General features: G+C 44.0%; 1 non-coding gene and 1 pseudogene across 1 annotated transcript; one reads left to right on the top strand and one right to left on the bottom strand.

Annotated features, from left to right (window-relative positions):
* Window positions 1–22,483: 22,483 nt before the first annotated feature.
* Window positions 22,484–22,602, bottom strand: LOC133512788 (5S ribosomal RNA; annotated as a pseudogene).
* A 17,382-nt stretch (window positions 22,603–39,984) lies between these two features.
* trnat-ggu (transfer RNA threonine (anticodon GGU)) lies at window positions 39,985–40,057 on the top strand. Its single transcript has one exon. It is a non-coding gene; the product is annotated as a tRNA-Thr (tRNA).
* The last annotated feature ends 32,032 nt before the right edge of the window (window positions 40,058–72,089 follow it).

The raw sequence follows: 72,089 nt of genomic DNA, 5'->3' as shown, positions 1-72,089 counted from the left end.
AGTTACGGTGCAGCACACGGATAGTATTGTCTTCCTTTTCAGCTTGAACTTTGTCAATGATTCTGTGTACTCTTTCCTCCCTGTAGGCGCGGAGGTTGCCTGGGCCGGCCCTCTCTGGCAGGTTTCTGACAAGCATGCGATTTCCTGGCTGGAGTGCAATCTAATCTACCAGAACTAAAATATACTCAAACCCTCCCTTTTTTGGCTCGAGGTGAAGGTAGTCAATAGAAAGAAGCTCAAATGGGGCACTGGTTGTGATTGAACCCATAGATGCTTTTTCAGGGATGGTGGGTTTCTTCTGCTTAACACAGGAACACACCCAGATGACATAATCTTCTATTTCACGCATGAACGGCCAATAAAATCTTGGCCTTGCCAGGTAGATGACTTTGTCAGCTCCGACATGTCCCATGTCATCATGTAGGTGTTTTAGCATGGTTGCCTTTAGGTTACTTGGAAGAACGAGCTGTTTCCATTTCCCTATCTGTCTACAGAATTTCTTCATCAAGAGTTTTTTAGAGTTTGTTCCATTCATGTAAAAGTCTCCTTGTCTCCTGGCTCATTTGTCTTTTGTCCTTGTCATTAGGGTGCCATCCCCTTCTCTTCAGTGTTATTACCTCGTCAACTGCTTCACCCTCTTTCTGGGCAGCTCTAATGTCTTCTGGTGTTATGATTGGGACCGTTACATGGAGATTGTCATCATCACCAGTGGAGAGGTGGAGTTCAGCCATCAATGGCACATCATCTTGGCCATCGCCTTGCTCCCCTGCCATATAATGAAAATTGTCTCTGGAGGCAAAATTTCAGTGTACTCCAAAACAATGTTCGGCAGCTGTACAGGGCAACGTGACAGTGTTTTGGCTTCAATATTTGCCTTGCCTGGCCTATATTTTATGGTGAAGTGGAAATCTGCCAACTCACCCACCCAGCGATGTCCGACTTCGTTGAGTTTGGGTGTTCTTAAAATGTAAGTAAGGGGGTGATTGTCTGTATAACCAGTGAATTGAGGTGCATAGTAGAGATAATCTCAAAATTTGTCGCAGATTGCCCCTTCAATGCTAGAAACTAAGTTTGCCGGAATGTAGATGGTAATTCTTTTCTGCAGGCGTGCGTGTTCTAGACCTATAAGCAATGACGCAGAGTTTACTTCCCTGCTGCTGATAAAGCACATCCCCCAGACCTTCATTGGATGCGTTAGTGTTTAACACAAAGGGCAAGTTAAAATTTGTGTATGCTAAAAGATGTCTACAAGGCTACTGGACAGGTGTATTAGACTGGAGTTGATCGGACTTAGTGACTTTCTGTTTCACTGTGGTGTTGTTACCTTTACCTGGTATCTGATGAGGCTGACTGGGACCCTCTACGGCGGCAAGCAGAGTGTTCAAATACTTATTTTTTTCACAATAACATGTTTCTGGCGATGTTTTGTTCATCCATTTTGAGGTGCGACAAGCCGACTGGTGGATGCCAGTTTTCTTTAGTCAGAGCAGAGCACTTTTGAGCAGAACGGCATTTCATTGGCTTTGGGTTTTTGGGGGAATGAGTAATGGGTTCGACCTCACTAATTTCCTCAACTGTGCCCAAAATGGTTCTCTGTGACAAATAGATGTCATGTCTAGTTACATTTTGAATAGGAATTTTAGAAAGTTTTGATGAGCCAGTTGGAACATCTATTAAAGTAGGAAAGAGGTCTAAACCGTCAGGGTAGTTGTTCTCTGGCCTGGAGTCAAATTACATTGTTCCACCCTGGGCCCATGCGCTGACTCTATACTTTACCTCACAGATTTGGCCAGCAGGAATCGTTAATTCTTTCTTTTCAACTTGTATAGTAGGTGAGAGAGAGATTTCAAAAAATCTGGAGGGCAGAAATCAAGGTTTACCATTTCACTTTTATTGACACTCATGGTTTCTTTTAATATGGCAGTCATATCCACCTGTTTAATGTTTTCTTTTATCAACTCTGCAATGACATTGCTCCCTAAAAGTGGACAGCAAACAGAATTCTGGCTGATTAGAGCAGGGAATTTAAAGTTGGCATGTCCATGGTTCTCAATGCGTACCTTGAAAACAACATATACCCAACCATCTGAGGAACTGCAGTGCCATTTGCTGCATATATTTCAATGGGTTAGTCCTGGAATAGGGATGAGAGTGGCTCTATTTTGACTTTAGGCAATGCTTTCTCGAGCCACACCCTCCCCACCTTGATCACCTGGGCCCCTGAGTCAACTAGCATTTAGATCGGGGCCCCATTTATTGCAAATGCCACCATACATCGCTTATCTATTAGTTGTGCTACATGTTTTCTGGATGTTGGTTGAGATGGTGCAGTCGGATTTACAAGGTTTGCTGCTTTGAGTTAACTTGTACTGGAGGCCTGTTACTGCTGGAGGTTACTGGCAGCCTAATTCCTGTAACCTCTTCTTGTTTCCCAATACTTTTCTTTGCAGACAACCAACAGCTCTGTGTCCCGCCTGTTCACATGTGAAACAATGAGGGCAATTCTTAATGTTCTTCTGCACACAGTCTAGACATCTGCCTCTGTTTTCAGTTGGTGTCTGTCGTCAACTTTAGGGTCTAGAGGAGGGGATATTCATATTAGTCACAGGTTCTGGGGGTTTGACGATGCGGGCCGAGTGCTGGGCCATTGAGGTCACTTGTGCTGTCAGTTCAAGAATAGCAGCACTGTTACCTTGTAATTCCAAGTCAACATTGGTCTGTTTAGTCTGGCCAGTTGTCAATCTGTTCAGTTTAGTCAGTCTGAGCTGCTTTTACAGACACTGGTCGTGTTTTACTCACTGTACTGAAATGTTTCAACCATTCTCTTCACTAGTTGACTTGGTGATCTGTTCTTGGAGAAAGTCATCGTTAACCTGCAACTCTGAGAGGAAATGTTTCAAATCATACCTTACATGGTTATTTTCCTCATTTAACCCTTGGTAAAGTGTGTGTAAGAATGTACCTTGGACAAGCTTTTTGTCATAAGAAAAAATTGCACCAAGTTGCTGTGACTCAAAAATAACCCTCTGTTTTAGACCTATGATTTGGTAAAAGAATTGCTGCGGACCCTCTTTGTCTTGCTGTCTGGCAGTTCTAAGATCCTGAAAGAGCTCAGATCTGGTTTTGTCTCTCATGTGAGAGCAGAGAAACATTTTCAATTTAGTCATGTTAAGGTCACATTTACTAGTCAACATCTCCCTAAATGTACCAGGTTTAGTGATTTTAAGAACAGTGCAGATAACCTGGGACTAACTAAACCCTTCTGGTATCCCTTGGTCCATCTGCTGACAAAGGATTCTGTATGACATTTCAGAACCAATGTCAGAAATCTGACCACCATAAATTTTAAACTCTCTGCATGCAAACAAAGCAGCTACATCAGTGAATTTTACAACTTGTTCACCAACACTGGTGGACAGACTGGCCTGGCCAGAAAGGGCACCACTGTTTGTGATAATTCTGGCTGCTTCATGAGTGTCTCTGTTTGCTCCTGGTTGAGGTTGGCTGTCACTTTCCGTGGGTAGGTACTGAAGGTGGTCCATAGTTTCTGGTATGGAAGTGCTCAGTTGACAGGTCTGGTGTCCTCTGCCTGGAGGGGAGCAACATCAGTTACTCTTCCCTGGTCAGTTCCTTCCATGACTTCTTCTCCATCTGGGGCATTTTGAAGTTGATCGAGCATGTCGTCGAGGTGAAGGATTTGGGACATACCTACATCTTCCATGCCTCTCAACTTCTTACTCTTTAAGAACCCATCAATAAAATCAAACGGTCATGGTTTGCTCAGGGCTGCAAAGCAGGCTCTCAGTATCTTTTCCTAATCCTTCATCAATCACACTGGCACCAGTCTGTAGCTTGTTCATGCTCAATGCAAGGAGTCTCTTTTTGATCTTGAAGACCAGCATTTTTCATGGAGTTGTGGTCGCCATCTTGAGCCCCTGTCGTCTTTACTCTCTGGATGACGCAAAGCAGTCCAGCCTTTCCTGAAGCTTTGGGCACAGGTTCTCTCTGCAACAATTCCCACTCTCCTCGCTAGATAGCAGTGGTGTATCCCGGACGAGCCCCCAATTGTTACTGACCTCAGACCTAGGGGAATCTGAGTCGGCACAAGCAATACACAGACAGTAGGCACTGTGAATCTGTGAACCGTGAACAATGAGGAACAGACAAATAAGCCTCTATATCTTGCTCTGCTACTTGAGTTGTTATTAACTGTCTTCCTCCCACTTCAATTCACAGTGAGCGGCGCAGGAGTGCCATCTACTGACTAGATCGCTAAATAACTAAAATCACAATGAAAAGTGTCAGTCACTGTCAGAAAATTGTTACTATCATCTTTAAAGCCACCCCTATGCTTCACAGTAGAGATGTTGTCTTTGGGATGGAACTCATCATTCGTCTTCGTCCAAACACGGAGCAATCATTAGAAAATGGAAGAAGCTAAACATGACAGTCAATCTCAATCAGAGTGGAGCCCCATGCAAGATATATCACCTCGTGGGGTCTCAATGATCCGTAGAAAGGAGAGGAATCAGCCCAGGACTACATGAGAGGACTTGGTCAATGACCTGAAAAAAGCTGGGACCACCATTTCCAAGGTTACTGTTGGTAATACACTAAGACGTCATGGTTTGAAATCATGCATGGCACGGAAGGTTCCCCTGCTTAAACCAGCACATGTCAAGGCCCGTCTTAAGTTTGCCAATGACCATTTGGATCATACTGAGGAGTCATTGGAGAAAGTTTAGTGGTCAGATGAGACCAAAATGGAACGTTTTGGTCATAATTTCACTAACCGTGTTTGGAGGAAGATGAATAATGAGTTCCATCCCAAGAACACCATCCTTATTGTGAAACATGGGGGTGGTAAAATCATGCTTCGGGGCTGTTTTTCTGCACATGGGACAGGACAACTTCACTGTATAAAGGAGAGGATGACCGCTGCCATGTATTGTGAGATTTAGGGAACAACCTCTTTCCCTCAGTCAGAGCATTGAAGATGGGTCGTGGCTGGGTCTTTCAACATGACAATGACCCAAGGCACACAGCCAGGAAAACCAAGGAGTGGCTCCGTAAGAAGCATATCAAGTTTCTGCTGTAGCCTAGCCAGTCTGCAAACCCAAACCAAATTGAAAATCTTTGGAGGGAGGTGAAACTACGTGTTTCTCAGTGACAGCCCAGAAACCTGTCTGATTTCTAGAAGATCTGTGTTGAGGAATTGGCCAAAATTCCTCCAGCAGTGTGTGCAAACCTGGTGAATAACTGCAGGAAACATTTGACCTTTGTAATTGCAAACAAAGGCTACGCAAAGTTTACCAAGGCAGCAAATGATACTAATACCATAGAGGTCACCAATGACATCCATCACGTTCCATCTGAACTGTATACCATGATCCGCTGGCTCATGATAGGTTCTGCTGACAGCATGGAAACTCAAAAGAGGACCAAAGTTGTTGACAGAGCAGCACTCAGGGTGAGCCACAACATGATGTACAGATTCAAATAAAAAAAAAAAACAGTTCAACTACATGTCAAGAAAAGAATCAACAGCATTCAGGCCACCCCATGCACGAGAAAACCCACAGGTCCTGGGACTGGCTCTGACGTATCCTCTCAGTGCACATGATTACTGTGTTCCGTATGGCCAGTGTGGCAGTGCGGCAGTGATTGTCAAAATGATGAGGACACACAGAACAAGTATGAAACAGATGAAGACGATGATGGTGAATATACAGTATGTAAAGACTTGTTTTTTCAAAAGATGAAACCCATTTTTGTCATGAGGAACATTTTGGTTCAAAATGGACACTAACATGGTGAAACGTTCATGTCTGATCACTTGTAAAACATTCAATAAAATGGAAAATTCTAATCAAATAAGTTTGTGGTTGAATTTGGCTTATTTATTTTGACAACATTGAATTCCTTGACCCTGAAAAGTAAAAATCCGAAAAATCTGAATCCAACAATATATATGGTGGTGAACGGCTTGTGGTTGGAAAATAATCAGGACACCCGGGTGGTGCAGAAGGCGCGGTAAGCGAGGAAAATGAAAGGGAACTCCCCCGGATAGGATAGGCTTGGTCCTCAGGTTAGGAGCGCTTGGAGGCAGACAAGCGGTTTGCCTGATGGCTGGCCGGCGATGCCACAGCTTCCCTGCTGGGTCTGTCACGGGCCAGCGGCATGGCCAAATGCAGGACTCCCAGGCAAAGGGATAATGTTCAGAGTGGTTTTATTCCCAACTAAAGTCATACACAGTTTAAACAGACAAGAAGGCAGAGGACCAAAAATGCTAGTCTAGGCACAATCCAAATAACGTGAAACAAGGTCCGATGACTATGAGGCAAACCAAAAAACATGACAAGACATGGTCAAACTATAAGGGCACAGAGTCGCTGTGACAAAGGATTGCTCTACACTAACTTAAGCCCAGTAGCAGAGTATCCCAGAATGCAGTGAAGCATGTGCAACGAATGGCAAATGCCGATGACACATTTACCACTTAAGTACTTGGTCTATTAGTGTCCAAAATGCAACACAGCTGTCAGAGGTGGCACGACCCAGGGCAGAGGCCTGGCCACGCCCCTCACAGGGAGCGGCGCCCATGGCAGGGGCCAAGCCATGCCCATCACACTCTTTGGCATTGAACCATGGTTTGTTGCTATTGAACAAGTGAAATGCCTTTGTTAGTCCACACTCTTCGCAGGTAGTAATGTATTTAACAGTGTCCATATATTCATCCAAGCTGCCAGTTGAAGTTCCAAAGGCACTTCAATCTGTCCAGACTAAACAGTCTTAACAGTTGATATTAGTTCTTTCTCTTCCCTGTTTTCACTACAGGCTTTAAATATTTAATTTTGTGCCTGTATGATGCTATCGAATTAACCAATGGCCAGACAATCCCGAAGCTGCATGGGGAATAGCATGGTACGAGTCTTTTAGCATGTGATATTGGAGCAATGTCCTAGATTGCAGGGGTTTCAAAGTCAAATGAACAGAGGGCCAAATAAAAAATGTAGCTACAAGCCAAGGGCTGGACTGATTGTATGTTCATTGAAAAAAATTAAAATGACCGCATATAGTCTAGTGAACCAAATTGAACCTACTGAAAACCTATCCAATACAAGACAATATGATCATATAAACAGAGCAATATTTTCTTCTAATTTTTAGTTTTCAACAGGCACAAAAGACAAATTTCCCTTCTATAAAAATACCGGTAATATGAACATTGAAGGAAGGAAGTGGTATTGTTCAAAGCACCAACGGTATATTTTCTCATTTAGCAAATGTGGGCTAAATTTACTTCAAAGAAAAAATTACATCAGCAAATTTCTATCTTTCACTCAATTGAAATATTTTAAAAAACATAATTGGATTGAAATACAATAAAATAAAGTGCAAAAACCTATTAACCAAAAACAACACTATTTGAGGAAAAGTCACATGTGCAGTGAAAAATTACTACTGTTATTGCAGTATTTATTAATACTGTTATTGCACAGTAATGTTCACTTGTTTCAGGCTGAGGCTGATACTTGGTGGGGTCTCATATTTTTTGTACAAGTGCATCAATGTTCGGGATCAAGCTCTGAGCTGAGAAAATTCTCAGAATTGAGTGAAGCACTAAGTCGAGTTCTGTTTTATTCAGCTTCATCAAAGACAACAGTTGTTCACATAGGTATGTGATACCAAAAAATAAACAATGTTTAAGAAGCCTGGACGCGCAGCTGGGACATTGTGTCAAGGAGGAAATGGGCAAATTGCGCACCAACCACTGCTGCATATTTTGCCTTCACTGCATCACTGCATTGGAGCTCAATCAACTCAATTTGGAGATTTGGTGGTGAGATTTCCACGTCAACTGCAAATGGATTAATGAGCAGTCCAAACTACTTTTTTTTGTTTCAAAGACGGCAAATCGGCGTCGGAAGTTAGCGGTGAGAACACTAATTTTATCAGCAAACTGTGCATTCGGAAACACATGGTAGAGAACTTCTCTTTCATGGTTTGGCAGCTAGGAAAGTGGTTCAAGTTTTGCAGAGTAAAAGAGTCAGTTTGGGTTTTTTACACCGTCACTGTACTGTACATATCAGAGATGACATGACCCCGATCCTGCAGATGCAAGTTCACTGCATTCACTCATAATGTCACACAAAAAAGCCATTTCACACAAAAACCTTTCGTCTCAGAGTTGTGTAGTGGCTTTTCCTTTGCTGTTCATGAACAGACAAATCCATGGTCCACTCAGTTTTAGTATTACTGTATTTTCACGGCTATAAGGCACACATAAATTAATTAAATTAAATGAATGCTTTACAATGCGGAGTCCCTTATACATGATCTGTCGTCCAAACTTTGTAATGGACTGGAAGCATTTTTCTGCTGACACGCTACTTATATAAAGGAAAAGCGGAGCTGTGAGAGGACAGCATGTGGAAGGTACAGGGGAAGGTATGGGCGTAGGAGAGGACGCGAAAGGCACACCCCCCAGAAGGTACATAATGCCAGTATTTGTTTTGTGCTAAACAACATAGCTTTGGCTGAGGTCCCCAAAAAATGGCACCAACAAAGAGATGCTGACAAAGAACAAACAACCGCCGTGAATAAACAAGCACAGCTAATTAGTTCATAGCTTGGTGTTGTACTGGGACCCAACAAGGCAAGGTGGCCCAAGTTGGAAGAACAACACGAGGAATGGATTAATTAACAAAGAACAAACAATTGCAATGAAAAAAAAAAACAATGAAGCAACTTTATTCGCTGGACATTGCCGTGAACAAAATAAACAATGTGAAGTTGCGAATGATGTGGGAGCGATGGATGCCAAGTCAAAAAGACTAAGCCAAGTTTCCGTGGAAACAAAGCGAGGTGGTTGGAAGAACAACACAAGCAATGGATTAATTAACAAAGAACAAACAATCGCCGTGAAAGAAAAACAATGAAGCAACTTCATTCACTGGACATCAACGTGAACAGGGTAAAGTGAAGTTGTTAACGGTGTGGGATATACAGTGAAGAAAAAAAGTAATTGAACACCCAGTTATATTGCAAGTTCTCCCACTTTGAAATCATGGATGGGTCTGAAATTTTCATCGTAGCTGCAAGTCCACTGTGAGAGAGATAATCTAAAAATAAAAATCCAGAAATCGCAATGTATGATTTTTTTTAATGATTTATTTGTGTGATACAGTTGCAGATTTGAACACCTGTCTATCAGCTACAACTCTGACCCTAAAAGACCTGTTAGTCCGCCTTTAAAAGTCCACCTCTACTCCATGTATTATCCTGAATCAGATGCATCTGTGTGAGGTCGTTAGCTGCATAAATACACCTGTGCACCCCATACAATCAGTAAGACTCAAACTTGTAACATGGCCAAGACCAAAGAGCTGTCCAAAGACGCCAGAGACAAAATTGTACAACTCCACATGGCTGGAAATGGCTATGGAGAAATTGCCAAGCAGTTTGGTGAAAAAAGGTCCACTGTTGGAGCAATCATTAAAGAATGGAAGAACCTAAACATGACAGTCAATCTTAATCAGAGTGGAGCCCCATGCAAGATATCACCCTGTGTGGTATCAATGATCCTTACAAAGGTGAGGAATCTGCCCTGAACTATACAACAGGACTTGGTCAATGACCTGAAAAGAGCTGAGATCACCGTTTCCAAGGTAACTGTTGGTAATACACTAAGACGTCATGGTTTGAAATCATGCATGGCACGGAAGGTTCCCCTGCTTAAACCAGCACATGTCAAGGCCCGTCTTAAGTTTGCCAATGACCATTTGGATCATACAGAGGAGTCATGGGAGAAGGTTTTGTGGTCAGATGAAACCAAAATGGAACTTTTTGGTCATATTTCCACTCACCATTTTTGGAGGAAGACGAATGATGAGTTCCATCACAAAACACCATCCCTTCTTTGAAGCACGGGGGTGGTAACATCCTGCTTTGGTGGTGTTTTTCTGCACATGGGACAGGACGAGTGCACTGTATTAAGAAGAGGATGACCGCGGCCATGTATTGTGAGATTTCTGGGACAACCTCTTTCCCTCAGTCAGAGGATTGAAGATGCGTCGTTGCTGGGTCTTTCAACATGACAATGGCCCGAAACACACAGCAAGGAAAACCAAGGAATGGCTCCGTAAGAAGCATATCAAGGTTGTGGCTTGGCCTAGCCAGTCTCCTGACCTAAACCCAATAGAGAATCTTTGGAGGGAGCTGAAACGCTGTAACTCTATGTTTCTCAGCAAAAGCCCAGAAACCTATCTGATCTAGAGAAGATCTGTTTGGAGGAGTGGGCCAAAATCCCTCCTGCAGTGCGTGTAAACCTGGCGAACAACTACAGGAAATGTTTGGCCTCTTTAATTGCAAACAAAGCCTATTGTACCAAATTGTAACATTGTTTTTTGTCAGGTGTTCAAATACTTATTTGCAGGTGTATGACACAAATAAATTGCTAAAAAATCGTACATTGTGATTTCTGGATTTTCTTTTTAGATTATCTCTCTCACAGTGGACATGCACCTACACCTACATACACCTAAGTGGGAGAACTTGCAATATAACAGGGTGGTGTAATACTTATTTTCTTCACTGTATATCTGTATCGGTATTGCATTTAAAATGAGGTAGATACTTGTCAATACTAAACAATTGCACACATACAAACTAGCTACCGAAGCCACGTGCACGCTGTTCCGGGTTTTCAAAGCAGTCCTCTGTGAAATGCTTGGAACATATTATAGTCCAATTTGATTTCTAAGTCCAATGCGCCCGCTTCGTCTTCACAAACCTGGTCCATAATCTGCCTATCCCTTCATTTTTCGGCCATTCATGTAAACTCACTCAGTCAGCGTTTGACGCAGAACAGTCGTGTGCATCACACTTCCTCATTATCGTTCGTAGCTTTTTCACTCTCTGGCTAAATGTTGCCGTGACTTGACATCATAGAGTACCGAAACTTGCCAAATCTAAGCGACTTTTCGAAGAAAATCTTGAGACTGACTTTGATGCTAATTTATTTCATTTCTGTTGTGTTGAGAATTTTTTAAATATTCTTTTATGAAATTTTAGCGACATTTTTTGATAGACAAATAAAATATATTTTACTCTGGATTAGTACTTTTAACTGCTCCCTTTGGACAATTGACACAGTTAACACAATTATGTATCTATATTTTACATCTTGCACATCTTATCAGGAATAGTTGATATAAACAGAAATGTGTCTTATTCTTTGTTCTTGTTGCTATGTTGTTCCTTGTTCTTTGATCTGAATGAGGTACCAGGGCAGCACCAACTGCCGGAAAAGTTCCTTGTCTTGTTTAACACCATTAAAGCTTATTCTGATTCTGAGTGAACAAACATGAGGGAGCAATTACAATAATCTGTTCCAGGGTCCAACAAATAGACAGTTCAAAATAAGTTTAAACCTGCCCAGTCTAGGGAACCCAGTCATCTGACATTGGCTTCAAATTCCCTATGGCTCCGAATAGGGTAAAGCAGTAAAAATAATGACTGAATGAATTGATTATTAAGGTTAAGCCTTGAATCTACACTGATGAGTCTTGTCAACGATGGATTTACAATGCAAGCAGAGACCGCCACAAAGGCATGTGGCTGCAGACTCTAATCACCAAGGGCTTCAAAACCATGACACTAAGGTATGAGCCATGCAGAATAATGAAAGTCAAATGAGGCATACATATTGCTCTTTACCATTAGAATTCTAATTTTGAATACATTCACATCTGACTCCCTGATCTCAAATGCCTTTTTTAAAGTTATACACAGCGTCATTGGACATTAGTCCAAACATCGTTTTAGTTTAATTTAACATTCATTGCCCAAAATAATTATGACTTGAAGTTTAAAGTGATGCCTCAAAGTATGGAATATCAATTCAATATACATTATTTCCTTTGCAGCTAAATGATTACATATTGTCCTCATTTTGCTTCTTTAGTCCTCCTCCTGTTGGATGAAAAAAAGGTGCATTTCAGCTAAAGATGAAAGGAAGAGGTAAGACAAAGGATACTTCAGAAGCTCACAACATGATGTGCTGTTTGAAGCAGGTGGAAGCCGACCATTTCAAAGACATCTGGAGTCCGAATGGCCAATGGCACTGCGTTGCCATGGCAACACATTTCTGGACTCTTTTACCACTGCTCTCAACATGAGAAACCTTATTGCTATTATGATTATTCTTGGCTTTATTTAAGTATTTTTTAAGTATATATATGATTATTGGGTACCTGGCTGGGGGACATATCCCTGATTCATAGCTGTGGAACATTTGAGAACCACCAGAACATCAATGCATCCATTTTCTATGCAAATCCTGATTAGGGTCATGTAGATCTGGGCCATACCCCAGCAGACGTTTAGGTGGAATGCCATAGACAGGTCATCAGTCAAATATAAGGCACAAATAAAGACCGGCTTCAGGCCATAATCAAATTGTTTGCATTTTTGTTCAGCTTGAGTGATTGCAATTTTTATCTTGTCACACTTCTTTGGCTCCATCTTTTAATGGTTGAAAGTTGTCTTTTAATTGTTGAAAGTTGCCGCCACATTCTCATCCTCCTGCATTTTCTCCAAGAGAAAGAGAAGGATAGAGAGAGATAGATAGATAGATAGATAGATAGAGAGAGAAACAGAGAGAGAGAGAGAGAGGAGGAAGGAAGGTTGGATTAATATTACTGACGGCTGTTTCGGAGTTAGGGTTAGAGTTACAGTTGTTTCGATCATTGTTTTGAATGCTACTTGAGTTAAAGGAAGAATTTTCCCAAAATGCATATGTACAATAAACCCTCCAATGTGAAGTAATATAATTATTATATATATTTTGGACATTAATTGAAAAAAAAATTGAAATTAATAAACATTTCTCAAATCGAAGCAAAATCTAGATATGTGCGAGCTTTCACAGCCAGACCCGGAAGAAACTTCCTTGACCCCACCTCTGACGTCGCCGGCGCTTAGCATTACAGACCATTAATTCTGGCTAAGCCAAGATTCCGATGTGTTGTGCACCAAACTACAACAAAACTGAGAACATTTGTCCTTCTTTAACCTCCCGTGGGGTCAACCGGACAGGATAAAGCTGTGGCTGTCACAGTTGAGGCTCGTTCATCAGCCGGGGAAATTTGCACGCATCGAACCATTACTAGCCGCCTAGCTATAGCCTCTCGTGCTGGTACTGTATAAGCAACAACATACTTATGAGGCAGCACAGTGGCGCAGCTGTAAAGCATTGTTCTCACAGTTATGAGGACCCGGGTTCAAACCCGGAGCTCCATGTGTGGCGTTTGCATGTTGTCTGCATGTGTGTAACCTGCTTCCTGCCTGTTGACAACTGGGATCGGCTCCAGCTTTCCCGTGACCCTCGTGCGGCTCAGAAAATGGATGGATGGATATGTACATGTAATCCCTTAAGGGAGGTCCTAATTTTATTTTTTTTTGCATTTTATATTTCAGATATAAATAAACCATTAGATAGTCCTACGGTAATACTCAGAAAATAAGATCACATTTTTGATAAACTTTGGACAGCATTTCAAGACCGTTAAAATGTGTACTCACCAATGGATGTACAAGTGGTCCTTTCATCACACTGTCATGGATCATAAGTAAATTGATATGTAGCACATCTTTGTCCAAAAAAAACTTTGTATCTATTATTTAGTATCTAGTATCTGTTCTGCAGACACATTGATTGTGATCCAAGTTCATGCCGATACGCTCCATTTTTTGTTCGACCTTTACAAACTCATGACCACAACGCCACTGTTGGCATTAGGTCACAAAGAGAACACGAACACCAGTCTTTCGAAACGAGCCTGTCTGGAACATCTCCGACATCCATCTTATGTGAGTGTTGTGCTTCTTTGTCAGCGTCACACAACCTCTCCAACACATCAAGTTCAACCTGTGTGTATTTTGGCTCAAACGCTTGAACATTGTACAGTTATTTTTGTTTTGTTTGCTCAATGGTGGGAGTAGTAATAAGACGCCGGATCGACTCGCTGTTATACTCGCTTTATCAGCCCTTAGCACACAACACTTCCCAGCTGCACTGCATGCGCGCCCCCCCCCCCCCTCCCCCAATGCCGCCAGTCGATCGCGAGAGGCTGGCTGCTTGAAAAGTAGATCTTGGGGTAAAAAAGTCTGGCCACCCCTGCTGTATATTCTCGACATCTAAACCAACTCCTCATCTAAAAACATCTAACAAATCTCTGCGGTCCATATAATAGGATTATTGTTCGTCGTCAGTGCCACGCCCCCTCTCCAACCCGTCAAGTTCCGCCTCTGTGTATTCTGGCTCAAATGCACAGGCTTGAACATTGTACTTTATGCTATTTTTGTTTTGTTTGTTTGTAATTATTTTTCACAAAAATCGGCCACAAAATGCCAGATAGTGGATATTCTGTGTTTGATGAAACTCATCCACGAGCAATGGGCGGTCAGAACAGAAAGCACTGCAGGCGTGGCAAACACTGATTGGCTGTCAGTTTCGTACTAATCCAAGGATGTTTGCCTTTGATGCCTTTTAATAAACATGCGGAAATGTGCAAGGCAAACGTCATCGAGCGATAGCCCAAGTAGTTCACGCATTGTGAATCTTTTGAATACATTTGGAAATGTCATGGATATTTGTCAAAAAATGTATTCTGGCCGACGGAATAATGGCTCCTCAAAGCCGCAAACTTCTCCTGCATTGCCTGTTGCATCGCCTCCAGCCCCTTTTGCTCCTCTATTGAAAGATTCTCACGGTGCTCCTGAACGTCAAAAAATCCTCGTGGTGCTCTTGAACCAACCTGCCGATGTCCTCCCAGCCTTTCCCAGCGAAACAATTTCCTCAACTTCAGGTTCAACCTCCACTTTGAACCTCTCAATTCAAGCAAGAGCAACATGAAGCCACATGCACGCATGTCTTTTTCATATTTCTTGATGATATCATGTTTTGTTTTGATGGACAAAAGAACTCTATTCTTCTCCGCACTGGCACTGGTCATCAATTTCTTGGGGCCCATGGCGAAAAAAAGGAATAAATCCATGAAGAAGTTGCAGTGCCAGTGTGTGCGAGCACATGACAATGGATTTGGTGATGAAGATAGAGGAAATGCGTCACAGGTAAAGATTGATGTCCCCCCAAAAAGAAAATTAATGACATCGCTCCTAGCCAGGAGGGATGTGATGCCAGGATGATGGTATGTGCTGGCCAATTTGAGGAGCAACTCTCTCGTGCCGCACAAACCAAGAGACAAGAAGTGCATCATGGCTAAATATTAACATTGCTCCGAGCCAATCTGATGCCAGGAAGATGGTCCGGCGGTAACCAATTGTAAGAAAGAGAGCAACTCTAAGGCACCACTTTCAAACCAAGATACAGTACAGGATGTTGATGTTTGGTGGAATGCAGCGCTTTCATGACTAACCACTTTCATAACTGGGGAGGCTTTTCGTAATCTCAATCTTTCGGGAGTTGGGTGCCCTTGCTTCTTCACGCTTCACTTTTTGTGGCTTCAGTGCTTCGTGTTTTTTTTTTCACTCAAAAATAACCCCCCAAAAAACTCCATATTGGCATATTGTGTGAATACGTATTGTTTCAAGGTGAACAATTGGTTCCCGGTGCAACATCGACCAACGAGAGCATTTGTGGATGTATCTTGTTGGCTGTGCATCATTGAAGCCTCACCCAGCAACTTTTGTTTCACACTTTTGTTTGTCCTTCCTTTCCACCATTTTCGTCTCCGCTGGTGACTGTGTGATAACCTCTAGTGTTCATAATGCCACCGATGTGCTGTGCTGATGTGAAAGCTTCCTCCGAAGCACCCTAGAGGACGAGGAAAATTATGACAATCAGCGAAAAAGTAAAACTTTTGGATATGGTAAGAGATGACGGAAGTTGCACTTTTGTGTGTGCGTTATATAAAAAAGGATGTGGAAAACATCCATAAAATTCACACTTCAATAACTTTTAATAAGGAAGCGAAATGTGTGGTGACTCTGCAAAATAAGAGGATTGTTTGAATGGAAGCTGCGTAAATTTTGTGGATAACAGATTGCAGAAAAAAGGCGGTGATTTTGGACACCAACATAATCAGGACGAAGGCTAAAGCCCTTTACGATCAAATCCTGCCAGGTGACGTTGATCAAGAAGCTGAAGAAAGTGCTGATGAACCTCAAGTATGCACTGGTGCTGCAAGGAATGATTCACCCCTTGGAGGACGAGGCTATTTGGCAAGGAAAGTTTGGTTTGAAAATTTTCAAAAGCATGACAGAAGCGTGGGTCTGTATAGTGAAGCTTCCTCCACCAACAACAATACTACTTTTTGTTATGTGGAGGAAGAATTGGCACAAGACATTGACGACAATATGGTCTGAACTCTCAGGTTTTGCTGTTTATGGGGTTATGTCCTTGTACATGGGAATTTTGAAACAGAAAAAAAAACTCCCCATCACCATGTTTTTCTCAAAGATAAAAACCTCAGTTACACCGTCAGCACATCCAGCAGAAGATTCTTCAACTTTGGAATGTTAATTATGTTTGTACTGCAATAGAAACGTTACTATGCGGCACAAGGTTTATGAATAAAGATTTAACCAGACACTTGTGCTGTTGAAAATGTCTAAAATATGCAAAGTATAAATATATACTGTGCTGTTGACATATTGAAACATTTTGGTACCAACATACACACACACAAAAAAAACCCCAACTCATTTCAAAGATAAAAAAAAACTCAGTTATGTGCACCAACAGCACCTCCAGCAGAAGGTTCTCTGAGTGAGGAATGTTAATTACGTACTGCAATAAAATTGTTAATGTGCAGCATAAGGTTTCATTATCGGAGATTTAACTAGACACTTGTACTGTTGTAAATTTTGTCTCAAGTGTGCAAAGCATAAATACTGTTGACATATTTTAAACATTCTGGTACCCACATATAAACACACAAACAAACAACTCAACATTTCAAAGGTAAAAAAAAAAAGAGCTACATTGCCAGTTCCTACAGAACTCTCCGTGTGAATAATGGTAATTATACATCAATATAATAGAGTTTTATAATTAATTACTTAATTAAAATTGTATTTTTATCATTTATATTGATATTATAAATGTATAATACTGTATATATTATATTTATAAGGTTTTATAATTAAAGATTTAACTAAATACCACTTTTTTTCTCAAATATGCAACATACAAATACCGTATACATATTTTAAATGTTCTAGTACCCACATCAGAATTAGAATCAGGTTTAATGGCTAAGTAAGTAACAACACAGAAAGAATATGTCTCTGCCAGTTGGTCTCCCCCCCATTACGACATTCAGAACAAACGAACAAGAACAAAGAACGAGAGACATTCAGTTAATAGGAACTATTCCAAACAAATATGCGTTAATCTAAGATGACACGCTTTGGCGACCCCTAATGGGGCAAGCCGAAAGGAAACAAGAAGATTCCTTTTAAGAGTCACAGTTGTGCAAGATGAAGAGTCTTCTTCATTTAGAGCAGTTAAGAGTGTCAAGGCCCCACATGATGTTAATATTATACAGAGTTCCCTTACCCCTTCGGGGTTCACCGTTATAGACCAGTGCAATGGCAATTGTGCAAAGGGAGTTGTTTACAGTGACAAATCATGCGATAGTCTACAGCAGTGGTTCCCAACCACCGGGACGCGAACCAGTTCTGGTCCGTGGATCAATTAGTACCGGGCCGCTGAGGACACAATAATTAGTTCCGTTGTATTCATTATCTGACTGGGAAAAATCTTTTATTTTGAAAAAATGACCAGATTCTCTTGGTTACATCTCGGTCACTTGAGCACCACAAGATAACAAAAAGAGTAAACAACAAACATCTTTGGAAAGTTTCTTTCATAGGGGAAAAGGTCCCTGAAGAGACAGAAGAAGAGCCTATGCTACTGACCTCAGACTTTGGGAAATCTGAGTTGCCACAAGCGATACAGAGGTGGTAGGCACTGTGGATGTGTGAATTGTGAACACTGGGTAACAGACAAATTAGTCCGCGTGTCTTATTACCTCATCAATTGCTTCATCCTCTTTCTGGACAGCTCTGATGTCTTCTGGAGTGATGATTGGAACTGTTACTAGGGGATTGTCATCATCACCAGAGGAGAGGTGGAGTGCAGCCATCCATGGCACATCCCTCTTGGCCGTCGCCTTGCTCCCCTGCCACATAGTGGAAATTGTCTCTGAAGGCAAAATTTTAGTGCACTCCAAAACATGGTTTGGCAGCTGTACAGGGCAACATGACAGTATGTTGCATCAATGTTGGCCTATATTTTATGATGAAGTGGAAATCTGCAGACTGACTCACCCAGCGATGTGCGACTTTGTTGAGTTTGGCTATGCTTAAAACACAAATAAGGAGGTTATTGTCTGTACACACCGTGATTGTAGGTGTATAGTAGAGATAATCTTGAAATTTGTAGCCAATTGCCCACTTCTATACCAGAAACTCAAGTTTGCCAGAATGTAGATGGGAATTATTTTCCGAAGGCGGGAGTGTTCTGGACCCAAAAGCAATGACGTGGAGTTTATCTCCCTGCTGATGATAAAGCACATCCCCCAGAACTTCATTGGACACGTCAGTGTTTAACACAAAGGGCAAATTAAAATCTGGGTAGGCTAAAATGGGTTGAGTGGTCAACATGTCTACAAGGCAAGAGACAACAGCACTGTGTTCAGGAGTCCACTAGACACATGTATTAGACTGGATTTGAACAGACTTAGTGACTTTCTGTTTGGTTGACGTGTTGTTACCTTTGCCTGGCATCTGGTTAGGCTGACAGGAACCCTCTACGAGCTGAAACACGGGTCTTGCAATTAACCCTTTATGAAGGCTCTGTAATAGCTAAGGAAGCCAAACAGACCTCTTACTTCACTCACATTCTTTGGCTCTTTCTCGTTCAGTTGTAACACCACTTCCAGATCTTTGGGGTCAATCTTAACCCCTTCACTTGTCACTTGGCACCCTACGTATCTCACTTGTCGCCTGAACAGCTCAGATTTCTTTGCACAAAGCTTAATGTCATGTTCTTGCAGGCAACAGAGCACACGCCTCAAGTCCTCCACGCGGTCATGGAAAGATCTGGAAAAACAGAGCACATCATTCAGATAAAGAGAGCAGCATTTTTCCCTCAGGCTATCAAGGAAGCCCTGCTGGGGACTTAGTAAGACCAAAAGTACTGAAGGTGGTCAGGTAACTGGACCCCTCATCAACAAAGCTCTGGTGGAAAGCACTGCCTTGGTCGAGTATCGAGTATGTCCAGCTGGTCTTGAATGCGAGGGAGCAGATGACGGTCTGGGGCTGTTCAATATTTTAACTCCCTAAAGTCAGGGGATGAGGATGGTGAAGTGGACTTTCTTATCCAGCCAAGGGAAATCAGTTTCTGCACATAGTCTTTTACTTCTTTATGAAGAGGTTTTAGGATGGCATTGTAGCGCTTCTGGACCCGTGTCTCATCACTAAGCTTAATTTTGAGCTGCAGGTTTGGTATGCACCCAATGTCAGCATCATCTTTGGGAAAGAAGTCTGACTCTTCATATAACGTGTCTCTGGCGATGTTTTGGTCATCATCTTCAAGGTGGGACAAACCAACAGGTGGATGCCATTTTTCTCTAGTCAGAGCAGAGCAGTTTTGAGCAGAAGGGCAGTTCATTGGCTTTAGGTTGTTTGGGGAATGAGTAATGGGTGTGACCTCACTAATTTCCTCGAGTGTGCCCAAAATGCTTCTCTGTGACAGATAGATGTCATGTCTAGTTATGTTTTGAATAGGAATTTGGGTAAGTTTTGCTGAGCCAGTGGGGAGATGTATTAAAGTGGAAATGAGATATAAACCGTCAGGGCAGTTGTTCTCTGGGCTGGGCTCAAATAAGATCATTCCACCCTGGGCCCATGCTCTGACTCTAGACTTTACCTCACAGATTTGGCCAGCAGGAATTGTTAGTCCTTCCTTTCTCACGCAGTAGGTGGGAGAGGGGTTTCGTCAGGAGCCAAAATCTGGAGGGTAGAAATTTGAGGTTCCACTCTACTTTCATTGACACTCATGGCTTCTTTTAATATGGCAATCATCAATCACCTGTTCATTGCTTTCTTTAATCAACTCTGCAATGACATTGCACCCTAAAACTATACAGTTAACAGAATTCTGTCTGATTGGTACAGGGACTTGTATGTGGGCATGTCCATGGTTCTCAATACATATCTGTAAATCAACATATGCCCACCCATCAAATGCTGCCCATATTTCAAGAGATTGGTTCTGGAATAGGAATGAGTGTGCCTCTTTGATGACAGGAATGCTTTCTATCGCCACGCCCTCCCCACCATGGTCACCTGGGCCCCTGATTCAATAAGCATTTGGATTGGGAACCTATTTATTGCACATGCGACCATCCATTGCTTGTCAATTAGTTGTCCTCCACATTTTCTGAATGTTGGTTGTAATGGTGCAGTTGGATTTACAAGGTTCACAGCTTTGACTGAGTTAACCAGCACTGGAGGCTTGCTACTAGTGGACGTCACAGACAGCCTCACTCCTGTAACCTCTTCTCATTTCCCCATACTTTCCTTTGCAGACAACCCACAGCTCTATGTCCCACTTGTCCACATGTGAAACTTTGAGGGCAATTCTTAATGTTCTCCTGCACACAGTCCTGACATCTGCCTCTGTTTTCAGTTGGCATCTGTGGTCGACTTGAGGGTCTTGAGGAGGGGAAATTCATATTGGTCACATGTTCTGAGTGTTTGACAACGCGGGCAAAGTGTTGGGCCATAGAGGTCACTTGTGCTGTCGGTTCAAGAATAGCGCCCCTGTGACCTTGTAGTTCCAAGTCAATGTTGGTCTGGTTAGTCTGGTTAGTCGCTTTAGTCTTGTCAATCTGTTCAGTTTGGCCAATCTGAGTTGCTTTTACAGACACTGGTCGTGTTTTACTCACTGTACTGAAGTTTTTCAACCGGTCATTCTCTTCACGAGTTGACTTGTTCTCAGAGAAAGTCATTGTTAACTTGCAACTCTGAGAACAAAGGTTTCAAATCACACCTTATATGGTTATTTTTCTCATTTAACCCTTAGAAGAGTGTGTGTAGGACTGTACCTTGGACAAGCTTTTTGTCATAACAAAAATTTGCACCCAGTTGCTGTGAATCAAAATCAACCCTCTGTTTTAGACCCATGATTTGGTAAAAGAGCTCAGAGCTGGTTTTGTCTCTCATGTGGGAGTGGAGAAATAGTTTCAGTTCAATCATGTTAAGGTCATATTTACTAGTCCAGATCTCCCTAAATGTACCAGGTTTAGTTATTTTAAGAATAGTGCAGAGAACCTCGGACACACTAAACCTTTCCAGTATCCCTTGGTCCATCTGCTTACAAAGGATCCTGCATGACATTTCAGAACCAATGTCAGAAATCTGACCACCATAAATTTTAAACTCTCTGCGTGGAAAAAAGCCGCTGCATCAGTGAATTTTACAACCTGTTCACAACACTGGCGGACAGGCTGGCCCGGCCAGAAAGGGCACCTCCGGCACTGTTGGTGATGATTCTGGCTGGTTCAGGAGTGTCTCTGTTTGCTTCTGGTTGAGGTTGGCTGTCACTTTCCATGGGTAGGTACTGCAGGTGGCTGTCCATAGTTTCTGGTATGGAAGTGCTCTGTTGACAGGTTCTGGTGTCCTCTGCCTGGAGGGAAGTAACGTCTTCTCTATCTGGGGTGTTTTGAAGATGATCGAGCATGTCGTCGAGTTGAAGGATTTGGGACATGCCTTTATCTTCCATGACTCAACTTCTCACTTTTTCAGAAGTCAATAATAAAATCAAACAGTTCTAGTTCGGTCAGGGCCACAAGGCTCTTAGCATCTTTTCTTGATCCGCACTGGCAACAGTCTATAGCTTGTTCATGCTCAATGCACGGAGTCTCTTTTTTTATCTTGAAGACTAGCATCTTTAGTCAAGTTGTTGTCACCATCTTGAGCCCCTGTCGTCCTTACTCTCTGGTTGACGCACAGCACTGCAGCCTTCCCAGAAGCTTTGAGCACAGGTTCTCTATGCACCAATTCCCGCTGTCTTCACTAGATAGCAGTGGTGTATCCCGGACGAGCCCCCAATTGCAACCGGCCTCAGACCTAGGGTAATCTAAGTCGGCACAAATGATACACAGGCGGTAGGCACTATGGATCTGTGAACTGTGAGTAACAGACCAATTAGCCCGTGTGTCTTGCTCTGCCACTACAGTTTTCATTAACTGCACATCATCAAAAATATCCATATATTCAACATATCACTAAAACAATATCACACAGTCTTCTTCTTCTTTCGGCTTGTCCCTTTAGGGGTCGCCACAGCGTGTCATCTTAGATGAAGGCATATTTGTTTGTGACAGTTTTTTTTATGCCGGATGCCCTTCGTGACGCAACCCCTCTGCATTTAGCCTGAGAGAGAAGCTTACAGCCCGTGGTATTCCCAGGCGGTCTCCCATCCTAGTACTAACCAGGGCTAAACCCGCTTATCATCTGAGATATGACGAGATCAGGCGTTCTCAGTGTAGCATCGCTGTAAGCCAAAATCACACAGTCCAATATACATTTAGTTCAGATGCCTTAAAAATACAGATCATTAAACGGAAAATCATCCAAAAATATTCTTTAGCATGATGAAAATTCAATAACGTGTGTCAAGTAAGTTGCCATGCCACGAATAGCAATGGAGCAAATTGATAGTAATTGGCCTGTGTGGCTCGGGTTCATATGTTGAGCTGAGCCCTAGAACCAACTCTAAAATTGAACACCAGATGTCACCAAACCAAATTATACTTGATTGGGTCACCAGCATGGCAAAGATTTCTCTGATAAAACGTAGCCTTCCTACTTAGCATCTCACCGCATTGCATACATATACCAAAGTCAGTAACCTTAAAAAAACAATTATTTTTATCTTTTTATTACATACATATATCAAAGTCAGTAACCTTAAGAACCCAATTATTTTCATATCTTTGTATTCACATCTTGTTTTTGAGATAATGACATCAACAGGATACGTTTCAGCAGCTGTTCACACCCTGCAGTTTTCAACGGTTTTTCAATGGCGGAGCACACCTGCCTGCAAGTGACAAACAGGATGTTTGCCGTATCGCTGGGTTGCTGAACAGGAAGCCTGTGATACCCTTGAGTTACCACACAGGATGTTTGCAAGCAACATATCTTATTTTTTTACTGTTTTTCCATTAAACCTTTAGTAAAGAATATGATGCTTTGAAACTGCTTTGTGAAAAGAATATAACCTGTGTATGACTGTCTCTCTCAGAAAAGGCAACACACGATGTGCAACCAACGAGAACAAGCCCGAGAATGAGAATAAGAACGAGAGTGAAACTGAACGCAAGTTTGTGGTTATATTTACAGGATGCACCTGTTGGTTAAAGGGTAAGTGACAGTTGAGTTTGCAGGCGCCTTGCCCGAATTTGAGTGAGCTAAGAGGGGCGTGACAAGTCAACCCAGGGATGGCGAAAGGGGCCCAATAGGATAATAAAGGGGGCCCTTCCCACTAGGCGTATGTACAGCCAAAACCTTCCAGAATATTCCACCAAAAAGCTATAAAAACCTTGGATACGGAAGTTAGAGGCTCTTTGTTCGATTCACGCTGACAAAGAGATGGGACTTTGTATGGGGAGTAATAGTCATGTGGCAAGCTGGCGGGGAGAAGTCTTCGAGCAACTTGGGATGCTTATTTTTGACTTCTCTATCTACTTTTATCATTTATCTCATCCTACTTACCATCAGTATTATCATTTTAATAATTTTTACTTTTATTGATTTATGTTCAATTAACATGGAATTTTGCCTTAACATTGCAAGCGTACCCCATGACTGGCTGGAGTAACTGTCGAGTAATGAATGTTATCTGAACAATTTTTATCATTTTATTAAATACTTAAAACTTCCATTTTCATCTATCTTTGTCATCCTTACATTGAGTTGTCTCATTGTTAGCATTCAACCTCATCAAAGATCGATTGTCAACGACATAAACATCCTCTAGTCGTAAAATTCTATTTTAATCAGTCACGTATTGATAATCTCCGGTTTAAGATAAAACAAATCCGTATGATCCTAACAAGGATTGTTAAATTTACTAGGTCAATGACAAGTGCAATCGATTCATAAGAGATGAAGCTGCTGTAAAAGCGGAGCGATCACTTTGTCACCCTTTTACTCTGTAAGGTTACTCGTTAAGGGCTGATAATTGAGGGCAGATCGGATTGGCTCTGCAAAACTAAAGGCAGTTAGTTCACCTAGGCGAATTCATCTCGACACCGACTTAAGAAGCTCCTGTTCCCCTGCATGCACGGCATTAGAGTCGGCTGGGGTAAAGAGGAGCTTAACCCTTTAACTGGAGAGTCGGTCAGGACATTTCTCACGATTAGTCCTGCGGATAAGCGGAATCTGACAGTGGCAATAATAATCCTTCTGTAGATGTTTGTGTGTGTGTATGTGTGCATTCGTGCGCGTGTGCGTGTGCATGTGTGTGTGGGTGGGTGTGATCAAAGTTAATAATAAAAAGTAAGTGTCATCAAACGGAGTAAATTTGTATCATTTGTCATTAGCTCCAACACAATGTATGAAAGTAATATCGACACTATGCTCCCATTCGCAAATGGATGCCAACATGCTCGAACATACAGATACGCATACCATGTGCATTTTCTGCTGTAACACAGTGAAAAACCAGTGGCGTCAGTTATTACTCAACTCACTGAAACACCAAAACTACTTATCTAAAGCACATCGTGACTGCACAAAATGTCAAGCATAGAACTAACAGTTCAATCAACGATTGTTTTAACATTTTATAGAAATGTTTAAAACTATTAGTTTTGGATACTGTCTGGTTCAATAAGGGTGACATTTAGTTAAAACCGTTTAAAATAAGGAGGAGGCAATCATCACCAGTTTGCCTACATGCAAGGAGAACAGAAGAGAACTGCACCCCACAATTGTCTACCACGCTCTGGAGCAGTTCTCCCCGGCCCCCTAATTTTATTTGCATTTGCAATTACAACATCCCCAAAAGGGGGAAGGACAGCTTATGTCAGACGAGTAAATAGAAAATAACATTCGTAAGTGTTTTAGAATTAGTTAGTATAGCAAAAGTAATTTCGAAATCATCCTCCAGTTTCCCTCCATCAGTCTGGCTCTGTCTGGTCTACTGCAGTGATCCACACAAAGATAGATTCCCACCTCACAGCCATTTAGTCCGCCATCTTATACTCATCTGGTACACCATGGGAAACGCCAATTACATCAATGTATGTTGGGTTCTCTTCTTTCCAGGAAACCCGACTTCTTCTGGAGAGGAGGAAGGGGGGTTTGTGTGCGGAAGCTGCCAATTTGATGTATCTTGCTGTTGACACAAGTGCACGATACTTGAAGTGTCTTTTAAAGAGTCATATAACTTGTTACCACTTGCACCACCACTACACGTCACAAAGTGGCACTAGTGGTTCTGTTTGGAGCACAGTTGCCTTGCACCATGTTGAATTAAGCGCTCCCATTTTATTAGCAGTACCTGTAAGTTTATCACAAGTCAAATTAGCAATTGCAATATAAGTAGAAAGGACTGTTTTTTCTTGAGTAGCTTTGGTAATAGGATACACAGTATTCCACGAAGAACAAGCTTGTTTTGGAGTTACTTTAGTCATTACTTCGAGAAGGCATTTTAATGGGATTTTTGCTTGAATTACTCTTAACAAGGCCTTGGGCCCATACACAAAACACAGCTATAGTTTGCTGCTTTGGCAGCATCTTCCATTAGCAACAGCCAATTATTACTAAGTTGTGTAACCCCTGTTACCATTGAGAGTTTATTATCAACAAAAAAGTTCTTTTAAAGTTTTATCAACATTCTAGAGCTGCAGTTTGTGGAGTCTCTCACAGTTTCCATGGGGACCATTGAGCCGTATAATTCTTGCACAGTAGTCAGTCGTCCAACTGGTCCAGTCTTGTCGTGTTTCCGCTACAAGGGCTTCCCATTTTCCATATCCAGCTGTCAAATACCACTCATACTGTCGACCATAACTTTGTAAGCTGTATACAGAGACCGTTGTGAAGAATTTAAGTTGGAGGTGGGGCTGCATCAGGGATCCGCACTGAGCCCCTTCCTGTTTGCGGTAGTAATGGATAGGTTGACAGATGAGGTTAGACTGGAATCCCCTTGGACTATGATGTTCGCAGATGATATTGTGATGTGCAGTGAAAGCAGGAAGCAGGTGGAGGAACAATTAGAAAGATGGAGGCATGCACTGGAAAGGAGAGGGATGAAGATTAGCTGAAGTAAAACAGAACATATGTGCATGACATGAATGTGAGGGGCGCAGATGGAAGATTGAAGCTCCAGGGGGAAGAGATAGCAAGGGTGGACGACTTCAAATACTTGGGGTCAACAATACAGAGCAATGGAGAGTGTGGTGAGGAAGCGAAGAAACGGTTCCAAGCGGGGTGGAACAGTTGGCGGAAGGTGTCTGGTGTTCTATGTGACAGAAGAGTGTCCGCTAGGATGAAGGCCAAAGTTTACAAAACAGTGGTGAGGCCGGCCGGATTGGAGATGGTGGCTCTGAAGAAACAACAGGAAGCAGAACTGGAGGCAGCAGAAATGAAGATGCTCAGGTTCTCGCTTGGTGTGAACGGGTTGGATAGGATTAGAAATGAGCTCATTAGAGGGACAGCCAAAGTTGGATGTTTTGGAGACATGGTTAGAGAGCAGACTGGAATGTTTGGACATGTTCAAAGGCGAGAGAGTGAGTATGCTGGTAGAAGGGTGCTTAGGATGGAGCTGCCAGGCAAAAGAGCGAGAGGAAGACCAAAGAAAAGGTTGATGGATGTGGTGAGGGAGGACTTGAGGACAGTGGGTGTTAGAGAGGAGGATGCACAAGATAGGCTTAGATGGAAAAAGATGACACACTTTGGCGACCCCTAACGGAACAAGCCGAAAGAAAAAGATGAAGATACAGAGAGATCTTTGTCAAAAATTTACCAGTCACCTAATTTAATCTTGGACCATTGCAGGACAAAAGTTGAGACTTCATTTTTAGGGAGGCAAACTACAGTTTCTATGTCCATGGTATTGTACCCTGCAATACCATCTATTTTTTTAATGCAGAAAGAGAAATTTCCATATTTTGGATAGTCTCTGTCGTCTTGCAAAAGCATCGGATATTCACTTTGGTCACTGTCACTATTACGGATAAGCCCGCGATTTACTGTGTTGTTGTATCGCATGACTGTGTCATTGTTTTTGTCATCGCTGGTTGGCTCAGTTACCCTGGTTCCTATATTCGCTATTTTCCACACAGACCATATATGCCAGGCAATTATTATCATCACTAGAATGTGTTTTTTTTTTAAATAGATTAGGCTTGTTGTCTGTGCTGACATAAATCCCATTTTGCAATGTTGCACTTTTATTTTGCGACATTTTTTTTGTTCTTGAATTGGACTTTGCTGTGCATATCAAGTTGAATGCCATTTTGTAAAATATTATTTTGTGGTATACACTGAGCTCTTCCTAAAAAGGTTGAGTAGTCACCTCCTTAGGTGATTTGTTTGCCAATGCATTACCCAAAGTAATATCGTCAGTGTCTGTAGTATGTGCCACATATTTGCATATTGCAATTTGTTGTGGTATCTGAACAGCATTCAATCAGTTGTTTAAATGTTCAGCATGTGTGACAGGTTTCCCTGTAGATGTTATCATTTTCCTCTATTTTTCCAGTATTGCTCAAATATATGGCACATAGAAAAAGCATACTGACTCAGTATAAATTGTGACAGCTCTTCCTGCCATGATTCTGAACGCCTCTGTCAATGCAACAAGTTCAGCCGCCTGTGCAGAATAATGAGAAGGAAGTGGCTTTGGCTTTAACACAGTCTCTTGTGTCAAGACTGCATAACCCGATTCTCATTGTTTTTTGAAGAGCCATTCACAAAAAGGATAACTCCCGTTTGTAAGGGTTGGTCTTTTAAATATGGCTTGCATTTTATAATTTGTTCTGCCAGTTCTTGACAGTCATGTTGATCACGTCCTACAAGTTTCTCCCTTTAAGTTTATTATCCACACTGGTTTGAGTTCAAAGCTATTGAGAATCTACCGGTTGCCAATTTAACAAACACCTTCCCGTTTGTTCTTACACAACCCAGAAGGGCTTCTCTGCATGCTGTCTTACGTGCCCCGGTGTCACACAAAAAGGTCATTTGCTTTCCGTTAATCATCAATGTAATTCGGGTTGAACATTATCTAATGTTAAAATGTCCTGCAGGTTTAGCACTTCCTCTTTTTCTGTGTCATCCATAGTTTGAGTGTTAAATTGTTGCAACACTGTTTCCTGCTGGGAAGCAGACTGACCTAGTCATGCGGTCGTTGCCAATTTGTTTTTGTTTGTTGTTTTCACGAGAAATATGTCCCTTTTCACCACAACACCAGCAAATAAATCTCTTTTATTAAAATCATGTCCCCTCGTACCTCTTCCTCGATTTCCCCGATTGTTGAAATTATTGCATAAAGCCCCATAAATTTCCCTCTACTCTGTTAGAAAAGTATCAGCTTTCTTTTTGTTATTTTGCTACACCCGCTCAGCATGTAATGCTTGGTTAATGTATTGTTCAAAGTTGCCGGTTGGTTTGTCCACCCAATGACTGTCTCTCCACTGTCTGATGGAAATATTCGAATGAGCATGGAGGGCATTTTTTAATTGCTCTTGTTAAACACATCCCGGAGGATGGTCTTCAGGAATGCCGCTGTTGGCCTTAAAGCATGTGATCATTCTGATTTGATAATCTTGGAAAGTTTTGTTGTCTCTTTGTTTTATCTTCCTATAGTAGTATAATTTGTCTTTTGCCGGTATTTTAACAGAGTGCGGTCTATTAATTCTCGCACACTATTTCTTAATTCCCCACTGTTATGAGGGAGTATTTCATGATTCCCTTTACATTTTGCCAATCGCCTTGAAGCGCTGTCATCCAAATTTGTTGTACCTCAGCCCCATTAAGGTAGGCTGCTTAAGGGTAGAACATTTTTCCCCATGTCTTGGACCACCCAATTTTTCCTTTTAACCTTGTTTCGCTCTCATCTACTCCTTTATATTGTGGGGGAGGAGAAAGGGGTAACAACAAGTAAAATTGCAGGATGGCAAGACAGTTATAGAAGAGAGTGTCTTACTGGTAACCACCCTCTGCAGTTAAAAATGTAAGTTAATTTTTTTCTCTTAAAGAATTCTGTCATACCTTTGTGTAAAATACATAATTTATTCATTCCTTGTTGCCTCAAGTATTTAATTGAAAATGTTACCTGTTATGAAATTATCCAAGCAAACTTTACAATGTTTCTTTGTTGGATCAGGAAGAAATCCAGCTCGGTTGATCCTCGACAAGCATAGGTTCCGTTTTTCTGTCAACAGTCACTTGGTTTTACTTCCCCGGTTGACAACAACCTCTGGAATATCAAAATACTACTTCTTTGTTTGCCCAGATTCAACGCGGTTAGTACAGCCCCAAACTACGCATGTGTGGCCCATATTATCGGACGGAAGCTTGCATTGTTGACATAGACGCTTCCCTTGCTTCAGACACACAAAATGGCAGACAAGGGACTCCTGGGACTGTGGTGACGTCATCGGAAACCTATCCATTCACAGAGAGCGGCACAGGAGTGCCATCTCCTGACAACTTAGCCAAATAACTACAATCACAATGAAAAGTGGCAGGCACTGTCAGAAAGTAGTTATCATCTTTAAAATATGGGGGGTGTCTGTTTATTATAAACTTTTGATGAGAGGAGGTTTCTGAACCCTCTACACCTACAACCTCCATGAAAAAGAAAGTTATCAACCACACCAAAGCACACACCCTTAACTTGCGCCTTTTTGAGGAGCTTTGTGAGGAGATGGCTGCAGAGCACACACAGCTTTCTCTTATTCACAGTAAGGGAAAGGTGGACTTGCTGGCTAGTTTTCTATTCACATTTTTGTTTATTTATTTAATTATTACATTATTATTCCTTCTTTATGTTCATTATATTTGATATTCAATACAAATATCACCTGCCCGCACAGCTCTGAGGAACCCAGCCGAGAATGCGTTACTCAGTCGCGTGCTCGCATAAAGCGCTCCGGTTCGACTGTGACTAAAGCAGCACTGCTTGGCTCTGTTATAAGCCACACTGGCTGGCTTCGATGAGCTGCGATGGCTCATCTCCACCGTGGGAGTTGATCGGACAGGATGTGGTTGGGCCGCAATCGGCTATCATCTGAATATGGCTCGAAACAATAGTGTTATATTGCCCTGAGGGCTCGAAACAATAGTGTCATATTGCCCCGGTAACTTCACTCGGTTGTGTGGTGTTGTCCTTTTCAAAAAGAACTTCAGTTGTCAGAAGGGGCATCGGAAAAATGCGAATATCTCTGTTGTTCGGCTTCCGTAGTAGCAGGCAAAGCGCGTTTTCAATGGCGGAAGTGGCGATGACGTCAAGGACGCTCACTTTTTTTTCCGTATAGATATTGAAGTGAATACTGTTATATGTATTTTTCATTACAATATCTATTTTAGAATGTTTTAATGGGATGACACCCGGGCTTTAACATCAAACGTGAGTAATTACACGACCGGCAAAACCTATGTTTCGTTTGCAACGAGGACCGTGAGTATTTAGTTGGAAGTCGGGCAAGTAGAAACGGCAACTTAAACTTGCTTATAGGCCCAGATCACCTTAGCTTAGCTGGCTAACAACGAGATGCGTTTGTGATCAAATCGTGTTGTTGAATAAACATCGAACGTAAATAACTTCATAACTTATACGACGTGGGCCCTGAGGACTTATAAGAAATTTAACAAGTCTTATCTTGGTACATCTTAATTCCCAAATTGGTGCGTATCATTCGCATTGAAGCTGATCGGCCCAAGTTAGCCTAGTACGCTAACAACATGACCTACGAAGAGTATACAACGAGGTCCAAACATCGAACGTGGACTCAACCTTCAACTACTAGAGTGAGGGCCATTGTGGTTTGCATCCCTTCCATCTACATAGCCTTTAAATCGCCATATTCTTTATATTTTCACACAGGTAGTATGTGATTTGTGTACCTTATGTGCTGACTGTGTTTATTTGATTACTTTTTTCGGACTTTAACTTTCACAAAGATTAAGTAGTATTTGAATTTTGTATCTTATGTGCTGACTTTGTTTATTTGATTGCTTGTTTTGACTATTTACTATGACAGGAAAAACTCAGGAGTTAGTTGAGATGATTAGGAGAAAGGTTGATGTATTGTGCATCTGAGACAGTAAGAGTAAGGCAAGAAGTTTTGGAGCGGGGTTTAATTTTACCATGGAGTAGATGGGAAGAGAAATGGAGTAGGGGTTATTTTAAAGGAAGAGCTGGTTAAGAATGACTTGGAGGTGAAAAAAGTATCAGATCGAGTGATGAGGCTGAAATTTTAAATTGAGAGTATTGTGTATAATGTGATTAGCGGCTATGCCCCAGAGGTAGGATGTGACCTCAAGTTGAAAGAGAAATTCTGGAAGGAACTAGACAAAGTAGTCCTGAGCATCCCAGAGAGGGAGAGAGAGTTGTGATTGGTGTAGATTTCAACGGACATGTTGGCGAAGGAAACAGGGGCGATGAAGAAGTGATGGGTAAGTCAGATGGTGGTGGACTTCGCAAAAAAGGATGGAATTGGCAATGGTGAAAACTTATTTCCAGAAGAGACAGGAACATAGAGTGCCCTACAAGAGCGGTGGTAGAAGCACGCAGGTGGATTATATTGTGTGCAGACGATGTAATTTGAAGGAGGTTACTGATTGTAAGGGAGTGGTGGCGGAGAGTGTAGATCGACAGCATCGGATGGTGGTGTCTAGGATGACTCTGGTAGTGGGTAGGAAGATTAAGAAGACAAAGGTAGAGCAGAGAATCAGGTGGTGGAAGTTGAGAAAGGAAGAATGTTGTGTGGCCTTTTGGAAAGCGGTGACACAGGCTCCAGATGGACAGGAAGAGCTCCCGGAAGATTGGAATACGACTGCCAAAGTACTCAGAGAGGCAGGCAGGAGAGTACTTGGGGTGCCTTCTGGTAGGAAAGGGGAGAAGCAGACTTGGTGGTGGACCCCCAAGATACAGGAAGTCATCCAAGGAAAGAGATTAGCGAAGAAGAAGTGGGACACGGAGAGAACTGAGGAGAGGCACAAGGATTACATTGACAACGTAGGGCAAAGATAGAGGTGGCGAAGGCTAAACAAGAAGCATATGATGACAGGTACACCAGGTTGCATCCGAAAGAAGGAGAAAAGGATCTCTACAGGTTGGCCAGACAGGGATAGAGATGGGAAGGATGTGCAGCAAGTAAAGGTGATTAAGGATAGCGATGGAAATATTTTGACTGGTCCCAGTAGTGTTCTAAGTAGATGGAAAGAGTACTTTGAGAAGTTAATGAATGAAGAGAATGGGAGAGAAGGTAGAGTTGAAGAGGCAAGCGTGAATGATGAGGAAGAGGCAATGATTAGTAAGGGGAAAGTTAGAAAGGCACTGAACAGAATGAAAAATGGAAAGACAGTTGATCCTGGTGACATACCAGTGGAGGTATGTAAACAATTTGGAGAGATGGCTGTGGGATTTTTGACCAACTTATTCAATAGAATACTAGCGGGAGAGAAGATACCAGAAGAATGAAGGAAAATTGTGCTCGTACCCATTTTTACGAACAAAGGAGATGTTCAGAGCTGTGGAAACTACAGAGGAATAAAGATGATGAGCCACACAATGAAGTTATGAGAAAGAGTAGTGGAGTTTAGACTCAGGACAGAAGTATCTGCGAGCAACAGTATGATTTCATGCCTGAAAAGAGTACCACATTATTTGCCCTGAGGATGCTCGTGGAAAAGTATAGAGAAGCTCAGAAGGAGCTACATTGTGTCTTTGTAGACCTAGAGAAAGCCCATGACAGAGTACCAAGAGAGAAACTGTGGTACTGCATGCGCAAGTCTGGTGTGGCAGAGAAATATGTTAGAATAGTACAGGACATGTATGAGGGCAGCAGAACAGTGGTGAGATGTGCCGTAGATGTGTCAGAAGAATTTAAGTTGGAGGTGGGACTGCATCAGGGATCCGCGCTGAGCCCCTTCCTCTTTGCGGTTGTAATGGATAGGCTGACAGAGGCGGTTAGACTGGAACCCTTTGGACTATGATGTTCGCAGATGATATTGTGATCTGCAGTGAAAGCAGGAAGCAGGTGGAGGAACAATTAGAAAGATGGAGGCATGCACTGGAAAGGAGAGGAATGAAGATTATCCAAAGTAAAACAGAATATATGTGCATGACATGAATGTGAGGGGCAGAGATGGAAGAATGAAGCTCCAGGGAGAAGAGATAGCGACGGTGGACGACTTGAAATACTTGGGGTCAACAATACAGAGCAATGGAGAGTGTGGCAAGGAAGTGAAGAAACAGGTGCAAGCGGGGTGGAACAGCTGGCGGAAGGTGTCTGGTGTTCTATGTGACAGAAGAGTCTCTGCTAGGATGAAGGGCAAAGTTTACAAAACAGTGGTGAGGCCATGATGTACGGATTAGAGACGGTGGCACTAAAGAAACAACAGGAAGCAGAACTGGAGGTGGCAGAAATGAAGATGTTGAGATTCTCGCTCGGAGTGACCAGGTTGGATAGGATTAGAAATGAGCTCATTAGAGGGACAGCCAAAGTTCGATGTTTTGCTGACAAGGTTAGAGAGAGCAGACTTTGATGGTTTGGACATGTTCAGAGGCGAGACAGTGAGTATATTGGTGGTAGGGTCCTGAGGATGGAGCTGCTAGGCAAAAGAGCGAGACGAAGACCAAAGAGAAGGTTTATGGATGTGGTGAGGGAAGACATGAGGGCAGTTGGGGTTAGAGAGGAAGATGCAGGAGATAGGCTAGGATGGCAAAGGAAGACACGCTGTGGCGACCCCTAACGGGACAAGCCAAAAGGAAAAGAAGATATTACCCAGTGAATGCAGCCCTATGGGGGACAAGCCAGTGCATCTAGAGGCCGGTCCCAATCACAGACAAATGCATAGCATTACGTCTGGAAACTTCAAACTTTGCCAAACAAATACTCACATTCATCTAAATAATCCCAGTATTGGTCGTGGTCTGTGTGAACAACGTCCGCCCCCGGCACCATTAGCCTGCAGGACATCGTTGGAAATTCAGCTTCTGTGAGTCAAAGATGAAGAAGAGGAGGAAAGCAGATTCTGTGCCAGAAAGAGAAGAAGGCACAGAGCCTACAACTGAGTTGAGGGGCTTTGATTATTGGGACTATGATAGGGAACGCTCAGGGGTTGGTTACATGATGATTTGGAGAAAGGATGATAGTTTGTGCATCCAAGAGAGGGAAAGGGAGTAAGACTAGAAGTTTAGGGGCAGGGTTTAAAATATTTTACCATGGAGTACATAGGAAGAGAAATCGAGTAGGGGTTATTTTAAAGGAAGAGCTGGCTAAGAATGTCTTGAAGGTGAAAAGAATATCAGATCGAGTCAAACTTCAAACGTGTTATGTGTTTTTTGATGCTGAAATGCAAATTTCTACCAAGAAACTGCGATGTGAGACCACTTAATTCTAGGTGCTACTGACCATAAAATTTGATGTAGCTGGCATAGACTACACCAAATCCATGACCCTAGTGAGGATAAGCAGTATGGAACTAAATGAATGAATGAATGAATGAATGAATAAAAATACCTATGTCACTCAAAATTGCACCAAAGAGCCACTAATGGAACAAAAGCACTCAGTTGTTATATCACGTTGGAGTGGCAACAAATGTTGATTGTGTCACTGTGTGTTGTGTCACTGACATGTTTTCGCCATGGCGAAAAAAAGCCAGAAAACTGAATGGGTGAAAACCAGTTTAATGGTAGAGCTCCACAATTTAATACTACAGAGTTCTTAGTCTTTACACTTTTCCAGCAATTACGGCATCTTCAGATATTGAAAACATTTAGAATCAGATTTCTGAATTCACTTTACAAGATTTTTATAACTGCTGCAGCACTTATGAGGATAAGTGGTTAAAAAAAAGGATGGATGCAAGGATTGCTAAATGTGCTCTCTATTTGAATAATAAAAACAGACAGTGTTGCTCAACACCATGAAACAGGGGTTTATTTCACTGGAGGAAACAATCCTCAGAACAGGTTGTGTGGTTTAGATAAGCAAGCATGGTGTCAACTCAGCACCTTGCTCAAGTGGGGAAAAAAAACCCCAAATCAATAAATGATTAATCATCAGTTTAAGGTGGCCAAGACCACCGTGGACAAGCATTAAAATGGTGGGATTACTGCAAGGAGAAATTCACTTGATTTGCTTGCATTGGGTGTTAGAGAGCTTCAACGATAATCCAGATAAATGAGTGAGAAATGTGCTCAAGAATTTAACACTTAACTGATGGATAGCGAAGGGCTGCGTGTGTTTCTTTATGTATGCACCTGCATGATGTCAAACTGGGCATTCATTTGATGACACGTAAGATGATAATTTGATCACGCTAGCGCATTGCTGGTGGAGCAACTGGTTAGAGCATTGGCCTCACAGTTCTGAGGACCGGGGTTCAATCCCGGCCCCACCTGTGTGGAGTTTGCATGTTCTTCTGTGCCTGTGTGGGTTTATTCCAACCACTCTGGTATATTATTTGGACTAATATTGTTTGGACTGAGAAACATTTCTGCTTTATATCTATATGCCCTAAATTCTAAAATACAAGCATTCCAAAATATTTTCCATCTGTCTGTTTTGGCCTGCTAAATCCACTAATCTACTACTGTGAAACAGTACCTATGACAAGATCAAGGCAAATCACTGTTGTTGCACCCACAGTCAAAGTAAGCCAATTTTTGCTCGATAGCTATACATTTTGTATGAAATGTGTCACCCTTTGGAACATGTCACTTCCCTTGACTTCCCACATGAGCGCCACTGAAATGAGAGAGAAGGATTTCATAACTGCCACAGGAAATCGAGCAGAAGCTCAAGCAAAAGGCTATGGAGTGGTGCAGGCATCTTATGTATTTATTCACTCTCATGATTCCCTTGAGTGACACTCTAGTGAAGCCCTTCGTTAAAATGTATTTATGACTGCATATTATTGAGCTAAAACTGAAGAAAAAGCCCGAGTGAATGATTAAATTACTTTTGTATAGTGCTTTTCTCCTGCTAAACGCTTTTACTCAAAACGCTGTACAACATTCATCATTCATTCATTTACCAAGTGATTAATGATGATAGCATTTGTTCCCATGGAACCCATTCACCAGACATTTGTTCAAGGATACTTTGACAGGGCTAAAGGAATTAGGGAATTAATCTGCAATCTATGACTTGAGAGACAATGACTGTAATACCAGGGTGTTGGCCTTACAGTTCTGAGGATTGGGATTCAAATCCCAGCTCCGCCTGTGTGGAGTTTGGACTTTTCTTCCCGTACTGTGTGGGTTTTCTCCGGGCACTCTGGTTTCCTCCCACATTCCAAAAACATGCATTAATTGGAGATTCTAAATTCCCCCCTGGGGTGATCGTGAGTGTGACTCTTGTCTGTGTCTGTGTGCTCTGCAATTATCTGATAACCATTTGGTGTACCCTGCCTTCTGATCGATGATAGCTGGATTGGCTTTCAGCACTCCCGCAACCATTGTGAGGATTAGCGGCTGAGAAAATGAATTGATGAATAGACTCTAACACCTGAGCCAAGTTTGTATACAAAAGATGGATATGCTTCAAGAAATGGTGTTTCAACATGTATGTATCCATTCATAATGCCATAGACTCAAAATCCTTTTCACTGTCACAGATGATATGAACCCTATCACAAGTAACTTTGGGCGACAGGCAAGTTAGACCTTAAATTCTGAGTAACAGATTTTCTCTCAATGGTTTAATAAGATTTGCAATTCCTAATAATTTGTTCAAATAGAGCAGGGTGTAAACATATGGCCCGCAAGGAGGTTCGATCAGGCCCGCAAGATAATTTAAATGTGAAAAATGCATAAAAGACATGGAGTAAGGCCAGCATGGTGGCTCAGCTGGTAAAGCATTGGCCTCAGAGTTCTGAGGTCCCGGGTTCAATCCCAGACCTTCCTGTGTGAAGTTTGCATGCTCTCCCCATGCCTGCGTAGGTTTCCTCCGGGCACTCCGGTTTCCTCCCACATTCCAAAACATGCAACATTAATTGGACACTCTAAATTGCCCTTGGTGTGATTGTGAGTGCAGCTGTTTGTCTCAATGTGCCCTGTGATTGGCTGGCAACCAGTTCAGGTTGTACCCGTCTCCTGCCCGTTAGGTTAGGTTAGGTGAACTTGAGAATTTTCAGTTTTTCACTTACCTTTCACAGTTAAAACCAAAATCCAGCTAGAAATAATTGATTTGCAATGTGATGCAGATTTGAAGGGCAAATTTACCTCCGTGGGACTGGAAACATTTCATCAGTATCTATTCCCAGGGTAGTGTGGTAGGGTAGTTCCCTTTGTGAACAATTTTTCTCAGTAATGAATATCAATAAAACAAAAATGCGTTCAAGGCTCACAAACAACAACTTAAATGACATTCTGAAAGTGACAGCTAGTCAGGACATGGCACCTGGTATTGATGCACTTGTACAGGCCAAAAGATGCCAAGTATCAGGAACAAAAAATTCCAGACTACACTAATGCATTTAAAATGCTGACTTAGATAATGTTTGCATTGAAAAAATACAGCTCAATGAAGATGAATCCTTTCTATGGTGATTAAAAAAATGTGTAATTTGATGTTAGTCAGCAACTTCACTACAAAAAAGTATGGTGGAATTCTACTGATCATGCAATTCCGTGAATTTTCAGTATATATTGTATATGTATCTGTGTTTCATGTATGAAGTTTATACATTTAGAGGACCTGTGATTATTTTCTTCTTTACACATTTACGAGCACTCTCCTTAGTTTGTAAGGTGTAGTCAGGGATTAAATTTAGAATTTATATGCACATGTGTAAATGGTTTAAATATTACTGTCTTTATAAATCTCCTTTAATCTTAAAAGTGTATGACTATATTTTTCAATACCAATTACTTGTTAAAGTAAAGCCCACTTGACATCTACCGAGGCCGTATGTGGCCCACAATGTGAAATAAGTTTGACAACCCTGAATTAGAGTCTCATACTTGGTTATGATGGAAAGAACCAGTTTACTTACAAGGATGTAGACCAGGTGAATTTTGTGATGCTTATTTTGCCCACAAATAACTATTTGTGCTTATGTCTGCTAATGGAGGGAGCAGTGTCCAACTTGCCCCATTCGTCCTAAATCATTTGCCCCTTCTCATCCAATCTGGATAGTAGAGAGGATACTGATAGTGTGCATAGAGTGCAGATATTGTAAGTATTGGTACTGTTTTCTGCAACACCTGACCACAATGAGCGAGTTGTATAATGCCTGGGCTTGTCACGGATAAGGTTGCAAGTTGGACCCGTATGCAGAGACGAGAGAGAGTGCAGCAAGTGCAAGAATGTTTATTTTTACAAGGCTGTTTCGAAGCAAACAAGATACTCTGATTGCTCGATCCAGGGCCACCAGAGCTCCAAGGACGATCAGACTGACAGAGTGGGAGTCCAGATTGTCAGAGGGCAGCGGGAGATGACCACAGGTTTCTTTCAGGTCTCCAAGGTCTCTCACTCAATCATTTACACAGACACACATGCTCCTTTTTTTTCTTTTCTTTTCTGTTACAGCAGTTTTATTTGATGTTCTTGTATTGTATCTATTTGTTATTGGCGTACTAAAGTATTGTTTAACACGGAATTTAAGTGCGCAACCCGAGTCCGTCCTCACATATTTCCCACGGAATTTGTCAGACTCCGCCGTCCATCAGCTTGCCATTGATTAGTATCCACAAGGCTTCTACACAGTGCCTTCGTGTAGACTGCGAGAGTGCCTTTGCGCAGATTTTATGTTCCTACACAGTGCCTTCATGTAGACTGAAACAGTGTCTTTGCGCAGATTTTGTTAACACTCACTTGTTCAAACCCCACAAGGAAAATGATTCTTACCAAGACATCTTCTTGACCCTCGTATTTCCATCAACCCTCTGATCCCAGTTTGAAAGATTGAGGATCAGTCCCTTAACGGACCTGTGTTGCTGTGGCCACGGTCTTCCTGGAGGTCGACTCTGAAACTGGGATCCTCAGGTAAGTTGGAATCTGGCTCGAAAGACCAAGTAAATGTTGGGTTTAAACCCAACCGCTGGATGAATTATGCAAATGAAGGGACAAAAGAGGTCTTCAATTTGGCACTAGAGGAGAAACGGTTTTGACTAACCAGCTGCAACCCCAACACACATTCTAAGTCAGCCTTACCAATGTCTCCCTTTTTATTAGTTTCACAAAACAAAGGGTCAAAAGATTACAAAAAATGGAGGAAAGGATGGCAGTACCTACACAAAGACAAATATGAAAGTAAACATTTCTGTCTGAATAAACCTGCTAAAGGTCAGCAGGTTTCTGATTTACAGCATGTTTATCGTGTTGAGGTATATCTGCTTGAAGTCAGCAAGGGGGTTGCGTCAGGAAGTGTAGCTACCATCAGTGTCAGTTATAATACTCAAGTTAATTTTGTTGTTTATTTATTTATTTGAATTAAGGAGTGAATTAGAGTAAAGAAGAATTTATGTTATTTTGAGAAAACAATTACTTTTGTTAGTTCACGTTTATGTAGCTGAACCTTGTTCACCAATGTTGTTGGTGTCAGGACGCTTATTTTGGGGCACTTCCTGCACAAACAGTATATCAGTGGCGAAGATTCGACGGGAGGTAGAAAGAGAGAAGCAAGAAGAATAACTCCGTTTGGTCAGAAGGTCAATGAGGTGTTCTTTTACTTGTGTTTTGTCATTTATTTAGAGGCCCCATAGCTCAGTGGTTAGAGCACTGGTTTGGTAAACCAGAGGTTGTGGGTTCATATCCCACTGGGGCCTCCACTCTCTGAGAAGGGTTGCATCAGGAAGGGCATCCGGCGTTTAAAAAAAAAAAAAAATTGTGCGAAACATATATGTGCGTTCATCAGAGATGACACTCTCTGACAAGCCGAAAGGAGTTTTGTCATTTATTTGTGTAATATGAATTTTAATGTGTATGTATTTTGTTTTGTATATAGTTCTTACGGCATCTATGCCATCTTTGGAATATTTGACATTTTGGCATCAAAGCATCTAGGCATGTCGGAATATAATCTTGTTGACGTGCTAATAAAGGGGTGTGAAAAAGAGCAACTTGTCCGGAGTGACCGAACGGCAGTTACAGTAAGAACTCACATCAACCTGGCTGTGACAACTCATTCGGCTCGAAGTAAGAATTCATACCAGCCCGGCTGTAAGAACGTAACCTGCTCGGCATTGAGAACTCATTCAGCTCAAAGTGAGAACTCAGCCTCCACGACGTAAGGTGGAAGGTCAAGTGAGAGCTCATCTGCCTGAAGTGGAACGACGACGTGTGCACCTACCTCAATCTTCCCAACGTCAGGACGAAGTGTGCATCTGCTTCAACCTGCCTGACGTAAGAGTCCTCCTCAATGTGTGCCCCTGCCATTCAACGGACCTCCAAGCAATTTACGTTGCATCCAAGCAACGAGCAATTGAGACTGTGCTCTCACCGGTAAAACAAGCAAACAGCAAGCAGAGTCCAAAAGCATCGTGTGGTTAAGCTAACAAGTAACATTTAAACAAGTTGCATGTTAAGAAGGTTTAGCTTATCATCTGCTTATAAGTGTCTCTATAAGTGCCAAGAATGAAGTTTCCCAGTTGTGTGTACACAATAACAAGCAAGTTGTTTCTGATTTCATCATATTTGTTAATTTAGCCAAAGGTCATTTTTGATGCTGCTTAGGTAACGAGGTGAAGTAAGTGAAAACAAGTTAATTTTTGCTCCAAGAAACGTTTTTTTTCTGTCTTATTTACACACTCTGAAATTTGTTGGTGTAGGAATAATTGTGATCATAATTATCATACATTTGCTTCCAATAAAGAAATGCTTTGCTCTGCCCTAGATAACGTGCCAGCCTCCTAGCAGGAGATAGCAAGAACAAAATCATCTAATCATCGGAACTGTTAGAACTGCTGCCTGGTAAAGAAATGATGACCACACATGTATTCAGGAATCTTCCACACATGCACACGCATATGAACAAACATTTACACCTTGTTTCAAACTGTTTTGCTTGTCGTCTCCTTTTTGTAACATCCATGTAAATAAGGGGCGTCTCAAAACTAAATAAATAGAGGTGCCAACGAGAGGATAATCAGAGAGTGCAGTGGTGAATTGTACGAGACAGTTCCTCTCCTCTCTCCTCGCGAGACTTGAACTGGTGTCTTTGCTTCCTTTTTTGTCCTGTTTAATGAATGTCTGATTGGTGAACCTGATAGTTGGTAAAACGTAAGGTTAAAGAGGTTAATTTATCAGTAATTACCATTTCTATTTTGATTTTGAAGTATATAGTAAGTAATCTTTATGCTAAAGCAAGTTAACTAGATAAATATGGCTTTCTATCTCAATAATCCTGAAGTTATAGAAGTCCACCAGTCATATCAAGATCTTAATGACGCTAATTTAAATGCAAATTCATTAGAAGAGAATGAGATTGGCATTGAAACACAAGCTGCTGCTCAAGAGGAAATCAGACAGCTCGAACACGTACAGAAAAAGGCAAAGAACTCCAAGAAAGCAAATCAAGAAGGCTTTTCAAAGGTTTCACAACTACCTACAAGAAGTCGAAATCTCTTGTGAGGGACACTGAAAGAGCATAAGATGGGACCATCCCCAATGAGATACTACAAGACAGAATGACTAAAATGCACAATGCTTCATCAGAAGTTAAAGAAGCATATAAAGCACTTGGTCAACATAAGACACCTGATCGAGAGACTCGTCGTCGAGTAGACACATGTGATGCTCTCACCAAACAAATCTTGCAATGGGATCTGATCAGAAAGACAGATAAAGAAGCAGGCTGGGTTGCGACTGATTCAATATTCTTATCTGCAACCTCCCAAAGGTCTAATGTGAACTCAAAGGGGAGTAGGTCAGCAGTAAGCTCAATGTTAAAATCAGGACATTCAAATCGGTATTCTGTAAAGATACTAGAAGCTGTAGCAGAGTTAGCTGCAACTCAAGCCACTTTGCATGTACTGCAAGAAATGGATTGTAACAAACAAGAGCTTAAAATACTGGAAAATGAAAACAGAGAAAAACTTGCTCTTCAGGAAGCTGAAAATGCTGCTAGGCTAAAAAGTCTAGAACATAAGCGAATGCAAATACAGCATTTAGAGGTAGTTAAGAACATGAATGCAGCGATGGCTAGACTGCAAGCCTATACACAAGAAGGTGACTCAGATCAAGAAATATCAGAGTGGTGTCATGAACCTGAGCACAAGAAACCTGTATCTAAAGTAAGAGATCTTACAGTAAATTTGAGACTACAAGCTAGTTCACACGTTCAACCTGCTGTGTTAAACCCAAATGCCTCAGGGGAGCAGCCTTCTGCCCATCAAGAACACAGCGATACATCACTAGGCAAATGCAGAAGTAATCAATGCAAGCCGTCTGCCTGTGCCAGAGTCTTCAGTGTTCAGTGGAGACCCAAAAAGTACAAGGACTGGAAAATTTCATATCAAACTCTAATTGGCAGGAAGAACATTCTAACATGTCTGCCCAAAGATCGAGTCAAAGAAGACAGAAAGAAAAAACCTTGTGCGGATGAAAAAGAGAATGGGAGATATTCAAAGGAAAATGAAAGGCCAAAGGAGAGAACAGTGTCTAAACCAACTGATGCAACATTAAGTGTGGCAACATCTGATCGGGTAATACAAGATACATACAGTACCCATACCTCCTCAGTTATGCCATTATGGTTATCGACAACAAGTAATCCAGAAAATTAGGTTCTCTTATATGTACTTCTAGACAATCAAAGTGACACCACTTTTGTTTTGGAAGAAAAGGCTGACATTCTGGACACACATAAGGAGCTTGCGCAGTTTAAACTAATCACCCTGGCTTTCAGAAGCACAGTTGTTTACAGTCAGAAGTTAACTGGAAGTCAGAGGAACAGATATACATGTTTGGCACAATTTTTACGCCGGATGCCCTTCCTCACACAACCCTTCTCAGCGAGTGGAGGCCCCAGTGGGATACAAACCCACAACCCCTGGTTTACCAAACCAGTGCTCTAACCACTGAGCTACAGGGCCTCCCATCCTTCGAAGTGATCCAGTTAAAAAACAGTGCCCATCTACCCTGACATGAGCTCAGGTACTTAGCGAGTATATTCAAAGTTCCTGTGATCAGTCCACATGAAAAATCAGAATCAGCTTTATTGGCCAAGTGTGGAAAAACATGCAAGGAATTTTTCTCCGGCAGTTCGACATTCAAAACAAAGAACAAAGAGCAACAAGAACAAAGCACAAGACCTTTCTGTTTAAAGGAACTATTCCTTATAAGAGTCGTGGAGGACGTAAAATCTTCTTCATTTAACAGGTAAGAGATAAGTGTGTCAACGTCCCACATTGTGTTAAGCTTGCCAGAGAGGGAAAAACGGTTGAAATGGCTGGTGTTTTTGACTTTCATTGATTGGTCGTGCTTTCCTGACGGAAGGAGCTGGAAGAGCTGGTGGCCAGGATGTGAAGGATCCTAAAGGATTCTGCCTGCTCTGGACCTAGGTCGCGTTGCATGTAAGTCCTCAATAGTGGGTAGCGTGGTGCGGACAATCCGTTCAGCAGTTTTGATTGTCCGTTGCAGTCGGAGTTTCTCCTTTTTTGTGGCAGCCCCAAACCAGATTGTAATAACAGTACTGATTGAATGACCACTGTGTAGAACTTTCTCAGCAGCTCTTGTGACAGGCCCTGCTTCCTCAGAAGCCGCAAGAAGTACATCCTTGGCTGGACTTTTTTGAGGATGGAGTTGATGTTTGTCTCCCACTTCAGGTTCTCTGAAACTGTAATTCCCAAGAACTTGAAGGTCTCGACGGTTGACAAAGGACAGTTGGACAGTGTGAGGGGCAGCTGTGGTGAAGGATACCTCCTGAAGTCCACAATCATTTCTACATTCTTTAGTGTTCAACGCCAGGTTGTGTTGACCACACCAAAGCTCTAGTCTTGCCACTTCCTGTCAATACACAGATTCATCGCCGTCTTTGAGGAGGCGGTTTCATTTGTGAACTTCAGGAGTTTGACACTCAGATGTCACGAGGTACAGTTGTTCGTGTAGAGCGAGAAGAGCAGAGGGGAGAGGACAAAACCTTGGCGTGCCCTGGTTCTGATAGTGCACGTGGATGAGATGGTGTCCCCCAGCCAAACCTGCCGTTTCCTGCCTGTCAAGAAGTTTTAGATCCACTGGGAGATAGCAGGTGGATGATGGTGTTAAACGCAGAGCTGATGTCTATGAACAGGATCCTCCCACAGGTACCTTCGCTGTCAAGATGTTCAACGATGAAGTGCAGACCCATGTTGACAGCATCATCTGCAGACATGTTAGCTTGATCGGGAAACTGCAGTGGGTCCAGCTGAGGACCTGCGATGCTCTTGAGGTGGTCCAGCACAAGGTGTTCAAATGACTTTGTGACCACAGATGTCAAGGCAACAGGCCTGTAGTCACTGAGACGAGACCTGAGACTGCTCCATTTTTTGGGGACCGGTATGATGATGGAGCATTTGAAGCAGGTTGCTACTTCACACAGTTGTTTGGACCTGTTGAAAATCTTTGTGGAGACAGGAGCAAGTTGGTCTGTGCAGATTTTGGGGCAGGTGACAGACACAAGGTCTGGGCCAGGTGCTTTGTTGATCTATTGTTGTTTATTGTTGTCTAACGTCGCTTTCATGGATGCTAAGCAGTGCATTGGAAGGTGGTGTGGCTTGTGGTGGCGCTTGGTGGGTGCGTTGTGTGGAAGTGTCTATTTTAAATCTGCAGTAAAAGCTATTTAGGTCATCAGCTAGCCCGCTCTTGTTTTCTAACGGGGGAGAAAGTCGCTTGTAATTAGTGAGCGATTGTGATCCATGCCAAACTGATTTGGAGTGATTAGCGCCAAATGTTTTTCCAGTTTAACTGCATAGTCTCTTTAGTCTCTCTTCAGTCTGGCAGCGTTACCTAAGTTTGGCTGTTGTTGGATGTGTGAAACATTTTTGTTGGCACTCACCTCCTCACAGAAACCGACATATGCGGTAACAATATCCATGAATTCATCTAGGCTGTGTGCCAAATTTTCAAAGACACTCCAGTCTGTGCAGTCAAAGCAGCTTTGAAGTTCGAAGTTTGCATCCTTGGTCCACTTTTTAACTGATTTTACGAAAGGCTTCGCACATTTTGTCACGAACCTTCAGTACCGGGGCGTTCCCAAATACAGGACTTTGAGGCAGAGGCATGATGTTAAACGTGGTTTATTCCAGAAACTGGGTCATACACGGTGTAGCAGTCCAACAAGGCAGAGGCACAGAACCGCTAGGCTAGGCAGGATCCAAAAGACATACAGCAAGATCCGATGACTCTGGGGCAAACTAACAAACTCAACAGGACAGGATCATGCTAAGGGGCACAGAATCACTGTGACTAGGGTTACTCTAATTTACGCGTAGAAGCGGAGAGTCCCACAGGCAGTGAATGCAACTCACTAACAAAAGTAACAAACTGGCAAATGCCAGTGACAAAAACTCCAACTTAAAGGAAGACTCTCCCCAAAATTCACATGTACAATAAACCCTCTAATGTGAAGTAATATTATTATTACATATATTTTGGACATTAATTGGAAAATATTAAAATAGAATAAAATTTAAAAATAATATTTTTGAAATCCAAGCAAAATCTGGATGTGTGCCAGCTTTCACAGCCAAATGCGAAAGAAACATTCTTAACCACCCCTGACGTCGCCGATGCTTAGCATTACAAACCATTCGTTCTCGCTAAGCCAAGATGCCAACAAGTTGTGCAACAAAACTGAGAAAACGCATCCAAATTACTCCTTCTTTAACCTCCAATGGAGTTAACCTAACAACATAAAGCTGTGGCTGTCACTATTGAGGCTTGTTCACCGGCAGGGGAAATTTGCACTCATCTAATCATTACTGGTTATTAACTTCTTAGTTATAGACTCTTTTGCTAATACTATATAAGCAACAACATATTTTATGAGGCGGCACGGTGGCACAGCTGTTCAATCCCTTTCGTGTGTGGAGTTTACGTGTTCTTCCCGTGTCTGCGTGTGTGTAAACTTGCCTACTGCCCGTTGACAGATGGGATAGGCTCCAGCATTCCTGTAGCTACCGTGCAGCTAAGAAAATGGATGGATGGATATATATACGTGTAAGCACACAACACATCCTGGTGACTATTTATGGCGATGCACGCATGCAAACCCCCCTGACCCCACTCCCGCCGTCACCGCCGCGGTCGAACGTGAGAAGCTGGGTGCTTGAAAAGTACAACTTGGGGAACAAAAAAAAAGTCTGGTCACACCTGCTGTATATTCTCTACATCAAAACCAACTCCTCAGAAAAGCATAAAATCCAAATCAATCCATGCGTCCTGGCCACCGACGCCGCCGGTCATTCGCGAGAGGCTGACTGCTCGAAAAGTACAATTTGGGAGGAAAAAAAAAGTCTGGCCACGCTTGCTGTATAATCTCTACAACGAAACCAACTCCTCAGAAAAGCATCAAATCTCTGCAGTCCATATAATAGGACTGTTATTGTTCGTCATTAGTGCAACGCCCCCTCTATAACAAGTCAAGTGCTGGATGTGTGTATTCTGGCTCAAGCGCACAGGCTTCAACATTGTACATCATGCTACTTTTGTTTTGTTTGTAATTATTTTTTCACAAAAATCGGCCACAAAATGCCAGATAGTGGATGTTCTCCGTTCCGTGAAACGTATCCACGAGCAATGCGGGTTCAGAACAGGAAGCACTGCAAGTGTAGCAAACACTGATTGGCTGTTAGTTTTCCAGCCGGGCTCTTTGGAATGTCTGAGCGAGAGAACAATTTTGATAATACTTTTCTGATTTAGAGATGTTTCTTGGTGAAATCTGTGGATAACTCTGGCATTAAAAGGAACACCGAACCCTCATCTACTAACTTTTAATGTTTGGTCCCATTCCTATTAGTTTCGGCAAAGTCTTCCTATAAAGGGCCATCTAATTACAGTCCAAATGTGAAACAGCTTGTGACTGGTGACAGGTATCACTGCCCAGAGCAGTGGCCTGGCCACACCCCTCTTGGCAGTGGCCAAGCCTTGCCCATTACACAATTAAGTACTGCCTGTATGTCAGTGTTAGATACAGTAAGCAGTGATCAGAGGAGTCAATGGGTGTGCGAGAGATCCCACGATATGTGTTTTTAATGTCAGTGTAACCGTGGTCTAGGATGTTAATTGCCCTCGTCGGACATTTCACATGCTGCCTATATTTAGGGAGTTCGTTATTAAGTTTAGCTGTGATAAAATCTCTTGGGATAATGAGTGTCCACCTGCTTGGCGAGTGTTAGTGGTGCTGTGTTCATGCTAGCTGGAGGCGGAATGTAACCACCAATGAGAATAAAAAATGAGAACTTACGTGGCGAATAAAATGGCTTACCATTCAAAAACAATAACTCCATAAGCGGGGTGCAGTGTGTACTGGGCTGTGTAACGTCTGTGTACCATTTCTCATTCATATAAAAACATATTCCACCACCGTTCGATTTCCATGTTAGCTTCGGGACGCGGTCCACACGATGAATCTGAATCCCAGGGAGTGTAATGGCGTTGTCGGGGACGCGTCCACAAACCCAAATCTCTTTGAAGCACAGTGCTCCAGAACATCCAATGTCTTTGCAGGAAGCCGAAGTTCATCCATTTTGTTGGTCACGGTGCGTAGGATCGAGTAACTCCAGAAAAAGATTCTGCGAATTGACAAGAGTTGTCGAAAAAAAGTCCGGAGAAAACTATTTTGGTTACCAAGACCTCTCTTGTGTACTTGAGTTCCAAAACCCCTGAACAACAAATGCAGTACCCCCTGGAGCTAGTGTTCATTGACTTTTGGTCATCTGAGGACAGTAATGTCAAGTCCGTGGGTGTCGTGGTGGTCACTGATCATTTCACCAGGCTTGCACATGCTTTTCCCTGCCAGGACCAGACGGCCAAGAAGGTTGGATTGATATGAGTGGAGTAAGAGGCCTGTAGATTTGGATGAACAGCCTATAAAAGTTAGCAGGACTAACGAACCGCTGCAGCTCCTTTCATGTGGATGGTGTTGGCCACTCAGTGACCATGTTTACTTTGGCTAGGTCCATCTGAGGTTGCCACTCGCCAATAAGATAACCTGGAAAAAGTGGTATTGGGACCATTGACCTCACACTTCTCTGCCTTATTAAATAGCTTGTTCTCGATGAGTCACTGTAGTACTTGGTGAAGTTGTTCTCCTGTATCTTCTCTCCAAACTCGAGAGTTTGGTTTGACCTAGTTGCATACATTCACAAACCTCAGCCAGTGGGGCTGGTGACGAAGTCTGTGTCTCAAAGGAGGTTTTGGGAGTGGAGAGGTGTGCACGAGAAGGCGAAGAAGGCAGAGCCCGTGGTCCCGAGTTGAATTCTTTGCAGCTCTCACGGAGGTAACCATCAAGCTTGATCGAAAGATCAATCAGGTGATCTCAGTTTATTGACCACTCTGGTGGCATGGGAAAAAGGTCGCTTCACATCGGCGTAAATTTTTTGTCTTTTTATGTCTATCTTTTTGTCAGAAGTTAACCCCGGAGGTCTCCAGAGAATTTATACAGCATTTATGATTGTCAGATTACACGGATGTAAAGAATGTTGTACTATTGTAAAGTGAGCAGAATAATTGCATCACGATTAATGTATGTGCTATTGTGTGGGTATAAACATTGAAAAGGACAAAAGCAACATTTGTAATTTGTTCTCGAACATGAAAATAAATCTGTAAATATAGTGCTATTTGTGCGATGGAGCATGAATGCACATGCCGAGACGACTTTGACGGCGTTTGTTTGCTCTTCCAGGTCTCAATGTCATTGCATTGAAGTCCCCTACTCACTCACTCTCAGGACTCCAAAAAGGGTGGATACTCTGAACTGATGTTTGGTCCAAAGGCAGAAACATCATTCAGGACCCGTGTCCTTAACTGAAGGCGGAGGGTGGCTACCCTCTCATTCACCTGGGTAAAACCAACATACAGGCCCTGAGCCGGGGGGCAATAAGCATACCCAAGCCTGCTTGGCTTCTCTCACAGTTGGCAACTCCAGAGTGGAACAGAGCCCAACCCCTCTCGAGAGGAGTGGTGCCAGGGCCCAAGCGTAGAGATGATTCCGACTATATCTAGTTTGAACGTCTCGACCTCACCCACTAACTCAGGCTCCTTCCCTGCCAAAGAGGTGACATTCCATGTCCCTAGAGCTAGTTTCTGTCATGATCCTGCCGCTTCAGTACGAGCTGTGCGGCTGCGCTAATTGGGAGGCACACACCTGTGCCTCATGCGGCCTGATCATCCCCCGTATATATAGGACCCGGTGACGACTGGTCCTCCGCCAGTTCGTTGAGCTTTATGTCCCGTTCCAGCACTCTCGTACTCCTGATTGATCCTGTGTGTACAGACCTTCGTCCGTTCTCCGACCAACTTTGCAAGCCTGACTCCTTGATCCTTCTGCCTGTGTTGATTGTTTCCCCGTGTACCGACTACTGTCTGCCCACTCATCTGCTCTCTTCGCCCGACGCCCCAACTACCGCTGCTGCACCGGACTGCCTGCTCGATCCCCGACCTCTGCATACAATAAACGTTTCTCTTCTTGAACTACCTTGCGTCTTCCGAGTTCCTGCATTTGGGTCCTACCTCTCGTTCCGATGGGACGTGACAGAACGAACTGGCCATCACAGGACCCAGCACGAAAGACCCAGCGTCGCCGGGACTGACACAAGGTAGACCGTCTGCCGGAGGACCAAGCCTGTCCAATCCGGGTAGGCTCCCTGACGTCCTCCACTTCCATGTCTTACGCTCCACCAGCGAGGTATGAATACGTCCCGAACACGACCCGTCCGGCTCCTCATATTCTTCTGGACTCCGACTTTTCGGAATATGAGGAGGACCACGATTTGTTTGACCGGCTGCCTGAGTACGACTACGATTATTCTGACTATGAATCTGCTCGTCCGATCTTTCATCCCAGTCAGTTTGTTTCACCTCCCCGCGTTTCCAGCACCCGAACGTCTTCACCCGGTAGATCAAAGTACACCAATCGGTACGAGGGAACCCGATTGGCCATCTACCCGGGACCTCCGCGGGGCGGCCAGAGGAGACGCCCCGGCCGGGCGCTTCCTGGTGTCTCTAGCTGCGCGGCAACGAAGACACAGTCCTCCCACTCCTCGCCGGTAATGGTGAGACCGGCAGACCCGCAGCTGGTGGCGAGGCTTCCAGGCCAGAGGGGGGAGGCGCCGCCAAATCACGAGGCGTTCCGCCGCGAACTGCGGGCGGAGATTGAGCGGCAGAGGGCGGAATTGGCGGCTCTCACGGCCCAGGTCCGGCAAGGATTAGCGAACCAGCCGAGCTACGCTGACGTCGCAACGGCGACGGACTCGCTGGTGAGGCAGGCCCACGTGTCAGTTTCGACTGACTCTCCGCCTGCTCAGGTTCATGTTGCCGTGGAAACCGACCCGCCCCCTTGCCAAGTGCACGCCACAGTGGGAACGGACTCGTCATCTCAAGTGCACGCCATAGTGGGAACGGACTCGTCATCTCAAGTGAACGCTGCAGTGGGAACGGACTCGCCACTTCAAGTGCACGTCGCAGTGTTGGCGGTTCCGAGCAGAGCACACGCGGCAGTCGGAACTGACCCGCTCCCGAGACACGCCCACATATCAGTTTCGACTGACTCTCCGCCTACTCAGGTTCACGTTGCCCTGGAAACAGATTCGCCACCACGCCACGCCCAAGTTGCTGTTTCAACGGATGCACTGCAAGCTCACGTGGCAGTGGGGACCGACCCGATGCCGCCTCACGTTGCTGTCCAGGAGGTGGCGACGTCTTCACAGCCGGTTCTCGTCCGTGCTCTGGAGTGGCAGTGGCGACCGGCCCGTTGACGTTCCCCGTTCCTGCTCTGTCGGCGATCGGCCCGCGGCCGCTCTCCGTTCCTGCTCTGTTGGCAACGGGCACGCCCTCACGTTCCTGTCCAGGAGGTGGCGACAGTTCCCCAGCCGCCTCACGCTCCCGTCCAGGAGGAGGTGGAGTTGGTGCTGCTGCTGCCGCCTTCTCACGTTCCTGTCCAGGAGGTGGCGGCGACGGGGTCGCTGGCTTCTCAAGTTGCTGTCCAGGAGGGGGCGGTACTGGCGCCGCCTTCTCAATTTGCTGTCCAGGAGGGGGCGGTACTAGCGTCGCCTTCTCAAGTTGCTGTCCAGGAGGGGGCGGTACTGGCGCCGCCTTCTCAAGTTGCTGTCCAGGAGGGGTCGGTACTGGCGCCGCCTTCTCAAGTTGCTGTCTAGGAGGGGACGGTACTGGCGCCGCCTTCTCAAGTTGCTGTCTAGGAGGGGGCGGTACTGGCGCCGCCTTCTCAAGTTGCTGTCCAGGAGGGGGCGGTACTGGCGCCCCCTTCTCACGTTGCTGTCCAGGAGGGGGCGGTACTGGCGCCGCCTTCTCACGTTGCTCTCCAGGAGGGGCCGGTACTGGCGCCGCCTTCTCAAGTTGCTCTCCAGGAGGGGGCGGTACTGGCGCCGCCTTCTCAAGTTGCTGTCCAGGAGGGGGCGGTACTGGCGCCGCCTTCTCAAGTTGTTGTCCAGGAGGGGGCGGTACTGGCGCCGCCTTCTCAAGTTGCTGTCCAGGAGGGGGCGGTACTGGCGCCCCCTTCTCACGTTGCTCTCCAGGAGGGGGCGGTACTGGTGCCGCCTTCTCACGTTGCTCTCCAGGAGGGGCTGGTACTGGCGCCGCCTTCTCAAGTTGCTCTCCAGGAGGGGGCGGTACTGGCGCCGCCTTCTCAAGTTGCTCTCCAGGAGGGGGCGGTACTGGCGCCGCCTTCTCAAGTTGCTCTCCAGGAGGGGGCGGTACTGGCGCCGCCTTCTCAAGTTGCTGTCCAGGAGGGGGCTGTACTGGCGCCGCCTTCTCACGTTCCTGTCCAGGAGGAGCTGGGGAGTTCTGTGGAGCCACCCTGGAGCTGGAGAGACTACGGGAGGGTGGTGGTCATTGCTCTGGTCCTTCTCTCCATCATCCTATTTGCTCCAGATGGCTCCCAGCCGCCTCCTGACCAAGCCTCGGTGGCGACCAGTCCCTGGTCGTCTCGCAAACACGGCGTGGGAGGTTCTCATCCAGAGCAGTTTTCTGCCTCGTTCTGGTTCCCGCTTCACCGTTGGGTTCCTCACAGAGGTCGACCGCCCGAATCGCCCCGTGGGGACCCTGGTGCTTGGCGTCCGGGTCGTCCTCCTGACCTGTCCGCCCGGACGCCTCGTGTTTGGTGGCCTGGATGGTCACCAGTCTGGGGTTCAGGGGGGGCGTGCCCTCCTCTGGACCCCCTTCCGCCCACCCCTGCCTGTGTTACTTTTGTCTGTTTTTTCATTTAGGCACGTCTGGGAGCCGTGCCTTGGGGGGGGGGGGGTACTGTCATGATCCTGCCGCTTCAGCACGAGCTGTGCGGCTGCGCTGATTGGGAGGCACACACCTGTGCCTCATGCGGCCTGATCATCCCCCGTATATATAGGACTCGGTGACGACTGGTCCTCCGCCAGTTCGTTGAGCTTTATGTCCCGTTCCAGCACTCTCGTACTCCTGATTGTTCCTGTGTGTACCGACCTTCGTCCGTTCTCCGACCAACCTTGCAAGCCTGACTCCTTGATCCTTCTGCCTGGGTTGATTGTTTCCCCGTGTACCGACTACTGCCTGCCCACTCATCTGCTCTCTTCGCCCGACGCCCCAACTAGCGCTGCTGCACCGGACTGCCTGCTTGATCCCCGACCTCTGCATACAATAAACGTTTCTCTTCTTGAACTACCTTGCGTCTTCCGAGTTCCTGCATTTGGGTCCTACCTCTCGTTCCGATGGGACGTGACAGTTTCTGTAGCTGGGGATCAGATCGCCAAGATCCCCACCTTTGCTCACCGCCCAGCTCACATCGCACCCGACCCATATGGCCCCTCTCACAGGTGGTGAGCCCGTGGGAAGGGGGACCCATGTTACCCTTTCAGGCTGTGCTCAGGCGAGCCCCATGGGTCCAGCCCAGGCCACCAGGCGCTCGGCTTCGAGCCCCACCTCCAGGCCTGGTTCCAGAGGGAGGCCTTGGTGACCCGTGTCCAGTCAGAGGAAAGCGAGATCCAATTTTTGCACTTGTCATAGGGGTTTTGGATTCGTACTTTGTCTAGTCCCTCACCTAGGACCTTTTTGCCATGTGTGACCCTACCAGGGGCATGAAGCTCCTGACAACTTAGTTTAGGATCATCCAGACACACAAACCCTTCCACCAGGATAAGGTGATGGCTCGAGGAGGGGACAGCACAACATGTTGATGTTAATGATTTTCTTTGTTGTTTTTATTATTGTTTTTCAAGGACAATTTTAGGAAAGCACCATCTTGATACTAACACAATCAAGCTGTAAGAAGGTAACCGGTTGTGTGTATACAATATCGTGGGAATATTTCGCTGATAATATACAGTTGTAGTGATTAATTGTGCTAAAGAATCTCATAATCAAATCTTACTCAATGATTACTCTATGAATCTTACAGAAATACTTTTAAAGTAATCATTCTATTACAATATAATTTATCATGTAACAGTGATTTAAAGCCACGGCGTATATTATGCATAAACAAAGAATTTTGTTTGAATTTTGTGAGATTGTACTGAGTAAATTGGTTTAAGTGCAGCAAACATCACGTATATGTTGTAGAAAATAATTTAATACCAACAAGTGTCATCACTCTTAAATTGATTAACATAAAATCCGATTAAATATTGTAATATCTCATGAAGTAAATGGATTGAGCAGCAGCAGCAAAGTAACTCACACTTCATCTGTTATGTTTAATATTTTAGTGTAATATTGTACATATATTGCTAATTTTGAGAACTAGAGAGGCTAAATTGTGTGAAAACATTATCATGGCAATATTTCGATAATATCCCGCTGTCGGAATTACTGAAATTGCTCCGAAGAAACTCATGTTACTAAATGATGATTCCAGACATAGTATTGATGTAGTATGATGATGTTTATGATTTTTCCTTAATCCTAATCTGTGTTTTGCTGTCTGACCAGAATTCACACACCTGTATCCTCCCTGATATGCCTACCTGATTTGTCTCATCACCTTGCCACCTTTTGACCTCCTTGCTACCATGGGCCAATCCAGGCACCTTATTTATTCTCATACCAACAATAAACATTCTTCTCACTAATAGGCCTTTTACCCACATCTGTTCTTGGGTCCTCTTTCCCTTACCTAAACCTTGTGGTTTTGTTTTTATTTACCCAGACATTGTTGAAAGATATATTTGACACGGTTGGCAACCAAATGGTAATAGAGTCGACGCAAAAGCAGACTGAGAAGGAGGAAAGCAGTTGGAAGGGGGTTTACTGAGGATAGCGAGGGGTCGTGAGTTCAAAGCCATCAGATGGGCCATGGGGAGACAGTATCATGAGCAGGTGAGTGAGTTTGCGAAGGCAATTAGGGCAGGCATTGTAGCAGGAAACACAGAAAGGGACAGGAGGTGGAGGAAAAACAAAGAAAAATTTCAGGCACGGGTAATGGGAGAATCTTTTTTACTAGCAGACGCAACAAGTGCATTGTTACGTTGTTGCTAACCAATGATGACAAAAGTACTTCTTACCATTCATGCGACTTCTAGTGCTGCCTGGTTTTGCTGATGGGTTTATAGTCTATTTCATACGTCATTAGATTAGGCTTCATCCAGGCATTGAGACCATTCACCTTCTTGGGTCCAAACATGGATTTGCTGCTGACTAACTTGGACTCTGGAAAGTAGCTCTTGAGATGCTTTCGTCCTGCTTCCACAGCAGGATATTTTGATGCAAACATAGTGTGGCGTGTGTCAAACTGACGCTTTATATTTGAGTATTTCATCATTGTAATTTTGTCATGGCGGCATGGTGGCTAAGCTGGAAAGCGTTGGACTCACAGTTCTGGGGTCTAGGTAAAATTCCAGACCCACCAGTGTGGAGTTTCCATGTTCTCCCCGTGCCTGCGTGGGTTTTCTCCGGGCACTCCGATTTCCTCCCACACCCCAAAAACATGCAACATTAATTGGACACTCTAAATTGCCCCTAGGTGTGACTGTTTGTGCGACTGTTGTCTGTCTCCTTGTACCCTGTGTTTGGCTGGCAACCAGTTCAGGGTGTACCCTGCCTCCTACCCGTTGACAGCTTGGATAGGCTCCAGTACTCCTGTGACCCTCATGAGGATAAGCAGCTAAGAAAATAGATGGATGGAATTTTGTCATTATAATTTAGACACACACCAGAACCTTCTCTCTCCAACAAGGCAAATTCCTATGTCCATTCTTGCCGAAAACTGCAGTACTCATCTGTTTTTCAATCTTTGTCAAACGTGTTTCCACAATTAGTTGTTCCGACACAGTCTGTGTTTGACTCTTCTGCATCTGCGCACATCGACTACCATATCGGACAGCAAACTACAGCTACCCTACTCGGACAAACAGGCACTGCCGCATTTGCGTTGCCTACGCGACAGAAATGACATGTACAGTATGTTGTTATGAGGGCTCAGTGAGCCAAATACAATCATCAAAAGACCCTTGTCGTAGAGTCATGAACACTGACCTTAACTGAGACCAGCAACGCCTGCAGGTCTTAAGATGTTGTTCGAGGTTCGTTTGTGACCTACTGGATGAGTCATCATCGCACTGTTGGAGTCATTTTAGTTGGCCGTCCATTCCTGGGAAGGTTTACCACTGTAACCAATTTTCCTCATTTGTGGATAACAGCTCTGACAATTGTTCGTTGGAGCCCCAAAGCATTGAACATGGATTTGTAACCTTTGAGACCCACCTTTCGCAAATTTGTGTTTAGTCACAATGACTTGGTGATTTAACAGTGGGCGGGGGGCATGACCTTTTCACAGAGGGTCAGAAAGAATTAGATTTTTTTTTTTTGTGGCTTAATAAATTTGTCATTTGAAACCTGCCTTTTGGATTTCCTTGGGTTGTCTCTGAGTGATATTGAAATTGTTTTGATGATTTCAAACCTTTGTGTATGGTAGATATGTAAAACAAACAGAAATCAATACTTTTTCATGGCAGTGTATCTTCAGGAAAATAATTAATCACATTGGATCCATGGTGTCATCAGTTTGCCTCTGAATGCAAGATACAGTAAGTTGCGGTTCTGAAATAACCAATTTGTGTAGCAACGTAAAAAGATGTCATCATAAGGTGTAAAAATGCAAGTTCAGTATTCGCCTTTGCTGTTTAATATTTGATTAATATTTATTGCCTTGTGTTTTTCCACACATAAAGTTATTATAATTATGACTTTTCTAAGTAAATTACGGCTCATTCCAACAAACATACAAATTCTTCTTCTCTCATCACCTCAGAATATATGTCGAGGACCGACTGAATATTCCTTCGTCAAGTAAAAAACAAAAAAATAAACATCAAAAACCTGTCAGGAGCATGGCCAAGCCACTGCCCTGGGCAGTGCTGCCTCTGGCTGCAGTCCCACAGCTGCGTTGGATTGGACGCTAATTAGACCAGGTGTTTGAGCCTTGTGTATCATCTACATTTGCCAGTTCGTTGTGGTTGTGTGTGTTGAACACTGCTTTATCGTGTGTGAGTACGCAAGTGTTTTGTAGTGCTTCTCTGCGTTACAATGTCCCTGTACCATTATAGTCTTCTTACGGTTTTGTTCATGTTCCCAAGTTTTGTCTTGAAGTTATCGGACCTCACCTTTCATGTTATGGACCTTGTCTCTAGCCCCATGTTTTTGTGCCTCTGCCTTCTTGGACAGCTTAACTTATGACCTAATTTTGAAATAAAACTACTCTCAACATCATGCCCTTGACTCAGAGTTCTGCATCCAGTCCCTTGCCTTGCGCTCATGACAGAACGCACTGGCCATACATGGACCCAGCAGACTCTAAGCCGAGTAATGCAAAGCTTCTTGCCCAGAGGGATGAAGACTTCGCTGCCCTTCAGGAGCAGTGGGCCAAGGAGTTAGCTACCTTCTCCCCCAGTATGCAGGATCAATGGGAGCAGAGGAATGTTGAATTTGTGGTTGTCATGACCCGGCTTCTGCAGAGAGTAATCGACTGGCCAAGGGCCCTTGTTTCTGCTCCAGCGACGCCCGGCTCGTGGCGTTCACCCCTCTTCTCCCTCTCAGTGGCAACCGAGCCACAGCGGACTCTCCCCCTCACAACCACGTCTCAGCAGCGACCGATCCTCCGCCACCTCCCACTCCTGTTTGGGCTGCAACTGATCCACGACCGCCTGACAACCACGCCTCGGCGGTGCCCGATCCACAGCCGCCTGACGACCACGCCTCGGTGGTGACCGAGCCACGTCCGCCTCGTGCCCACTTCTCAGCGGCGACCAATCCACAGCCGCCTCACGTCCACGCCTCGGCGGCGCCCTATCCACAGCGACCTCTCACCCATGCCTCAGCAGCGCCCGATCCACAGCGACCTCTCACCCATGCCTCAGCAGCGCCCGATCCACAGCGACCTCTCACCCATGCCTCAGCAGCGCCCAAACCACAGCGAGCTCTCACCCATGCCTCAGCAGCGGCCAAACCACAGCAACCTCTCACCCACGCCTCAGTGGCGCCTGATCCACATCGACCCCACGTCCTTGCCCCAGTGGCACCCAATCCACGGCGACCTCCCGCCCATGCCTTGCGAGAGGCTGGCTCCTGGAAAAAGTAGATCTTGGGGTAAAACAGTCTGGGCACCTCTAGATAAGTTCATTTACTAGGCCACATGAAATGAAAGACTGCATCTCGAGTTTGACATCTGTGCTAGTGAGTGTGGATCTTTTATATACCTGACATGATTGACCGATCTCAACTGCTAAGATTGAAGAGATAGTTTGACCCAGTTCCAGTGTGAGAAAAATAAAAAATCAAATAGTTTATTTTAAGGCTGAACCTGACAAAGGGCTGCAATGGGTCATTGGTATGCTGTCAGAGCTCTTCTGCCATAGAAAATGATCAAATTTCACTTGATAGATACTTTTCACATGATGTCACGAGTCACATGACTTTTGTTTACGTCTACTGGACAGCAAGACTAAATACAACTTGTGTTTTTTTTTAATTATCTTTTTGTGAATATTGGCTTGCTTATAAGCGTGTTACGGCCTTTTCATCATGGTATTTCATTGTGTGGTTTATGGTTGTAAGAACAGACAGAAAAAGGGGTCTGACACTTCAGGTATTGTTTACCTTTTGCTGGGCATTCAGCTAATTTACTGTATCTTCCACACTTTTTACATATCTTTACGGAGGTCTTTGGGCTATCAATATGCCTACTAGCACCTGCAGTGAAACTTTGCATTCCATGTTTGCAGTGAACCTCGTGGCTGCCGCTAGCCATAGCCTTTAGCTGCTTACTCGTGGGAGCGGACTATGTCGATTAGTTGTTTCGAGCCTGAGCGCCGGCCCCTGGCTGAGTAACTTTTCGTGCACACTCGGTGAGTTGGTCGCAAAAACTATGCGGTGTCTGACCATCTCTTCGCTGTTTGTGTAGTCACAGTCTTCAAACAACAGCTTGAGTTTGTTCACAAAGTCCTCACATAACTCACAGTTACCTTGCACCTTCTCGTGAAACTTATATCTAGCAAATGTGGGGTTGTTTTCAGAGTGAGGTAATCAGAGAATTTTTCGTCAGTTTTTAGCAACTTATCTTCGTCTCCGGTCAGTATCCACGTATTGCTGACATCCCGTCCTTTATTGCAGATCTGCAGCAGGAGGAAACTGCACTTTTCCTCTTAAGCTCTGTTTTTAAGCGGTCTCATGAACATGAGTTCGGTGTGTTGCTTGAATCTCCGCCGCGCATCTGCTAAATTGGATGAGTTGGAACACCAAATGCCTCCTCATCATCTTCGTTGTTTTTTTTTTTTTCGGGAGTTTGTTTTTTTTTTTTTTTCGGGAGTCCGTAGTTATACAACCGTCACTCTGACACCATGGTATGATCTTGCTGTCGTGTTGAATAATGTAGATGTGAGTCCAACTGTACTTTTTAACGTGGGTGAAATTTATTTCGCTTCCCCCCCTCCGCCAAACTCTCGAGCCAGCTTCCTTATCCTCTTGTCTCGTAGCCCCCCGCTGACTTCCACACAATCACAATCAGACCACATTTGCTATATACGTGAAGTACAATAGCTCAATGTAATAATAACGAGACAATATTTGCTCTCGAGTTTTACATCTCTGGAACACGGAAGTGAAATTATTCAGCTAAAGGAGCAGGTATACAGCGCTGGCAAGATGTGACGCAACACAGTATTGGGAAGACAAAAAAATGACAGAAAATGGCACAAGTGTGGGAGCATTTCATTGTGAAATGCAAAGCAAGTACCTATTTGTTGAACATTGGACTTGTCTCTTCAAAGATGTTGCATCATGGGGAGCCGACAGAAGAAAGGGAAATTAATATAAACCAAATTAGTGAGACTGACACTCGTCAGCTTTACAAACATAACGTTAGGGGCGTGGCATGTCTATGTTAATTATGGCATTGAGTGTGGGACTTATTTCTTACAAAGGTGACAAGTACAATATAATAGCAACAGTGTTGTCAGATTTCGCCAGGGTACTACAAATTCCGATGATCTGCAAGTGACAAAACCTTGTGTGAAGTAAGTGAAAATGTAATAAAGGAGAAAGGAATAAGCACAAAATAAATCATGTACCCAAACAGAGGCTGGGTTTGGTAAATTCAGAAAAGGAAATACACTGTAAAGGACACGCTAAACACTTGCTTCCATGCATGCTAAGTGTAACCAGTGTGTGTATAACTATTTTGGTGGACAAGTTACACAGCAACATTTGCAAATGTTGTAACTCAGGGTGCATATCAGGTGCACCACATTGTAAGGCGTCGTGTCAAATATGGCACTTTATGACCTTTATGATCGTAAAAATACACAAAAATACAGTAAATTAAAAAAAGGAATTGGAGACCAAAATTAGCGAATTTGGGGAGCCGTGAACGGTGAACCGCGAATGGGCAAGGGCACACTTTATTTCTTTTCTTTTGACTGTTCTTCATTTTTTTCAATTTGGACAATGTGAAAACTTCCAAAAGTTGTAGTACTACAAAGTAGTACAAAGAATATTTGCCTTGTTCCATCCATCTATTTTCCTGTTTATCCGAACTAGTGTCATGGGCATGCTTGTGCCTTTCTCAGATAACTATTTGTGAGAAGTAAGGTACATCCTGAATTGGTCGTCAGCCAAATGCAGTGTAGACCACGGGTGGGCAAACCATTTGGCTCAGGAGCCACAATGACATTTAAGATTTGACAGTGGGGGACAAGTCGTAAGCAGAAAATTACATCTGGAAAATAAACAAAATAGGCATTGCAGTGTTAATACTTGATTGATTAACTTATAATGGGAACTGTGTGTTGTTTTCTTGTATCACTTTTTTTTGTTATTTTAGCCAGTGCCTCAGAGTCTGGTGTTGGCTTTGTTGTGGCAATTCTCAGAACAGCAGCTGCCAAGGGAGAGGAATATCACTCTCTGCTCAAAATGCGGAGAGGGCTCTCACAACATGCAGCACATTTTTGACTGTGCATCGTCTCCCACTACGCTGACCGTAATGGACCTGTGGAAAAGCCTGAAGGAAGTGGCTGCCTTCGTGGAACTAGAAGTTGACTGAACAATGTGATTGCATGGCTACAACAAGAAGAGGAATGTCACTTATCCACTACAAATCAAACAAACAAAAAAAGCATGATCTTAACTGGACTCATTACTTGATAATATACCCCACACAAGTTACAGTTACATCAACATGAACCAATAACCTAAAAATTAATGATAAATCAGCAACTTAGTACAGACCTAACACGGCAACACAGTAAAGTAAGTACTAAAACACAAATAAGCAAACTATTCTCTGTCACGACCAGAACACGGGTTGATCCCAAACTAAAAGAGGCGGTTCGGGAAATGTTTTTATTCTGTCCGGTGTTGGGGATCAAGCAGGCAGTCCACGGAAGCAGCAGTAACAAGGTCGTCAGGTGTGTGAGGCAGGTCAGTGGGCAGGTAGGGGTCGGTACATGGGAGATCAGGAACGGAATCAAGAGAGTGCGGGAACAAGGCATGAGGCAAGGATCTGGCAAAGGCCAGACCGTACGAGGAGTCCTATTTGTATCCGTTGTAATTACGGGGAACGAGGCGCAGGTGTGCACCTCACTGATTGCTGCCGGTGTGCGCCATGTCGGGGACCGGAACACAGCCAGCACAAGGACCGGCAGGACCATAAGAGTACTCCCCCCTTGCATGAAAGTCCCTGATGAGGTTGGGATCGACCATGAACCGGGATGGGATCCATGAACGTTCCTCGGGACCGTAACCCTCCGAGTCTACCAGATACTGGATTACTGCTCCCCCAGCGAAGGTGTGACAGGAGCCGCCACACAGAGTAGACTAGGCCTCCATCAACCATGCAGCGGGGGCCGGAAGGACCAACGAGGATGGCCGAGCCGGCTTGAGCAGGCTCACATGGAACGTCGGGTGGACACGCATTGTTTTAGGGAGCTTCAGAGAAACTGCGCCCGGGTTAATCACTTCAGTGATGGGGAACGGGCCAATGAATCCGGGAGCCAGCTTGCGGGACTCCATCTTGAGTGGGAGGCCTTTCGTCTACAGCCAGACGAACTGGCCCCTTTTATAGGTTGGTGCCTTCCTCCTTTTGCGCTCCGCCACAGCTTTGTCGGTGCATCCCATCCGCAGCAGTATCCTCCTAGCCAGCTCACAGGTCTGCTTGCAACATTTTACTATGGCCAATGCAGACGGCACCGGGGACTCAGCACCTACAGACGGGAAGAGGGAAGGGGGGTAGCAATGGACAACATGGAAGGGGACCAGGCCTGTCGAAGCCGAGGGAAGAGAGTTGTGAGCGTATTCCACCCAGTAGACGTGCTGGTTCCAGATGCTGTGGTCGCGAGAAGCCAGGCATCGAAGTCTGGTCTCCAAGTCCTGGTTGACCCGTTCAGTCTGGCCGTCGGACTCTGGATGCTGGCCCGAGGTCAGACTCGCCGTGGCCCTAATAAGGGAGCAGAATTCCCTCCAGAATTGGGAGATAAATTGAGGGCCCCTATCCAACACCACGTCGGTGGGCAAGCCGTGGTCATGGAAAATATTATCCTAGAGAAGCTCGGCGGTCTGTTTGGCAGAGGGAATCTTTGGCAGTGGAATGAAGTGGACCATTTTTGAGAACCGGGCCACTACTGAGATGACGGCAGTGTGACCCTGTGAGCACGGGAGACCAGTCATAAAATCCAGGGATATATGGGCCATGGGTGCTGGGGAACGGACAACGGACGTAGCTCCCCAACAGGTCATTCTCGAGAGGATTTGTTGGCCGCACAAACCAGGCATGCATTGACGTATTCCTGTATGTCCTTGCTAATGATCGGCCACCAAAAGCATTGCTCCACTACTGACTGGGTCTTGGCCAAGCCCGGATGACGCACCGTCCGATTCATGTGGGCCCAATCTATCACCTTCCCCCTCAGTGGGGGCACGACAAGCAGTCTGTTGGTGGGGCATCCAGTCCTTCAATGCCTCCTTCACATGGGTCTCGATCTCTCACGTGAACATCGAGACGAAGCAGGATTCAGGGAGAATCGGGGCGTGCCCACCTTTACCTCATTCCCCCTCGTATATCCGCGAAAGGGCTTCGGACATACGGTTCTTGGTCCCTGATCGGAAGGACATCGTGAATCGGAAACGAGTAAAGAAGAGTGCCCACCTGGCTTGTCCGGCATTTTGCCTTTTGGTGGACTTGGGGTCCTTGAGATTCTTGTGGTCCGTCAGCACCAGGAACAAAACTTGGGACACCTCCAACCAGTGTCTCCATTTCTCCAGAGTTGTCTTGACTGCGATCAAATCATGGTCTTCTACGTCGTAGTTGTGCTCCGCCAGAGTCAACCTCTTGGAATGGAAGGCGCAGGGGTGCAGTCTCCCATTCCTGGCGTTCCTCTGGGAGAGGACCGCCCCTATTCCCGAGTCCGACACGTCCACCTCAATGACGAACTATCTCTCTGGGTCAGGTAGGATGAGGACCGGGGGTGACGAAAAGCCTCAAAAGAGTTGTGCGAATAGGTGAGCACGTCTAAGGGGGCAGCTATGGAACTGTGGTTTGTGATGAACTTACGATAGAAGTTAGCGAATACGATGAACCTTTGAACCTCCTTGCGGTTTGTGGGGGTGGGCCACTGAAGAAAGGATTCGATCTTGCTGGGGTCCATGCAGATTTCCCCCTCCACTGGAATGAATCCCAGGAATGTGACAGAAGGCTGGTGAAATACACATTTCTCTGCTTTGACATAAAGGTTGTGCTGTAGCAGTTGCTCCAGCGCAGCCCGGACGTGTGCCCGACGTGGGAATCCTCGTCTGGAGAGAAAATCAAAATATTGTCGAGATAGACAAAAACATATTTGTTCAGCATTTCACACAGAACATTGTTAATGACGTTCTGGAACACTGCAGGCACATTGGTGAGCCCAAACGGCATCACCAGGTATTCGTAGTGACCTGTGGTCGTGTTGAAGGCGGTTTTCCACTCATCCCCCTCCCTAATGTGCACTACGTGGAATGTTTTCCGTAAGTCGCATTTGGTGAAAATCCGAGCCCCTTGTACCAGCTCGAAGGCCGTGGACACCAGGGGGAGGGGAGACCTGTTCTTAACAGTGATGTAATTTCGGCCCTGGTAGCCGATGCCGGGGTGCAGAGTTGTGTCCTTCTTATTAACAAAGAAGCCGGCTCCGGCAGGTGAATACAAGGGTTGGATTAGGCCCGCCACCAGCGACTCTTCGACATAGTTTCTCATGCCTTCGTGTTCCGGCCCTGTAAGAGAAAAAAAGTCTTCCACACAGGGGTTAGGTGCCGGGCAGTAATTCAATGGCAAAGTCATACGCCCGGTGAGGCGGGAGAGCCTTAGCTTTTGATTCAGCGAATACTTCGTTTAAGTAAGAATAACAGGGAGGCACTAGCGACAAGTCCAACTCCGGTTAGAGTTGTGCTATCGGAGCGACCTGCGGGTCCCCCTTCTCAGGGAGTGCAAAGCACGCGATGCCACATTTCGAGCCTGATGATTTTATTTGGCTGGAGGGCCAGTTAATTAGGGGGTTATGTTTTTTGAGCCAGGGGCTTCCGAGAATGATGTCACAATTCTGGGAGTCAAAGACATGGAAGCTCAGGCGTTCGGCTTGCGTGTCAAGGAATGTCATGTCCATAGTCTGTGTACGGAGGGTAATACGGCACAAAAACCTGACAAGGTGATCTTGAATCCCGGTCGAGAGCCCCTGAAAGAAGAGAAGTGCTCCCTCGCCCCACTGGCTCTCCGCCGCTCGCACACGGAACTCAAAAGCGTATTCCGCAATTCTGCGTTGCCCCTGCCAGAGCGAGATCAACGAAGCCACCGCCTCACGTTCCGGGGACGGGTATTGAAATACTTGCATCAAAGGACCCACAAAGGAGGTCCAGATGCGGCAGGTATCAGAACCATGGCTCCATACGGCTGTGGCCCAGGCCTCTGCTCCCACCGTCAGGTGGAATATCATGAAGGCTATCCGGGAGCGGTCAGTAGGGACGCCGGAGGGCTGCAATTCAAAGATCACACTGGGCGAGGAAGGGTTTAATATTACCCGTGTCTCCGGAGAACCGCTCGGGCCGGGAGAGTGGCATACACACGGTACACTGTGCATCCGTGACTGGCAGGGAAGTGGGCGGGGACATACTTGGGCTCAGGGCAGCTGTAGCTGGACATGGACGTGAACCACGAGTCCAACCAAGCAGATATCTCCTGTAACCTGTGATTAATCACCTGGAGAGTGACTTCCTGCTCTGAGATACGTCTGCCTTGGATCTGCAGGGACTAACGGATTGCAGCTGGGTCCATGTTATGGCTAGATAGTTCTATCATGACCAGAACACAGGGTTGGACCCAAATGCATGACTCAGCAGACGTAGAGGCGGTTCGGGAAACGTTTTTATTCTGTCCAGTGTCAGGGATCAAGCAACCAGGACAAGGACTGGCAGGACCATATCATTCTCAGTACATTTCTCGAAAGACTCCTAACTGACGTATGGATACAGTGACAAAAATAAGCATTTGAACACCCTGCTATATTGCATGTTCTCCCACTTAGAAATTATGGAGGGGTCTGAAATTTTTATCGTAGGAGCATGTCCACTGTGAGAGAGATAATCTAAAAAGAAAAAATCAGAAATCACAATGTATGATTTTTAATGATTTAAACCAGTTAATATTTGGTACAGTAGCCTTTGTTTGCAATTACAGAGGTCAAATGTTTCCTGTAGTTGCTCACCAGGTTTGCAGACACTGTAGGAGGGATTTTGGCCACTCATCCACACAGATCTTCTCTAGATCAGACAAGTTTCTGAGCTGTCGCTGAGAAACAAGGAGTTTCAGCTCCTTCCAAAAAATTTCTATTGGGTTTAGGTCTGGAGACTGGCTAGGCTATGCCAGAACCTTGATATACTTCCTACGGAGCCACACATGTCATTGTCATGTTGAAAGACCCAGCCACGATCCATCTTCAATGCTCTGCGTGAGGGAAAGAAATCGTCCCCAAAATCTCACAATACATGGCCGCGGTCATCCTCTCCTTTAATACAGTGAGTGGTCTTGTCCCATGTGCAGAAAAACACCCCCAAAGCATGACGCTACCACCCCCATGCTTCACAGAAGGGATGGTGTTTTTGGGATGGAACTCATCAGTTGTCTTCCTCCAAATACGGTTAGTGGAATTTTGACCAAAAGTTTCCATTTTGGTCTCATCTAACCACAAAACTTTCTCCCATGTCTCCTCTGTAACATCCAAATGGTCATTATAAAACTTAAGACGGGCCTTGACATGTGCCGGTTTAAGCAGGGGAACCATGCCGTCTTAGTGTATTACCAACAGTCACCTTGGAAACAGTGGTCCCAACTCTTTTCAGGTTATCGACCAAATCCTCCTCCGAATTTCTTTCTTTCCCCCATTCACATATTAGCAAGTTTTGTGATCGCCTAAATGATGCCAATGGCAGAATAGTCAATCTTTGAAATCTTAGCGTTCAGTCATGCTTTGGTGAGCAATGCTACCAACCCACAAGTAACTGATCTCGTGACTCACTTGGATTAATTAATTCTTTTTTTTTCTCTTTCCTAAAGTGACAGGTTCACTGCTCAAAATTCACTGTGAATATTTCTTAGGTTTGGTCTACTCTTAATGGTGTAAATGGTCAGAGTTCAGAGCTGCAGGAGAGCAGAGCAGGCACAGAACAGTACAGGTCACCTCAATGTATCACTGGACCTACCACGTGCAGGAACCAGTGGGAAATACAGCACAACCTGATGGAACCATTTGGCATTACAGACAAGGGCAAATGAATGTAATCATGATTTTGGTATGATTCGGGTGAAATGGGGGCGAATGTAGCCCGTGGGCTGTAGTTTGCTCCCTGGTTTATACCAACATTCACACATGCAGGTATCGGCAATTTAGAGTAATCAATTAACCTACTTTGCCTGTTTTTGGAATGTGAGGGGAAACTGGAGTACTGAAAAAAGGAATGGGGAAAACATACAAACTACACTGGCAAGGGTTTATTCGAACACAGGTCCTAGGAACTGTGAGACAGCTGTGCTAACTGGTCTTTGGCCGTGCCGTCCGGATTAAAACATAAACAAACAAGTAAAAATACACGGATTGTTTTATTGTTAAAAAAATATGTCATATTATATCACAGGCGGAGCCATGTATCAGTTGCAAAATTCAGCCATTTCTGGGTCATTTTGTATCTCTCAGTTTGATATGTTAGAAACCACTGCGCCTGAGGTGGGGAAAACAATGACTAATCATGAACTACTTCATCCACCCTGGTAGTTTGAGAAAAAAAAAATCAGGTTACAGATGGTTCCATGAGGATCATCGACTTTCCCCTGTCCACAGGGTCTTCTTTGACCGAGCAGCAGGTTTCGAGTTGGTGGGCTGTACTGACAAACACTGATTACAGAACCAGTGCCGACGACCTGTGAGTGCATTTCATTTCCATATTTGTAACTTCCAGTGAAGAAAATAAGTATTTGAACACCCTGCTATATTGCAAGGTCATGTCCACTGTGAGAGAAATGATCTTAAAAGAAAAATACAGAAATCACAATGTAGCATTTTTTTTAATGATTTCTGTGTGATACAGGTGCCAATAAGTATATGAACACCTGTCTATCAGTTAGAATTCTGACCCTCAAAGACCTGTTAGTCCGCCTTTATAAGTCCACCTCCACTACATGTATTATTCTGAATCAGATGCACCTGTGCAACGTCATTAGCTGCACAAAGATTCTTGTCCAACCCATACAATCAGTTAGACTCAAACTTGTAGCATGGCCACAAGAGTCAAACCTGTACAACTCCACATGACTGGAAACGGCTACGGAGAAATTGCCAAGCAGCTTGGTGAAAAAAGGTCCACTGTTGAAGCAATCATTAGAAAATAGAAGAAGCTAAACATGACGGTCAATCTCAATCGGAGTGGAGCCCCATATAAGATATCACCTTGTGGGGTCTAAATGACCCTTTGAAAGGTGAGGAATCAGCCCAGGACTACACGACAGGATTTGGTCATTGACCTGAAAAGAGCTGGGACCACCGTTTCCAAGGTGACTGTTAGTAATACACTAAGACGTCATGATTTGAAATCATGCATGGCACGGAAGGTTCCCCTACTTAAACCAGCACATGTCAAGGCCCGTCTTTAGTTTAACAATGACCATTTGGTTAATACAGAGGACTCATCGGAGAAAGTTTTGTGGTCAAACGAGACCAAAATGGAACTTTTTGGGTCATAATTCCACTCACCATGTTTGGAGGAAGACGAATGATGTGTTCCATCCCAAGAACACCATCCCTACTGTGAAGCATGGGGGTGGTAGCATCATGCTTTGGGGTGTTTTTCTGCACATGGGACAGGACGACTGCACTGTATTAGAGGAGAGGATGACAGCGGCCATGTATTGAGATTTAGGGAAACAACCTCTTTCCCTTAGTCAGAGCAGTGAAGATGGGTTGTGGCTGGGTTTTTCAACATGACAATGACCCGAAGCACACAGCCAGGAAAACCAAGGAGTGGCTCCGTAAGAAGCATATCAAGGTTCTGCTGTAGCCTAGCCAGTCTCCAGACCTAAACGCAATCAAAAATCTTTGTAGGGAACTCAAACTCCGTGTTTCTCAGCGACAGCCAGAAAGCGGTCTGATCTCGAGAAGATCTGTATGGAGGAGTGGGCCAAAATCTCTCCTGCAGTGTGTGTGCAAACCTGGTGAACAACTACAGGAAACGTTTGACCTCTGTAATTGCAAACAAAGGCTACTGTACCAAATATTAACAATGGTTTTCTCAGGTATCTATCTATCTATCTATCTATCTATCTATCTATCTATCTATCTATCTATCTATCTATCTATCTATCTATCTATCTATCTATCTATCTATCTATCTATCTATCTATCTATCTATCTATCTATCTATCTATCTATCTATCTATCTATCTATCTATCTATCTATCTATATCTATCTATCTATCTATCTGTCTCCACACAAACAACACAACATACTATATCTTGATTTTCAACTGTTTTCACTGTTACCCATCTCCTTCTGGCTTTCACACAGTTTCCCCTTTCACAGCTTTCACACATTGGCCAATTACCTTTCTGAAGTAATCCAATCTGCCTTTTAAATCATCTGCTGGACTAAGAGGATAACATTAGCTCGCCATCAAAAGTGATCCCTAGCTTATTGCATTATAGCATTTTTACGGGTCAGGTCAAAAACGCAGCTGCTGTATAAAAGGGTTAAAGAGGTCATTGTAAGTGTTGGTACGTTAGCTTCAAATATGACGGTTGTAAAGACATTTCTCAACTTGATGCTAGTTCTTTAGTTTCTACTTTGTGCACAATATACGCCCGTGCATGTTAAAGTGGATATAACTCTTTTGGCGTCAGACTTTAATTTTAACATTACACGCTTTTGTGTCATCTGCTGCTGTGATTGTTGAGTCAAAGGTTTTTGCATTGATGGACTCAACAGGAAGCAACATCTGCTGTCGGATGTCAGACAAGGATGGCTTCCTTGACTGATGCATAGAGTCTCATCCAGGGTTTATGGGTCATATGGTGCTTGTCCAGAGGTCACCGTGAATCAGAGCTCCTTGTGGTCTTTCTGCCTAACCACACTCCTGGAAACCAATCAACTTCAAAGAGACATTTATAACTGAGGAGTATAATTGCAAATCAAATAAAAGCCTCATTCTGGATGTTTGGAAAGTTTCCCATTTTTTTACATTTAAAAGAAGATTACTTTCCTTTTTGCTTCCTCTTCCATTTGTCTCCCCCGCATTCCATTGCCTCCCCTCTCATTTTTCCTCTAATTTGAGAGAGGATATTTCCTCTTCCAAGGAAAGAAATCAAGATGCAGCCGTGGAGAAAGACTGAAGCAAACACAACAGTGTTCACATGTGCATGGCTGTACGCTATTCTTGAGTGCCAGTTGACAAACATATCGGGCTTTTTAAAGCAAGCTGCTTCAAGTGGACAGTTAGGATCCAAACACATTTTATACCAAGCCTTTATTTCTACTACAATGACAGAACACTATGAAACAATTAGGTCCTCATTATTGCCATGCATCAGCAAGAAGACTCTCGTTCTGCACTTTCTGACAGGTTTGTTTAGACTTTTTATCGGGGTCCTGTGAATGTTTTGTCAGTTGGTCATCAGATAACATTTATTCACTTAAAGGACTTCAGAGTTCTCCATAGGGATCTGAGAGCTCTTGATAAAAGACCTCCTCAAGGCTGACTCTCAAATTACTTAAATGCTGATGGAAAGAGAGCAAGACCATTTCCCTGTGGCTTTATTTAATTACAAAGGTGACAACTTGAACAATCCCCTTGTTAATCTCATCAACATTTTTTTTTATGGAAGAAAGGTACGATATTGGATGACCTGCAGCACACATCCAAGACTCTTCGCTGTTTCCATCGTCTCTTGGATGGCTTCAGTATTTACCTCTTCATGCATGAGCACCAAGACAGCATGAGCCTGATGTAACGACTCCTGTTGGCACCATTCTTTTAATTGTTTTATCAACTCAGTATCTATTTTAGAACTTAAACAAATTAAAATTTACTGGCACAAAAGTTAACAAAATAAATGCACAAATAAATTTCACTAGTATCCCAGTGGTGCCTACATTTTGTGTAGTGTCTCTCAAGTACAGAATACTTTGGTGAGTGGTAGCTAACCTGAGTTCTTTCCTCAATCTAAATTAGGAACTAATCATTTGACACAATTTTAATTATTCTAAACTTCTATTACAACTTTACTCTTTACTTGTGCACTTATTCCCTCTCAAAAGGTCTCTGAAATAATACTTCCCCTTATGAGTTAATGTTATCCTAATTTAAATAAGCTCCCAAATAAACTCCCCACTTTTTTGTTTTGCAGATAGTCAAATAATAAACCTTGTTATGTAACAAAAAAGTTATTTAATAACAAAATAAAGGATGGAAAATCAAATATGTATACACAACAAACAGTCAAATAAACAAAGTCAAATATAACAGGTACACAATGCAGACCTAAGATAATCTGACTTAAATTACTTTAAAGGGCCACTGTCATGAAATGCATGATTTTTAGTATGTTATTAATGAAAAAACAGCAGCCGACAAGGACCCATGCGCTTTTTCACCACAAAACATGATTTTTTTAACTCCCGCACGAAAATCCTCTCAAGGGATTTGTTTACGAGAAGAAGCAGGAAGTGACGTACATGGCAGGACCGCCCTCAAGTGGACTCGTTTTTATTCTACTAGTTTTACCTCCAGGAAGGTAGCTCGTTGTTCCTTCATGTTAGCCAAAATGCCGGCTCGTTGCATTGCTGGACATTGCTTGAACACTTGGGAGGATGGATTTACCCTTCATAAATTTGCAAGAGACCCGGTTCTTATGAAAACTGGATTGCACTGGTGCAAAGGACGAGAGCTTCGTGGGTTCCAAATGACAGGTAGGTGTGTATACAGCTACAAAAAAAAAAAAAAAAAAATTGTTTGGGGCGGACCACGTAATCCGTCTGGACAGCCTGACCGAAGCCGTGCTCATCGGTGAGGCACGATGCGGCAGCCTTCGCTGGTTTCGCCGCCGTGTCCGGCAGTCACGGCTTTGGCCTGGGATAGCTCATCTTCAGCGCCAAGGTGGCTTATCACGGTGCCAAGCCGGGCCACTTTACGGTGTTGTCATCGCACTCGGCTGAGTGCACCATTGCCGACAGGGTTGTTCATAGCTGCCGCCATCATCCGCGATGAACAACACCGTTGATGGCGGCAGCGATAAACAATTGTTTATGGTGCACTCAGCCGTGACCGACGACCGACTTGGCACCATGATAAGCCACCTCGGCGGAAAAAATGAGCCACCCCGGCTGACAAGGCCAGCTGCCGGCTCGTCCCTGTCGACAAGGCCGAGCCACTCTTTGACTCTCGTGTCAGATGTCTATCACATTTGACAGCTTTAAATCTTCACTTCATCTAATCCCACACTAATATTGACCTGGAATTTTCAAAAGGGACTGAATTTAACAGTGACTGACATTTCATTGTGATTTCAGTTATTTGATTCAGTAGTCAGTAGATGGCACTCCCGCGCCGCTCCATCTGAATGGATGTACAAGACTGAGCTTCTGCACATGCACAGTCAATAAAAATTCGAGTGGTAGAACAAG

The sequence above is a fragment of the Syngnathoides biaculeatus genome, chromosome 14 (genome assembly GCF_019802595.1).
Source record: "Syngnathoides biaculeatus isolate LvHL_M chromosome 14, ASM1980259v1, whole genome shotgun sequence".
In the NCBI taxonomy this organism is placed as follows: Eukaryota; Metazoa; Chordata; class Actinopteri; order Syngnathiformes; family Syngnathidae; genus Syngnathoides; species Syngnathoides biaculeatus.
The sequence above is the reverse complement of the archived record's forward strand: the minus strand, read 5'-3'. Positions and strand labels throughout refer to the sequence as shown.